The sequence below is a fragment of the Protomyctophum bolini genome, assembly GCF_963924005.1.
Source record: "Protomyctophum bolini genome assembly, chromosome: 2".
NCBI classification, from domain to species: domain Eukaryota; kingdom Metazoa; phylum Chordata; class Actinopteri; order Myctophiformes; family Myctophidae; genus Protomyctophum; species Protomyctophum bolini.
In genome coordinates this window covers 23950115-24021578 of record NC_137863.1, presented here as the reverse complement: position 1 = coordinate 24021578, position 71464 = coordinate 23950115, and the positions used below count along the sequence as shown (strand labels likewise).

Below are 71464 nucleotides of genomic sequence, written 5' to 3'. Positions count from 1 at the left end.
AGACCAGTGTCCATGACATCAGAGACAACAGGCTCACTGCTACAATCTAAAATATCTAAAACCACATATTACACACATAAATACCCCCAGGAAAGTGATCTAAAGCTTCTAAACGTCATTAACATATATTTTTTTGCAAAAAGGGTGAAGTGTCCCTTTAACAGAATTTATTGTACTCTGTATCCGTACCATAACTGCTGCCTCTGGCAACTGAATTCCCTCCGTGGGTCAATGAATGTCTATCTAGCTTTCTATCTATGGTCTGTGCACCTTCAACTTTACATTCTTCTTTTACCTCCTTCAATTTCTCTTTCAATGTTCATTTCACTCAAGTTCTCGCTCTCACATGCGAACTGTGTGCATGCTACTCTATGTTCAAGAACATACCTTGTGATTAAACAAGAGAAAAGAAAGAAATTGAAATATAAGAAAATAAAGGTCTGCATCTCTCCCCTTCCTCTCTCTCTCTAGGCTCAAAACTCCAAACTTTTGATAATTGATTTAGTCTAAATCAGCGGTTGTTGGTTGCTGGATCAGGGCCCTGCACTTGAAAGTGTAACCCACCCATTTGACGACTTAACACGGCAGCCGGCTGAGCCAAAAAGGATAATGAAATGACCCTAAATTAACTGAACTTTTAATTACATGGCTTGGTTAAATGCTTGATTCTGATTGGTCAATCACTGAATTCAGCTGTGTAATATTTCTTGATAATGGCCGCTCCACTCTATAACAGACCTCTGTCTAATGAAAGCCTCAGAGCACCTGGCCGCGCTGCTTGCTCTATGTATTCAACATGACAGCCATGTAAACAAACACGCAATGTAATTTACAGATAAACATCTCTCTTTTTGAAGCGAGAAATAGACGATGCAGTAAACTTTTTTTCCCCCCTATTTGATCAACACTAACTTCCTTGTTTTCTGAGGCGACTGTGTTGCAGCTGGGCATGACAAATGTATGACGTAGTGGTAGTTGTTTAGAAATAATGCACTTCAGGATGGTTAAACACCTCGACTTCGTCTCAGTGTTTAAACATCTTGTCGGTCATTATTTCTCCACAACTACCGCCGTGTCATACATTATCCCTTGCAGAATGATCTCTTTGACAATAACTGAGTGGGTTATGCAAGGGATAATATATGCCGCGCCGGTTGATAAATTCATTATTAATGAATTAAACACAGAGGCTTCATCCTGAAGGCGATTATTTCTAACAACTAGTGGCGCAGAGTATATTATCCCACTTATTACACCGCTACATAATAAATAAATTAAGAAATTGACCCAAAATTAACAACAAAACAAAGTATTTCCTTGCTCACGATAATTAAAGTATTCCATAATGCGCTGGGTGGACACAGTCGCCTCGGAAAATAAGAAAGTGTTGATCAATTAGGCCTACAATCAATTTCCGGTTACTGCATTGTGTATTTCTTGCTTCAAATGTTTTCAAAAAAAATCTTGATAGCAACATTTAGTTGTAAATGACATGGTGTGTTTGTTTGCATGTCATGTTGGATACAGCACAAAATAAAGCAACGCAAATTATATGAGCAGGTGGTCTGAGCCTTTGATTAGACAGCGGTCTGTTATAGAGCCAAGCGGTCATTATGTTAGTGATAATGTATGGCTGGGTGGTCATTGTTGATAGATAAATCACTGACAGGGTGACTTATGTATAAACAATGACTACCCAGCTGTGACATTATGTGACATATGTTAGTTTACATGGCTGTCATGATGGGTACAGCATAAAATCCAAGCAGCACAGCAGGTGCTCCGAGCCTTCATTTGATTAGACATCGGTCTGTTATAGAGCGGAGCGGTCTATTATCCAGACATAACACACCGATTAAGTCCAATCAGAATCAAGCATTCAACCAAGCCATGTAATACAACTTTAGCATGCTCTTCTTATTTGGATATTTGCATATTTTCAAATGCTTCTGTCAAACAGCATGGAGCAACGGAAGCTCTATCATGAGTAAGCGATAAAGCAGAAGTGGAGAGCCTATAGCTCCCCACTTCCGGACCGTTTCGTCTTTACAGTCGCGCAAATTTATCCTAATATAAATAGATATCATCTAAGCATATATAGCTTGTTGCTTAGCAGAAAAGGAAATAAAAAATAAAATAAAATATTTAGATAGATATTTTAAAATATATTTTCGGGAACTGAAATGGCAGCTTCCTTACTTAGATTTCGGGAGGTGCAGTTCCAGACTCTATAGTACCGTAGCTTTGGAGATACATACAGGAGACTATACTCTGAAGGAAAACGTGACTGTGGTCTGCTACATGTGTAGGCTATAAGATGTCAACTTTAAGCATAGTGTACCACTATAGAGCTGATGCTGCTGTGTTATGTCATTCCTCTGATTCCAGTATCATGACAAGGTATTTGGCATGATACTGGAAAAGGACTATTTTCTGTTCCCCAAGGGAGGGGAAACTGCCCCTCTCAATATGCAGCGCAAAACAACATTACCTATATTAGCCTATACATAAAAACAGGATAGCAATATTTAAACATTGTTCTTTATGCCACTATTGTGGGATGTCTGTATTAAAGAAGATAGTTGTTGAAATGGATCCATTGGGTCAGATTTTACACTATTTGATTCAAATGAACACTCTTGTTACTGTGAAGTGTTCAGTATAATCTGTGTCTGGTCTGTGTGTGTATGTGTGCGTTTTAGGGGAAAGAACCCGCCTCTGTATTGAGAAGTGAGTGTACAAAAAGTACTGATGTGCATGTGTCTGGTTACGAGCCCCTCATTTGTGATAACACTGGGTATACAGTTAAAAGGTCTTGAATGCATAATGGACCGAGCTAACGCAAAGCTGCGGCGGCCACAGGGACGCGTGGGGGAGCGAGGATGCAAGGCCAGCAGCGGGCTCGTATGACAGGCCAGGGCCATCTGCTGAGCCACTGCAGGTTGGGTTCACGTCAGTGAACTGGCGTTCTGACTGATGGGTAACTGTGGCCAAAGGGAAACGGAGGTTAGGATACACAGCAACCAGATCTGCTGTAAGAATATGACAACACGCGTTCATTAAGCCTAATTTATGCGTCGTGCGACGGAAAAAATCTGTTACCGTGGGCAAGTGGCGAAGTATAAATAGGCTTTAGTATCCCCAGTGCCTTGCCAAGGATTTATTAAAAGAAATTCTAAGGCAGTAAGGCGAGAGACGGGCAGTAAGGCGAGAGACGGGCATTAACATCACTATATATGTTGGGTTAACGTTCTCCTGTAAAATTTCAACGTGGCCGTAAACCCCCACATCTCATGTATTCCCACCAGAGCCAAGCGGAGGCCCACTACAAGGGGAACCGTCATGCTCGGAGGGTCAAAGGCATCGAGACGGCCAAGACGCCTCGTGCCCAGGATGGTGACAAGCAGCCTCCTCCTCCTTCTGCAACCTCACCTTCACCGCCCGGCCCGTCCCCGTCTAGTCCTGAGCCTGACCCCAGCATGCAGGGTAAGCCATACATGCGTGTCTTACAACATGTACTGTACAGACCACACACACGCACACACACACACACATTGCAAAGATGCCTATTTGACTGCGAGGTCAGTGTTCATGGTGTGGGCGGTTCTTGTGTGACCGGTTAGGAGGGGAAACAGAAATGAGTGGGGCCTCAGTGCCATGGTGTCTGCTAAGGGAAGGCCTCTGTCTGCAGAACTCTGCACTGGCAGGATCAGCTGGCTACTACTCAATCATCAAGATGACCGAGTCGGTGGGTGGGTGGGGAGGACTGGGAAAGGAGTTGTGGGAGAAAATGTAAAAAACAAAGAGTCGTATTCTCTGTCTGTGAAAATTGCATATGATGTCATACTCTTTGAATAAAATGTACTTAAAAAAAATAAAATAAAAGATGACCGAGCTCCCTCTGAACCACAGGAAGATTGGTGAATTTGGTGGTAAATTTAGTGGTTCTCAAAAATGTCGAAGACCCCCAAATGTATATGATTATGTGGCCACGGACCCCCATTTGAAAATATTTTGTGTCAGAGACAATTGGAATAGGGCATAGGGGTTTTAAGCTGTTCCTCATTTCGCTGGGGACCCCATGCAATCCCCTCAATTACCCCTGGGGGTCGCCAGACACCACTTTGAGAGCCAGTGACTGTATGCATCTATAAAACACAGCAATGCACCTGAAATACAAGTTGCTGTTTGTAATAATGTGTATGTGAATTTAGTGATGAGCATGCACAAGGGACAAAACAATCCCTCTGCTCATTATCAACTCAGATGACTCGAGGTTCCCTCTTTCACTTCCATATTCATTAAATATATAAAAGGTCTGGTGCATTTCTACTGATCCTCTGCTAGCTGTGTGAATTGGTTAGATTTAATGGCTGCCATCACCTGAATCCAGATGGACTGGCAGCTGTGTGCGTCTCCTGGGGTAGCTAGCTTTGACCATGGAGACATACTGTGTAGACAAGACAATATACTTTATTATCTTCACATTTTAAAGACCATATTCTGTCTATACTTTCTATAACCATTATAGTAGGCTTTGTCCGTGATCATACATGCTATTTGACTGCTTACTGTGTAATGGTTTATGCTTTCACTGTCAGCTTTGATGTGATTTTGGGTGTATTTTATATTTGTGTATTGTACATCACTGATGGGTAACTATAGTCTAACTATTATGTTTGTTACTGTGTTGTTTGAGTGTTGGCAAGGTTTTCTTATAAAAGAGACTTCATTTAAATTTGATGACCTACAATCGAATCATTTTCAGAAGGTTCCAGTTAATTTCCACATAGCTTTGTTTGATTGGCTGTCAGGTTTGAACCGGAAACACATGACACATTTACATGTTTCCAGTTCAAATCTTCTGCTGAACTGGAATGAAAAGGAACATGATATGGTCATTTATTATTATTATTATTATTACTTTACAGAAGACACCCAATCCCATCTTGATTCCAGTGAGTCACCTTTGACCCATAGCCCCCTGCCACCACCCATGGTGAATTCAGCAGATGCAGATTTTGCCCTCCTGTCATCATCGCTGAGCAGCACATCACCCTGCTCTCCCCCCTCTTCCCCGGGCCTTGGTGCCCCTCCGGGGGATCTGGCCACTGTGGCCAGCCTTCCTGACACTCCATCCCCAACACCCAGCCCCTCTTCTGGGGAATCTGAGGAAGAAAAAGCCAAGAAGCTGCTCTACTGCTCCTTGTGCAAAGTAGCTGTCAATTCCCTGTCTCAGTTGGAGGCACATAACAAAGGTAAAAATCCTTCTCCAAGAAATGAGGAAGCAGGAAAAATCTGTCTGTATGTTCACAAATTCATCAATCTAAAGAGTGTGTGACATGATGACATCTAGAGGAAAAAATCCTTATCACACCTGAGGGACACTATACATCATTTGAGTCAATTTTAGAAAACTCTTCTGTATGTATGTAGAATACAACAATAGTCCTCCAAGCCAATATTGGTGCATTACTGCCACTTAGTGGCAAGACCAGCGCTTTGAAAATAAGTTGGTGGGATGTAGTGATGTGTGGGATGATAATGAGTGTAGGGTAAGGCCCTACTCTAAAGAGTAAGATTATCTCAATGAAGATTGTTTTGTTAAAAAATATTATACACAAATTCTATAAAACTAGCTACTATTGTGACAAAAAGAAAACATTTGGCATTACATTTAGAGAGAGTAATAGTAGTAAGTATAATGGCACAGATTTGGAATCTCGTATTTCAAATAGCTAAGAGAATTATGTTTGGCTTTGCCATCCAGAGATCTCTTAAAATGAAAACAACCTGCAGTGCATAGAGCTGCACATCATCTGTAATGTCCTTCTCTTTGTGCTCACAGGCACCAAACACAAAACCATTCTGGAGGCTCGGAGTGGACTGGGACCTATCAAGGCTTACCCGCGCCTGGGTCCCAATCCCAGCCCAGAGCAAGGCGGGGGGTTATCCTCTGACCCTGACACGCAGGAACGCACCTTCCACTGTGAGATTTGCAATGTGAGGGTCAACTCAGAGCTGCAGCTTAAACAGGTGAGAGAGACCACAGGAGGCTCCACAACCACAGAGGGGGCCCTTATAGAGCAAAACGATTGGGTGGGTGATCTGCAAAATGGGGACAGGTCAGCTACTACAGTATCCCCATTTTGCAGATCACCCACTTATAGCCCACCGATTACAGGTGTTTTGACTGACATTTGGTCAAAAAGCAAAACATTTTGGAAAACTTTTAAGTTTCTAAGAAAACCTGATACAGATTTGATTTATACAAGTTCATATATCAGTCGGACAATTCCACCAATTGTCATTATCATAAGTAATCTTAGGGTCCAATTCAGACCGTCTCTAAAAGACGTTTTATTTTTCAGCATATATCTAGCCGGAGACATCGAGATGGGGTTGCAGGAAAACCCAATCCACTCCTCAGTCGGCACAAGAAGCGCACAGAATTTATGGTACAGACTCATCTATTCCATCAGATGTGATTTATTCTTTTTATACTTATTTTGTATGCTGTAAAGCGATCTTCAGCAAAGCTTAAGATCGCTTTCTCTCTCATCTCTCTCTCTCTTCTCACCATAATATCTCTTTCTCACGTTTTCTTACAGTCTTCCATGTCCATGACTTTCTCAAAGGAACTTCCAAAAACTCTTGGGCCAGGACTATTACCGAGTCCCTTGGCAATGGCTGCGGCGATGGCAGCTGCAGCTTCCTCAAATCAGCTGTTGCTTCGGCCGCCCGGCCCACTCTCTCACCCCCACCAACATCATCACCATCATCACCTCCTACAGAGCGCGGCCCTCAGCCTGTTACGACCCGCCCCGGGCCCCATTCGCACCTCACACGGGCCAATCCTTTTCACCCCTTACTGATGCTGACACAGTGGGGACCAATCAGGAAGAAGCACACTGTGACGTAAACAGGGAAAAACTACATTGATAATCAATGAATCTCTTCTTTACACCATGTTAGACATTTTATGAAGGAGGGGCAATGCCGTTCACACATTTCATGATCTTCTGTTTATTACCGATCTTTCTGGACAATGTACCATTGGACGCAGTTGGTTTAACAAGGAACTTGTGGTGCATGACCAAACATGCTCTACTTCCTGTCATGCATGACCTTCGTCAAACGTCCTCCAATATCCAAAACATGACGCCTTCGAACATACAGTATACTTTGTCATAATGGATTCAACCCATACGTCCCTTGTCTTTTCCCTGTGTCGAGGTCCATTGCCTACCAAAAGCCAGCATTAGCATTATCAAAAATATGGCCACTGGCTTAGACCTGTATTAGCTGACAGCTTGGCCCTGTTTTGTGGGCTGCATACAATAAGGCAACAATAATCAAAGCATCTATACTGTGGTTTAGGGTTCTAGATTTGCTACTGTACCTTTTCTGCGGCACAAAATTATTTATATTGAATATCTCAAGTTTCTTACTCTCTGTTCCGGCATTGAGGATGACAAACGTTATAGCCTATATTTCCCTCTCTGGGAGAGGAACTTAGGGACATGCAGACAGGCACAGCAAGAGGGTATAATTTATTGTGTCTTAAAGCAGGTATGTATTTGTTTCTTTACCAAAACAAACCCATTCATGATTTGGGTTTTGAAGTGATGATGGTACTTGATTAAGCTATTTGATGCTTTAAGCAGCTACCTGCGTCCAGTCTTACTCTCTGTGCACCATAAACGAGGAAAGGAAAGGATGAGACCGAGATTAACTATAATTTGTGTCTGAGCCTCCCTAATGGCCAAAATATAATTGTCAGGTGTCTGTAGGTTCCCCTGAGCATTCCTCAAAGTTCTCCCCAAATGCTATCCACATGGCTGTGTGCTGTGTGCATTAGTTAGCAATGACAAAGCACACAGTAAAACTGTGTTAAAATACAATGTAAATTTCCACAAAAAAGAAAATAAATATATATGCCATTATTTCAACACTGTGAGCAATTCTGGGCAATCACCACAGTGACACCATAGCATCAGTGCATAAGCTGTCTGGTTGAAAGGCGCTGGAGAGCATTTAGAAAAAACACAAGCAAACATATAATGAGTCAAACCAGCCAGCATTAGCCTCTGTTATGGAACAGAAGAATGTGGACCACACGAACGAACACACACACACACACACACACACACACACACACACACACACACACACACACACACACACACACACACACACACACACACACACACACACACACACACACACAATGTTTCATGAGAATTGCCTCACAATTTAGGACTGAATACTGATATATCAAGCCACAATGTTTTCTGTAGTGAGACACGTCATCAAAATCCAGACATGGAAGTGACGTCATGGTGTTTCTCTGCTCTGCCTTGTGTACTCTGTCCTACCTGAAGCAACTAATACTGCTGTGATCATCTCTCTCTGTATGAACAGCAGAGGAAAGGGAAAGTGTAGCAATACTTAGCACTCCTGCTAACGATGTTTCTTGTAAACTGCAATAAAAAAGAAAAGTCTACAAATGTATTAACAGTTATTATTTAGGAGAAGTATATTGAGTCATAATTGTATGTAGATTACTGTAGAAATGTGAGAGAAATGAGAAAAACTTCCTTAATGTTGAATAAATAAGCTGAAATTATTTTTGCTGCAGTGATTCCCTAAATATCGTCACTGTCGGGTGGAAACCTCATATGTCCAAAACCTTACATTTTTATTATTATGAAAATGCATTCTATGTGAGCTTGTAGATCTGCTATTTTCACTACTTTCGTGCTACGCTCTTGTATGCTTGATGAAGTAGGGCATCATCAATGCCAGGCAGCAACGACAAATAAACAGATTGTTTGGCAAGTAATCAGATTACATTGACACTGTCGTGCGTCTGTGAATAACAACTTGGATATAATACTTATAAATAGTTAGTAAATAGCAATATTAAACTGTAACTAGAAAAGTGTGCTCCTCTGAGCGCATTTCTCCACCAGACTAGGTTGTCTAGCCAGGGCTGTGAGTTTTGGGGGAAATGTACTTCATGTTAGTTACATCATGATCTAATTAATACATCAAACAATTATGGTGTGACCTATGGTTCAAGAGTTATAGGCCAAAATGCAAAGTGGCCTGTGATGTAGCTCTATCAGGCCAATTAGAAAATAATTTAAGTGAAGATTCTTCCCTGGTCTGCTGGGAGTAGTCTATGCACCAAGAGTTTTATAATGTAAGACATTTCTCAACAATATGAGCAGTTAGCCCATTATGAGCTGTTATTACTGGCTGTCCTTCTGTCTAAATCAATGAACTAATTAGCTTCATAATGTAACAATTATTACATTATGCAAAAAGCCATTATTACATTATGTGGAGTTTTATTATGAGCTGATTAGTGCACTGAACCTTTATTATGTTATGAGCCGTTATTACTTTATGAGTTGCTACAATCCATTATTTCCTCATTGAGGACTTTGCTAACAAAGGAAACGCCACTACATGATGATGTCAAACCCATAACATAAAAGCTCAGATGGAAGTACAGCATTACAGAGAGAAGGCTGATTCTTCACCACTAGCAGAGTAACACTGGGGGAAATCTTCAACTCAAAGGTGAGAAATAACAAAGTCACACAAATCTTGTGATTTGTGTGATTTTATTAGTTTGACTTTAATATACAATTCACATTGTGGTTTCATAATAATGCTTTGAAGTCACACACTGTAAAAGGAACAAGAAAACAATAGCATGATACAAATGTTCTATGGGAGAGTACAACTAAATTTCAACATTGAATGTATTTTTACATTTCCGTATTTCTGGTTGGCAGTGAAGGAATGTGACAACGACCTAAATCAAGTCATAAAGCAAGTCATTGCATGGAATATACAGCGTTCAGCATTTGAATGCCGACTATAGAAATCACACATCATTTTTTCTATGATGCAAGAAAGATGTATTTTGGCGCTGCACTGTGGCGACATGGACTAGGGCTACGCTTGCATGCGAGCCCTTTGTCTAAGACAAATTTCTTCCTCGGGAGACTAATAAAGTATATCTCTATCTCTAATCACGCACACTGCTCTTGCAAAACAAGCAGGTGATTTTTCAGAGCAGATGCACCTCCATCTATTCTACACCATAAGCATCGTTACATCAGAATGACTTGCTTTTGGAACTGGCTGAACCACTGTGCTCAACTGACAGTTTCTATTAAAATCTCAAATGTTACTTCGACAGGAACATGTTGAAGGTGTATTGTGCAAGAGACGCTTTAATTACAACTGGACTAATGCAATCTATAATTTGTTCCGGTTTGTAGAATGCTGTTCGACAGTAACGCTACGCACCACCAGTCAGGGAATGACTCCTACTCCTGCTACGATCCCTCCGTTGTGAACTATCGGTACTTTGGCGTACTTTGGGGATCTATGGTGACCGTCACCGGTACGTTGGGGAACCTGATGACCATCCTGGCCTTTGCCTCGGATCCACGCTTGAGGACGCGCTTCAACGTGCTGATCGTTAACCTGGCACTGGCTGATCTGCTCTACTGCATTCTGCTGCAGCCCATCTCCGTGGACTCGTACCTACACCTGCGGTGGCGAGGCGGCCAACTCTGGTGCAGAGTGTTTGGCCTGCTGCTTTTCCTCTCCAACTGCGTCTCCATCATCACTCTCTGCGTGATTGCCGTCAGCCGATATCTCCTGATCGAGAAGAGGGCCACGTTTGACCGCGTCTTCTCCAGCCGTGGGCTGGCGCTGCTCCTGCCCGCCACCTGGGGACTAGGCCTGGCGAGCTTCGGTCCGCTGTGGCCTGTGTATGCGTTTGTCCCAAAGGTGTGCACCTGTAGCTTCCACCGGACCCAGGGCCGCCCTTACTCCACCATCCTGCTCTTCTTCTACTTTTTCGTCGGCCTGGGCTGCATTGGATTGTTCTACATTCTCATCTACAGACGGGTCTATGTCACGGTGCGGGCTCTAACCCGATACAGGCTCAGCCGCCGCTCATCAAGAAAGAAACCGGCCTCATCCGTGCAGGGCACAGAGGATGACAGCGGTGTGGCCGTCACATCTAGCTGTGAGATGATCAGTCAGTGGGAACCAGCCACGGGTGGAGACACGACGGAAACTGTTCCTGGGGGAACCCGGCCATCCCACTGTACCCTTGACCCTGTTCAACCCTCTCCTTCAGCTAAGCCAGTGGCAATCGAGGAGCTCCCCCCTGCCCTCAACCGCGCACCTGTCACAGCCACACCTGCACCCCGTACCAACGTGTCCCCATCCTCGGGAGATGATGGGGAGTTGAAGCGGGTGACCCGGATGTGCTTCACCGTTTTCCTGTGTTTCGTCTTCTGCTTTGTCCCATTCCTGCTGCTCAACATCATCGACAAGCATAACCGTGCACCACAGGCACTGCATATGTTCTGTGCAAACCTCACCTGGCTCAACAGCTGCATTAATCCTGTGGTCTACGCCATCATGAACCGCCAGTTCCGACAGGCCTACCACATACTGCTTGTCAAGGCCGTCACACCCCTCACTTGTATCCGAAGAAGATGATCACACCTTAAACCTAATATATATTCAGTCATACAACTGTGTCCGTTGTCGAAAAGACTTTGAAGGCAAGTGCTTTAGTTCTCAATTTCCTGCTGCACATCTTAGAATGGCACTTTACAGAGGAATATTGCTTTTTGAAAGCCACTTTTTGAAAGCCTGAACCAGATGATCAGACCTTATTGTCTCCGCCAGGCCTAAAGCCATGTGTGTCCGTGTGTCGTGTGAGTGTCCGTCCATCAGTCTGTGAACAGCTAATCTGCAGCACCATTGGAACGATCTGTATGAAACTGTAAAGCACTGACACACACTCCCTTGATGCCACAGCAGAACCAGTTGACCACATTCTTCACATCAGCCTTTTATAGCGCCACCAGGAGGCCGAATTTTGCTAAACAAATCTTTTGATATCACTCCTACAGATTTTGTCCAAACATCACACAAGTCGGTACATCTTTTATCTTTAGTCATGTGATCAAGACAGTCTGTCCAATTTTTCAAATTCCATCCCGTTTGACTAAGATTGGCATCTAAAGTTTGCAGAAGTGTCTCGTTTAGAACAAAATGTCTCAAATCATCAAAGCCTCAAAAGTTCAAAGGGCTGAAGAAGAAATGCCACCCTTTCTATTATAGCAGCACCAGGACGCCAACCTTGCAGTTTCTTTATAGGCCTACTACTCCTACCCTATGACGTTGTTCAAATATCACGCAAATAATCGGTACACATTTAGATAGTCATGACTGCATTCCGAACATTGCTGGCTCACAATAACCTACCTGACCTGAGAGACCTGTGCTTAGAATCACTTTTTCTATAGTCTTTGTTATCGTGTTGCTATAGGGATCACCACTCTATTTCCTGTGACCTACTGATATCCACAAGCACTGCAACATGAAATAAATCCTGACTAATTTAGAATGCTTATGATGTCTGAAAAGGTCTGTACAGTGAGTTACACTCACCACAGAAATGCTTTCATTCAACATTTTTTCCACTGACACAAGAAGTTGGCACAAATAAGCAAGCCACTGACCTCGTTGTGCGAGTTACTGAAAGACTAACCCAGTTCAGGATCAGGATAAACATTGCTTATAAAGACATTTGTCACAGAGTAAACATGGCATTATGTTACAAATCATTCCAAGTTGTAGTCAATCAGTCCAAATATAGTCATCATATGGATCTATTATCAAACTTGGAAATATAACTGATTGTAAGTTGCATTGTTAACTTTGTAGTGAGGCAAGCGCCACCATTAGAAATATTGGGGATATGCATTATTTTATATTCTCTCATGCACGTTCTTTATTGTACATACTGTTTTATGTATTGTTGTAATAAAACAAATTCACTTGCCTTGGTACTTGTAATAATAAATATAATATATCGCCATCATAATCTACAATCTACAGCTTGCATTTGAGAGCTACTGTATAAAAGGAGAAATAGGTGTGTGTGTGTGTGTGTGTGTGTGTGTGTGTGTGTGTGTGTGTGTGTGTGTGTGTGTGTGTGTGTGTGTGTGTGTGTGTGTGTGTGAGACTGTGTGTGAGACTGTGTGTGTGTGTGTGTGTGTGTGTGTGTGTGTGTGAGACTGTGTGTGTGTGTGTGTGTGTGTGTGTGTGTGTGTGTGTGTGTGTGTGTGTGTGTGTGAGACTGTGTGTGTGTGTGTGTGTGTGTGTGTGTGTGTGTGTGTGTGTGTGTGTGTGTGTGTGTGTGTGTGTGTGTGTGTGTGTGTGTGTGTGTGTGTGTGTGTGTGTGTGTGTGTGTGTGTGTGTGAGAGACTATAACAACTGTCTGTTGACAAACATATTGCTGTATTGGCATTCACTGACACGATGACATTTATATGCATGGTTCCTAACTCCACCAACTGTGAAATCATTATATTTTGATTAAGAGTGCATCTCTTGCATGCTTGTAATGAAAGGAAATTGTATTTATGATGAACAGCCCATATAATAATACTCATAACTATGACCTAATATGCCTAGTCCATGCCTATTCCAGTAAAGCACTTCCTCAACGAGACAGCAATTGCTAACAAAGGAAACCCCACTGCACGATGATGACAAACAATCTTTACTGACAGTGAGACAAAGGATAGAGAATCATGTGGATAAAATCTTCAACTCTATGGTGAGAAATGGACTAAGTCACAAAAAATACAATGCTTGTGATTTGATAGAATTATTTTTTGAATGCCTGTGCTATGTTGTTATATAATGTGATGAAAAGAATAACAGAGAAAATAACACCAACAGAGTCAGAATCACTTCCTTTTGAAACTGGCAGAACCATTTGATGTGTGCAGTTTCGATTTGAATCTCAAATTCTACTTCCACAGGAACAAGTTAAAGGTATCATGCTACAATTAGGTTACTTTAACTAATGTAATCTGTAATCTATTCCAGCTCATAGAATGCTGCAGTAATGTTACACACACCACATACCGGTAGTCCCCATTCCCCAAAGTACACCAAAGTACCATACTGTCCGTTACCGGTAAGGTGGGGAACCTTCATAGAGTTATAATATATCAGGAACCTGATGACTTTCCTGGCCTTTGCTCTCCATCCCACTGCACCCTCACAGTATCACACTAAACTAAACCAGTGAGGATTGAGGAGCTCCCCCCTGTTCATGACCTGTCATGTCTACCCACACACACAATGTACGTACAATGTGCCCCCTGTCCTCAGGATATAGAAGGGGGTAATTTCCCACCCCTGTGTTTCATCTCTTTGTTCTCATGTATACGCCATCTTGAACAGACATCTTGAACCTCCATTTCCGACATGGCCTACCTCACCCGACTCTGGAGAACCCTATAGTAGCCATATAATCAGCCATATGCCTGCTTATACAGTAGTTCTCAATAGTCTGATGAATATCTTAAAGTAGACCTTTATCACAATAGCCATTTTAGATCAGCAGCATTGTGCATGGTGGTTCACTGCAAGGACTTTCATAAAAGAAGGTACATAGTTTTCTCGCAAACTGCAGCCGGGAGTTAGATGGAATGCATTATAGTCCATGAGAGCCAGATGAGACCTTTGTAAAATACGCTGTCAAGGAAGTACGTAAGAAAGAAAGGAAAGAAAGAAAGAAAGGAAAGAAAGGAAAGAAAGAAAGAAAGAAAGAAAGAAAGAAAGAAAGAAAGAAAGAAAGAAAGAAAAGGCCTACATACAGTAGAGACATTCTTTGCCAGAAATTGCCACCATGCCTGTCATGAACCAATACAGCTACCCTGTCACAATAACTCGAACGAACCTCAGCAACTACAACACAACACAACAACACAACACATGAACACAACACAACACAACACAACACACATATCAGTCTTCAATTGAAAATTAACATTTGGAATTGACGGCTGTTATGTGAAAGCCCAAAACCTCTAGCTCAAACCAAAAGGAAATAGCAAATTCACTCATAGGATTATTGTAGTGATCAAGAGCCATATACACATGACATGACATACACACCTGTTACAACTCAAATACCTTCAACGGCAGATACAACACAACATACACAAGTAACAGCAGCAGCAAAGAAGCAAAACAAAGCTACCTTGAGGCTTCCTTGAGGCCGTCTTCTACTTGACTTTATCAGTTGAGTTAAAGTGCTGCCAGGGTCAAACTTTGGAACCCACGGAGAGATGAAGCCTCCGGCTCTCTCTTTAGTTCATGATGAGTCCTCCAGTGGCGTATCCACTCTCCAGTCATCTCCATCCTCCATACATACATCTGGTTAGCTGGCCAGTACTTTCCTCCCAGTATCAATAGCACATTCTTCTGGCTGCCAATGGCATCTTCTCACTAAACAGCCTTGGCTGTTTAGTACGACACATAGCATTCTGGTGTAGTGCAGTGGTGTCATGTGTAGGTGAGGTAAGGACCCAAACGCAGGACAGCCAGGCATGTAGTGTTCAAAACCATGAATTGGTGTTTTAATTCAGAAGACAGGTGAACATGAACAACTTAAAACAGACTGAAACAGGTGACAGGATACAATTACTCAACAAGGACTGACTGGGGAACAAGACTAATATACACATGAGGGTTGATTACAAAATGAGACACAGCTGGAGCAAACAAACATAGAACCATGAAAACTAGACCAGGGAACAATACATAGAAATACAAGACCTAGACTGTACAATGAATGACAAAAGTCTGTGACTGTGACAAATAGTCAGGGATTTAGCCTATTATATCCTGTCACAACAGCCTATTATACGTAGGTGTACATAGGCTACGTTAGTTTTCAACCCTTTTCATATCAAGGCCCATTATTTATTCAGCATTTGAGCGACGGACCACCATTTGATGAGATTTAGCCTCAATTTAGGCTTATTGTGTTATCTTGGACAAGATGTCCACAATTCCATGCTTTATTGATGTGGTACCATAGGATAGACTTAGGCTACCGTTGATCAAAATATATTTTTTATTGTCTAATTGTGTAGACCTTTTGTAAATTAAAAGTAATGCAGATGTTAAACAATAATGTAACTCCTGAGAGTGTTCCTTTTACACTCTCAAGAATTAAAGATCTAATAAGGGTTGATTTAGTTACCAACTGTCTAGCCTCAGAAACTCAAACCCAGACGTTTTTATTTCCCAACTGTCCATCTGGGGTCCACCTGGAACTCCCTCAAGTACCACTGGTGGTCCCCGGACCACTGGTTGAAAACCACTGTTAGGACCAATGCACATTGCACACAGCACCTGTACATTTCACACTCTCCTTCTCACTCACTCTCTCTTTCTCTCACAGTGTGTTCACATGTGCTTACTGCTACTACCCTCACTGACTTGAAGTAACTTCAACTGGTAAGTGTCACCCAGACTGTCGGGGCCAGTCCCATAGCGTGGATTCACTGAAGTATGAGGCTGGCCCCACCATGCTAGGAGAGGCTAGGGGTCTCCAAATTGTAGAGAAAGGAATGGCCATCATGACACTTTACGTCAGTTCCCACTTGAAAAAGAGACGCAGTCTCAATGTGTTTTTATTGGTTAAGTCTTTTTACTTACTACCTTAATACAAAACAAAAACAAGTTTGCAGAGCTTAGTTCGACAAAAATAAAAACAATAATTACATCAGCAGATTTTAGCATAAGACAAACCACGAAGAAATCACAGAAATATGCAATCATACATACACACATGCCTTATTGCCACATGCCATGTGTATTTTATCATTTAAGCTGTTTTGTATTGTAGCCTAATATATTAATTTTATATCAATCTGAGAACCCGGCAAAAAAAAAGGAAAAACAGCGCCCCCTTTTTTGAATTGACAGTCTAATTTTATATACATACTTCACCACTTTCCTGTTTAGATTAGGGGTTGTAATATTATTCAAAACAATTATTCTACATTCTCTAATTGTGTAGACTTCTTGTAAATTAAGTAATGCAGATGTTTATAATAATTTACCTCTTGAGTGTCTAAAATGAAACCAAATGGACCCATAAGGGTAAGGGTTTCATGTTACACTCTCAAGTACCACTGGCTGAGAACCACTGTAATTACAGATTCCAAAACAGTGGGTCATGACTCCACATATGTTTTGTTTCTTACATTTTGTTTTTAATTATTTCTAAATAGGCCTACTTCCAAACTTTCACACAAAAAACAAAACATCTAATAAATTCCATGAATTATAAAAACAATGTGAGAAATCAAACTTCACTAGTGTGTGTAGCCTACAAATGTATTTCTAAAACATTACATGATATTCACATATATATATTCACATATTCCTACTGTAATGCGAAAAACCTGTTCCTTCTCAAGATTGGTAGTTGAGACCTGTGTCTACAAATACATCTATTTGATTTGAATGTATCTTAAAAAAAAAAAAATCCAGTTTGAAAAAAGTTTTGTCCCTTATCTCAAGAATGGGTGATATATATATTCACATATTCCTACTGTAACTTCCAACTGTAAAATCATTACAAAATAAAAATCAGTTTTACCTAAAGTAATAATGAAATCATAAGAGTGCATCACAATCCTAGCAATGACAGTAGCCTAATGATTGCAAAAGGTCTTATACTGCCATCTTAAATAAGCTAAATGCAATGACCTACCTTAAGTGTTACCCCTGCCTGGTACATAGCAGCTACTGTGTCTCAGATAGGAGGAAACAAGACATATGATCACATGTTCTCTTTTGTTATAGTTTTTATAAATGGGCATTGTTTTATTGCCTACAATGGACGGAGATATCTGCAGTGCATATGGAAGTGCAAATGTTCAAAGGAACAAGCATCCGCAATTTGGGCAGGCGATATTAAAGTTAGTCCATGAGTGTCCTGAATTTGTCCCCCACGGCTAGAGCCATGGGGGAAAAAACAAAGGGGAAGAATCAGAGAAAAAGATTGAAGATATACTGTATTCTATGTGTTGATTTTAACAGTTTAGATGGCATGTTGCTATAAAATGTAAGACAGTGGTTGAAGGTGCAGTATGATGCATACAGTAGTAATAATGGCACAAAGTAGGGCCCAGGAAATAAATCCCCGTTCATTTTCCCCATAGAATTTTCAAAAAGTATTTATTTAAAGACGTTTACGCCACAGACAAAGCCAACTCTTATTGTTGTGACAAATCATGACAATAATCACTATGTTTTGGGCCGATCAAATAATTAGTAAAAATAAAAAAGGCACTTACTAATTATTTGATTGGACCAAAACATTGTATTCATTGTCATGTTTTGTCCACGGCATAAACGTCTTTAAATAAATAGGGGAATTACTGCCCTCGTTGTTCTGAAAGGGGGTGGGACTGCTAGTACAAAGTCACTCGCTCATCCCCTGGGTTGCGGAAGTCATTTCTCTCTATGGAGAATAACATTGGGTCATCTTAGTATAGTCTCATATAAGAATTATGGTCCAAAAATAAACAAACTGTGTCGGCAATATTGTGTGGGAGGTGTCGTTTACGATAGTCGGTCACTCATATTTGATGTATTTTTGGCCAAGAAAATACTAATTCTGCAGTAACATTAGCGCTTTCTCGCCATCAGTTGATTCTTCATATCCATATGAGTGGAACACAGTTCTTATTTGAAGCGATTTGAAGGGTAATTTATAATGGTGGGGAAGAAATGTGACCCAGGTATGATGTGTAAATTATACATCAGACTTCAGTGCTCTCTACAGGGATTATCTACAGGGATTGATATGTGGCTCCACAGGGCTGTGAGAGAGGACCAAGGAGAGGACTGGTAAATCTCAAGCCCCCAGACGTCGTTCTTTCGGGTGCTTCAAAACGCCACTGAGCAACTTCCATTGAAGTGAATAGCGGGGGCGGGGCTGTCGCTCCTCAAGATATATTATATCTCTATGGAAAATGCATTCGTTAACCCTTGCTCATCATCATCATATGGAAAGTCAGTGGGACTGAAAGTGTTTGGGTCACTGAGATATTGGCGGAGCAACTCGTGCACTGGGTCTTCCAAGATGTCAGAAAGCATGGGATCAGGATCAGCTGCTAGAGGTTCCTCCAGCACATGGAGGTCTACAACTGGGACTGAGGAAAGAGGAAGAAGTGTTACTTTTGTTTGTACTTTCATGGACAGACTATGTCAGGATTTACCGCTTCACTGTGGATTTCAATAGCGCTAGACTACTTTTTAATGCACTTTTTGCACTGTGCATACTGCATATAGTGTACAGCATTCTGAAAAATCAATCTCTATGTCTCAATCTCTCTCTATTAATTTGATATTAAAAGGATATTTCACTTTCAAATGATAACAAGAATGGCAAATATCTAAATACTGAATCAAGCAACTTAAAAACTGCCTGGGGTGCTCACAAAATAGAGTAGTTACAATGGCCCCAAATATGTTTGAAAGTGTCAGGTCTTATATTACAAAACGATTGTTATTTGGAACTTAAGTAATTAAGACTCTTATAAATTGGTTAACATGTCCTGAAAAGGTATCTGATTCTAATAGCACACAAACATGACACTCGATTACAATTGCTTTATTTTCCACAACATTTCCAACCCTGGAAAAAAATTGGTTTTCGGTGAATGCAGGTAACCTGACTTTGCCAGCTGGGGGCGGTATTGGGTAACCATGTTCCCCAAAACCGCAACCATCTGGGATCTCTCAGGGAGTTGAGCTAACGCCGAACCACTCGTGGTTCGAACCAATCAGCGTGAGCTAAGGGCGGGACATGTGCCAAACCGGATGTGACACTATATAGACACGTCAATATGATTGGTTGTGTTTGCACAGCCACACGGTGATGGGACAGATGAGACAGACGGTCCCATCCAATCATCTACCAAGTATTTTGAAAAAAATAAACAGCCCCGTCATCGAATTGCCTCCCGAGATCCCAGATCCCAATAAGCTGTGAAACAAACTTGTGTAGCAAGCTTCTTGGATCTGGCAGCGTCAGGTTAGAATGCAGGAGCCCCACATGCAAATTGAGGAGCGGAGAGGACCCCATGCTGCAATGACAAACTGAGAATTCAATGGAGAGGAAAAAAAATAAAGGAATTGTTAATTGTCTACTTCCCAGGTATTCACAAATCCATAAAATCAAACAAGTGGTTAGTAAAAGCTTAATGGAAGACTAGGATGTTGACTACCACAATCATATTCCTAGTGTATGTAGTGGGTGCCACATGCAGGACAGTGTATCATGCCAAAGTCAATAAAAAAAACCCTCATTGACCTTAAACCTACACACCAAAGTGCTTGAATATGGTCAATGAAACAACTCTTACATACTGTAAGAGTTGTATACACCGTACAGATGGTAGTGTGAAAACTAAAACCCAGGACAGAGGGATTGGTTTGATTCGGTTTTAGAATGGGCGGGGACAGCGAGGAGGAGAGCCACCACTCACCGGCTGCCTCCTCACACAGGCCATCATTCATTGAATCCAGGCCCTCACCCACTGCTGCCATACCACAACTCATGGGTGACTTAGCCTCCAATGTACTCCTACAGTGACCAATGACAAACAGCCATTACAAACTATTGCTTTTAATGAAATGCAGCCAAAAATATTTTCATTTTCTTCTTCTTTAAAAAATAAAAGAACATATATATTTTTTACAGTTTTCATACTCCTGGAAATGACTCTCAACACGCATTGAAAACAAATGAAACAAACGATACTTACCCCTTTGACACCATCACCAGCTTGGTTTGGATATATTTTAAGTATGGATTGTCATCTAAGAAAAAACAGAAAGTATTCAAATATAGTTAAGTGAAGGAGAAACTATAATGTGTCATATTCCTTCTCAACACTAACATACATTTATATACTGTTCATTATATAAAATGAAAAGAACGTTAAAACAGAGTAAGTAAACTGTCTCTGTGCGTCCTCACCTCCAGTTTTGTAGTCTGTGTAGTATTTTCTGAACGCATCGTCTTTGGGGGTGTTGGGGTAGAGGTAACGTAGAGGGTTCTCAGGAACATTCTCTTCCACTAGGATCTGGTAATTTCTGATGATTTCATGCAAAGCTATCTGGGATAAGTCAACCTTGGTGAAGGGCTGAACTGATTTCACACTGGGCTCGCCTTAGACATGAAGAAGTGGACCCCAAGTGGTGTAGTGGAACACAATAGAAAAAAATATGTTACTGGTAAATAGATTTCAAAACTGCCCCCATGGTGATGTTAAAACAACTCGCAGCAGTCATTATGCACTGACAGCATCTTACCCAATATTGAGTACTCCACCCAGGAAAACGTGATCCCACCATCTCTGACGCTTTCACTGAAGCGTAACAAGAACGTGCCACCTTGTTTTTTCTTAAGGAGGGTTTTCTCTTTGGCTTTAGTCACGAAGCCCATGATAGAGCTACAACACAGAGGAAAATGCAAGAACAATCAAGGCATGACAACACTGCTCTGGAATTAGATAAAAATAATGAGGTGAAATGTAGCTCTAACAGCCCTGCTTCTTATACATAGAAGTGTTCAAGATATCTTGTTTGTGTTGGATGTAAAACTGTCATGGCAATCCAAATCAATCCACCCTTTACATTTTGAGGCCTGAGGAAGGCAAGGCACTAGACTCGAGGAAAGGTTATGGGTCAAATGGTTAGGGTTCAACATCTGGGGAGCTTGAAAGCACGCACTAAGTTTTATTGCAATCTGGCCAGTAGATTTGAGATATCTTGTAAGTGGGAAATCTTGGCCTAAAGGTGGCACTAGAGGAGACTTGGGGGTCACCAAAATCAGTTAGATTCATCCATTTGGGTAATTGAACGTTCTATGGCAATCCAGCCTCTAGATTTCAAGATCCTGTTTTGGATCAAAGTGTTGAATGGACTGACCGACAACTCCATCCATAGAGCCTCGCTGCTATCAGAGCTAGAAATGAAAATTTACACCAAGGGATCAGTCAATAGTTGCTCAGAACACTTACCCGTCTTTCCACAGGTCTTCAAGATAGGTTTTCACCAGTACCAAGATGCCATCGAACCACATCCAGAATGTGAAATTGAGATTGAGGCAATTTTCCTGGAAAACATAGGATGTTAACCACTTTCAAGTTTCAACCTGGTATGCTTATTCTGGGGCATTTAAATATAGAGCGTCGCAGTCCCGCCCCCTACCAGGGCCCAGGAAATGATTCCCCGTTCACTTTCCTCATAGACATTTCAAAAAGCCTTGTACAAAGAGTTGTGACAAATCATGACAACAAACAAAAAAGATTGGGCCGAACAAATAATTAGAAAGAAGAAAAAACGGCAGGTTACAAGTATAACACCTTTTTTGTTGTTTTTCTTCTTTGTAATTATTTGTTTGGTCCAAAATATTGTGTTTGTTGTCACGATTTGTCACAACTCGAGTTGGCTTCGTATGACGCTTAAAAGGTCTTTAAATAAATACTTTTTGAAATGTCTATGGGAAAAAAGCATTGGGAATTATTTCCTGGGCCTGGCGTCGTCATGAAAGGGGGCGGAGCTGCGACGCTCTATAGGCAAAACAATTTGACAAAATTGTGAAAATAGCAATTGTAGTATCTTACAAGCTCACAAAGAATCACATCACTATTTGTTGTAAGACTAAAAAACAGAGATTAAGTGGTTTTAATGACACTGTAACATCCAATGGCTGTGTTCATCATCAGCAATCAAACAAAAACAATCTACTTGGAATAAAAAAACTGATTCTTACCTTGCTGAATTTAGACCAAGACACTTTGCAGTCATCAACGTTTGGCTGTTTACCTGGCGTGACAACAATCTATTACTAACCAACTGTCACCATCAATCACAGTGAGGGTCAGCTGTTTGGAGGACGTATGTTGGACTTACCAAAGAGCTTATGTGCAATCATGTCCAGCTGAGAGGAGTCCAGAGCCCTTGTGGTGGCAGATAGAAACTGCCAGCTCAACGTCTCCCTGAGCTGTGCCCATGTGGCCACGGGACAGTTGGCAAAGAACAAGCAGTCCTACACATTCAAACACGCACCACACATACACACACACACACACACACACACACACACACACACACACACACACACACACACACACACACACACACACACACACACACACACACACACACACACACACACACACACACACACACACACACACACACACACACACACCTTCCTTTTTAATGGGTACAAATTTTTCCATGGACAGCAAACAACACACCATGTCATTGTCTATGATGAAAAAGGTTCGTCGACTACCTCTTTTCACTGACAAAACTAAATAAAACTAAGCTATGATGACTAAAGACTAAATATAATGACAATTTCGTCAACAAATGAAAACTAGCTAGACTAAAATGGGACTAATGCAGAAGAGATCCAGTAGAACTAATAGACAATTCATTTTGGTTGCACTTACAGTAGGTGCTCTGAAAATAGCCGATCTACAAGGTCACAACATGCCGTGCAGCTTGAGCTTGTAGATCGGCTATTTTCAGCATGCAACCAAGTGTAAAATTAGCCATTACGATGCCATCAAGGCCCGCCAAAATCAACTGTACATTTAGTCTACTAAATCCTTATATTTAGTCGACTAAAACTAGACTAAAACAAAAAAAATTCAGGTGACTAAAACTACATTAGATTTTATGCAAAGGACTATGACTAAACAGTGTCAAAACTGACACTGGTCTATTGACCTTGGGGTCCTGACACAGCATCATGGCCCAGAGGATGGAGGCCCAGGCACTCTGCTGTTGGCTGGAGTTGGAGATGACCACCACTGGGAGAGACCAGGTCTACGTCAGGTGACACAGAATGACAGGACGTTAGGACACACGGGTCATCCATCGTCCAAAGTCAACCACCATACTTGTCAAACATTTATGGGTAAAATTTGTTTTATTATGGCATAGAAACAGAATGCACCTTCAATTCAACTTCTAAGTCATGTAGCTGAAAAACTGTGTCAAAGTCGATGAGGTGTAGCTCCTCTGTAACACTGAGAGAGATCTGATTGCACGCACACACACGCGCTCACACACACACACACACACACACACACACACACACACACACACACACACACACACACGTCCTCATCAAACTGTTACCAATTTTACCAATTCCTGAACTCTTTCTGAAATCTGCTGAACTTGCACCTTAAAATGTAGAAACATGAACTCACATCACTGATTGCTTTGCCTCCTCCAGACTTTTGCTCCTTCAGGATCTACATGGATGAAAGCTCAACAATATTACTCAAAAATGACTTGAATATCCGCAAACACATGACCATATAACTCACATTGGAAAATACACGTTTAGCTGACACTTTCTATGAAGCCCATGTCTATAATGCATTATGTACGTGTGACCAATATATTGAGTTGGGTAATGCTGGTCACATTTCCCAGCATTTTCACAAAAGGTTGCATATCTGACACTCACCAGATGTCTGAAGTCTGCCACCATACCTCCATTCTGGCTCTCTGTCATGTTCAAGGCCTTGCTGCTGGTACCCAAAACATTAAAGCGCCGATACCTGAAAGCAAAAGTGGTTGGGTTGGGTACAATTCCACCTTATAACGTCTAAATGAAATTCCCAGGCAATTGGCAACATCGAGTTTAGGTTAGCAAACTCAGGAGTGTAAATTTAACTCCGACAGTATACGAGTCAATGTTTTAAACTCTGGGGACCCTATTTTGGGGGAACCGGTAAGAAGTGCAGTTAATGGCGTTTGCAGGCAGGGCATGACAACACGGTTGGTATTTGGATTAGGCTCAATATATTATCAGCGGATGTGTCACAGCCTTGCAGGTTGATTCACAATCCAATATAATAACTTATAACTTATAACTTTTCATTACCTTTAAGAGCAGTGTGCTACACTAAGCACAACAGGGTGTACTAGTACAGTAGCAATGCCCACAATGTTCGTGGACAAAAACACTTTCAAAGTCATTTCTGCCAGGAGCAAAGTGATGTCTACTTAGCCTCCATTGTCAATTGCCCTGTCCTCTGCACACCTCATGCTAAAGTCCAACACTTTCCCCCCCCTATTGTGTAAAAAAAAACTTACCCTTTGACTTGGGGGGGCTCCCTGATCAGAAAACACAGATATTACAGAATGTTAGCCAGATGAACTAAAATTACAACATTCTCTACGAGTCAACAAATGATGACTGATCTTTATCTCACCTGTCCATGGTCACATTCACCTTCATGACATGGTTCAGTTCAGGAAACTTCACAAGAAGCCTGAAATTAAATGGTACAGGGCTGAAGTTTTGTAACGTGCAACAGGTAGCACCATATATGTACTGTACCTTGTGGTGGTGACACTGACCTAGTCTTTACAGAGAACTGAATGTTGGTACGTAGGACTAAGGGACCTTTACCCTGCGGCATGGATGGCTGCATCTCAACCACAAAGGAGCTTAAATGGATATAAAAATGACAACACTAAAAAAATATGACACTCAGAAAGAGACAATCAGAGAGAGAACGTTTTACTGTGTGTGTGTGTGTGTGTGTGTGTGTGTGTGTGTGTGTGTGTGTGTGTGTGTGTGTGTGTGTGTGTGTGTGTGTGTGTGTGTGTGTGTGTGCTGTTTCTATGAGTGAGACCTTTTGATTAAATCTATGAGAATGGTGTTCACTCTCATCTGCATAGCCGGTGTCTGGACCTTTACGGGGTCGTCGGGATAGGTCAACTTTGCCACCAGCTCATCCAGCTTATTTAGAAACTTCCGCACCTGGAACAGGCACTCTGCCACACAGGTAAACCTATGAAACAAGTAACAGAGCAAAGGCCACAAAGCTGTTACACACATATGTTGAAACCTGCAACTGTGTCAACTATGAGTCAACCAAAGCTGATATGAATGGCAAAGGGCAATGGGGCCAAAAGCTGCAAGAAAGGAAGATATTATCTGCTAATACAACCTGTGTCGAGGAGAGAACATAGTATTCCTTCTTTGAGTCAAATACTTTGTCAACAAATCAAGAGGCTAACGGTGATACAAAATATTTGTTCAATGATTAAATAATTTTCCATTTAATTCTAAATGTTCTATAGTAGAACAGATCATGTTAAGTAATGACAGCATAAGTTACGCAGGACTTAAAAAGTGCTACATCAAACCATTAGTGCATAACCAAAATTATTCTTCCAACATGGACTCACATTTGGGAGACCTGCAAGCAATACCTGTTTACAATCGTACAAAATTATTGCACAATTTCAGACATAAAATGGATACCAAAACAATCATCTTCCCGATTTTTCTGGTTGGCATATAATATAATACTTTTAAAAACACTAATCTGATTGGTTGATACTGTCAAGATGAGAACAGAACATACCACTTCTCTAGGTGATCGAGACCTATATTTTCTGGCGCACCGATGCAGACCCTCTGCTGTCTCCTTTGCCATTCTGCCAACTCTTTGTTTACCAAGACAGCTGCCAGCTCCTCGGAGGAATCAAGGAGTTTACCGAGATCTGACAACGTGATCTATGGGGGGAATCATTGGAGGGAAGAATGATAAGAGTTAAGTTGGTGAATTTAAAATTTGAAGCACAAGAATGAAGGTGTTCTAATAATGTCTTTGTACCTTTCTACATTCATTGAGTTTGTTGATAAGTATCTGCAGGTTTCTTTGTTGTTCATTCTTCACGGCTTGATCTACCAACCCTGAAGCACAGTTAGATAAATTAAGATGAAGATTACTGCCCCCGCACATTCAGAGATAACTTGCACTTGTGAATCAAACATCGTGTAAAATAATGCTAGCAAAAAAACACAAATCTGGAGATGCTTACCTTCCATCTTGTGGGTTTTATACTTAAAATCAAACTCATCTTGCTGCTCTTCTAAACACATTAATGTGTGTTCCAAGCACTGTATTCCACAAAATATGAAAAGAATAAAAACATGAAGATAACAGTGTTCATAACAATGATAACTAATGCAAATGTAGGAAATAAGACATGGCATGACAACACATGGTGGAATTAAATAGAAAATGATACCTGTACTTGATTCCTAAGGCCGGCCGTTTTGCGCTCTAGTTGGCTGTCACTCTCCATGTGAATCTGGTCCATATGCAAGAGCTGGACCTGAGAGCAGAAGAGAAGTATAGAGGTAAGAATAGTAGGTAAAGCAGGTTTCATCATCTCCTAGCCTAGGAGATGAGACAAAACTGTTGGGACACATTTGTTCAGTATATTGTTGTTGTTGGTGTTGGTTAATTACCCTGCCCACAGCAATGCACAGCATGGTTTTGCAATTACAATTAACAATTTAGGCATTTAGCAGACGCTCTTAAACCAGAGCGATTTACATTAAGCAAGAACAAAAAGCATGGCAATACATCACACATAAAAAGTAGTTATCATGAAACATGCGTAAGCTAAGAACGTAACAGTGGAATATATCTATATAATGAAACTATACATACATACTATACTATACATATATACTATAACTACATAAAATGCAAATCTAAGTCTACATAAAGTGCTATCTAAAGGGCTGGGGCAAGTGCTACGGGCCATGATGGAGTCTGAAAAGGTGGGTTTTCAGACTACGGCGGAAGATTGGAAGTGAGGCTGCAGTTCTGATTGTAATGGGAAGTGCATTCCAAAGTTTTGTAGCCAGAAGGGAGAAGAGTTTGTGGGACATGTGGAGCGTTGTCCCGGTGTTTTTAGTGGAGGTACTTCCAGCTTCCCAAATACTTCTATATATGTGAAGAAAATAACCAAAAACGGATGAATACTGCCAATTTGCATGAACCTTGGTGGGGAATTATCAGCAGGCCACTGCAAAGAGATGATTTACATTTGGGTCAAATGGTCAAAGGTCAAGGTCGCAATCATGGTCAGGGCCACAATTACATAACTGGTCTATAACTACCATAGCTAACATCAATCCGTTTAGATGTTGTCTAGAAATGGAATAATTTCTCCCAGAATTGTTTTTTCCTAACTATAACTACTGGACTTAATAGCTATCCAGTAAACAGCATAACTTGGAAACCTTTTGGTTAGTTTGAAACAAAGCCTTTCAAATACTTAAATGAAAGTTGAAGGGGCATTTGTTTTTCACTTTGCAGTAAAGTTGTTTTGTGTTTGAGATAATGCCAACTTAAACTCCCAAACTAGCTGCAACAAATGGGCCATTGTCATCAGTAGTGTTTAATACTTCAAATGGCCATAACTCAGTGAAATAAAATAAACTGTGACAATTTCTTGTTTAAACTCTCGGATAGAGCTTTTCCATTGTCAGTGATTATTCATTTCTATGTATGTGTTACTCTAACCTGACCAGTCAGATCAGCAGTTTGTATTATCTCCTTCTCCTTCCCCAGGAACCACCAGATCGTACTGGCCAATTTGCATGGCTCCTCCTGGTATATCTGCAGACAAAAAAGGTGGACACCAAACTTAAACCCCTCAGGTCTAACACCACACATTCACCAATGATGTGATGACAGACAGCTCTATAACAGTATATTTTATTGGAGCTGGTATGGATAATGTTGTAAGAATCCCAGAGGCAGTTGGGTAGATGAACCTGAAAGTTCTGTTTGTAGCGTCTGAAGTTGTGCTGCATGTGGAGCAACTGTAACTCTTCTTGTACAAAGCGGCTGTGCTGGATATCCAGCTCTCCCAACAACCCCTGGAACAGCACCATGGCCAAGGCATGGTCTTGAGCTGCACGCTCCCTAAAGAGAAAACGCAGACAAAAACAGAGACGGACACTGGTCTTTTAATCCTTTAAAACCCATTAGGACCTGAGGTCAATTCTAAAAATGTCTTCCATATCCTTACAGTTTTCTGAAAACCTTAAATGTATGTTGCGATATGCTCAAAACGTTTTCATGTCAAGAACCTCCAAAATTATATGTATTTGGCCGCACGCAGACCCTCATCTCAAAATATGTTGTTCCAGGGACCCCCAGAAGCAAAGATTTGGGTTAAAAACATGCATTATTCAAAGATATAAAATGATGGTTAATGTGGTTACACAGATGCTTTCATGGGTTAATGTTAAAGACATGATTTATGAGATGAAGTGCTGCCTCACCACTCCTGCTTCTCTATCCAAGCAGCCAGGTAGTGTCTCACATCCATAGGGAAGGCAATGGAGGCATCCCTATTGTCATAGAGCTCATGAAGCTGGTCCTTATAGCATGGCGGTAGATGGTTCACTCTCTCCCACTGAGACATCCTCCTTGGCTCTGTTGTGTTCTTCACACCAACAACACAAACTGCACAAATACAAGTTAAATAGAAGGCACTGGTGTGAAGTGCTTAATCTGGGATCACAGATTTCACATTTGTTTATTGTATTTGTAATACTGTAGTAGGCCTTCTGCATTGTTGCAGATATGTCAGCACGGCACTGTCCAATGTCCATGACTTCATCATGCTTTGTAAATGTCAGGGATGTACAGTATGTGATAACCAGCAGAGGGCAACATTCGACAACCAATGATGTGTAAAGTTGTGTGTGCACTGTGCGCACGCACGCACACGCGCGCACACACACACACACACACACACACACACACACACACATATTATTTCAGGTATTAATATTATATATGTGCAAATAAGCTCACTGAGTTATAATATAATCAGAGTGACGGATTTAAGACATGTTTCTATGAGGATATGCTCTGGGCAGACCGCATAAGTGGGCACTGGGCAGAGTAGAATACCATACATACACACAGCTGTATAATTAATGATAGCTCACCTCAGGCACCGAATCTCTGATAAATGATCTTTCTGCGGATTCAAACCTTTCCGTTTTCTTTCTGATCAACAAAAACAATCGTAAAACTTCCAGCGGAGTACGTTTCATATGTGTAACGATCACGATGCATTTCCTTGTTTTCTTTATTTCTCCTCTAATCCATTGGTTACATCGTTGAACACTCCCACTGTCATCTGCACACTGCCACTGTTTACTGCCCAGGGCGCCATGTTGGCTCTGTGAGAGCTGACGCTGTTGGCGTTCAAGAGCCCAAATGGAGGCGCCATGGCATGCAGTTTCTTCCCTTGGCGTAACGTTAACATCGCAGCACAGACTGTGGTTGGTTGCTCTTCTGTGCCAATCATTTGTGTCTCTGTCTGAAATATTTCCAAGAAATGACGACGTGAACGTGGGACGTCAGGAAAACGAAAGTTAACGCAGCCAAGAAGGCTGATCCGATGCCACTACTACTCACTAGTGTTGTAGGGTTGTACTGTACCCTTTGATTGATTGATTGTTTGATTGATTGATTGATTGATTGATTGATTGAAATATGTATTAACAGTTTGCAGAATTACAGTACATATTTCAAGCACAAACTCAATACAAAGACTGGTGAGTGGACGACCCAATTAAGCATCACTTGTTTACAAGAGGGTCCACCTTGTTCAATTCATCAAAACATTTAGAGACTACACTTCTATAGTCAAAGAAGTTAAGAACAGAACAGGAATTCATCATAAACCATGTACCAGAGGCTCTGCCCTGTACCAGGCGGTGTTGTTGTATGAGTGTGTGTTACGGTACCTTATGTAATCTCTCCCTGCATCAGAAGTTTTGCCAAAATAACAAGCTTTAATAATAATAATAATTAAATAATCCATTATCCACCAGAGGAGTTCAACAAACCACGTGCAACCCAGATTCGGCTCAAACAGGGGATTAACAAGGGAATGGATATCATTCATTTTGCTCCTATGCCACTAAAATGTAACAGTAGGCCTATATATGTGCAAGGATAGTTGGCACCTCGACAGAGTGCATTTCTAGTTATTATTATTATTATTATTATAGTAATTATTATCATTGTTATTGTTGTTATATTTGGTCAAATGTGTTGATTGATAGTAAGTAAAAGATACTATAGATCAATCATAGATGGACATTTAATGTTACATTTATTGAGACATAATAAAACAAAACCCCACAAAATGTAGTACAGAAGCAATAATCTCTGCAATTAAACCAGAGGTGAACATTTGAGTGTGACCTGAAATCATACCGTATTGGGAGGAAAGACAAAGAATTTGGGAAAAGGTGTTGCTTGAGAGGAAGAATGTAGGTCTTGAGGGTTTAATATGTTGGTTCCTAAAGACCAGAACTTTTCTAATGGGTGTGCCAAATCTCTTACAAATTACAATTAGCCATTTGTAAAGTTAGGGATGGTAGGTTTACTCATGTGGTTAGAGATTGTTGCTACAGATTATTGGATTCATAAACTTTATAAATATTGTTGTATGAAACAATCAAGTTACAATGAATTATTATTTTCATTGCACGTTTGGATTAGTGTGGCTACAAAGAACTATTGCAAAGTAAAGCTGACAACACAAAGCCATTTTTACAGATTTGAATACAACCATGAATTTCTTATATATTATAATATTCTATTTATATATAACTATAGTTATAACTATTTTACTAAATTGTTATAAAATATAACTATTTTAATGTTGTGCACATTAACACACAAACAAAAAGCTTTCCCCCCCTTTTCAAACATGCTTCTGTGGATACACGTAATTATGATCTGAATACACTTATGATCTGAATACAACTTCAAAACGACAAGATAGGAAAAACTACCTCATCATTGGCCATTCGTTGCTCCACTTGCAAACAAAAAACAAATCTAGCTGGTGTACATGTAGCCAAAATGGAAATGGCAATGTTGGACAGAGATACATTCTTTGCTTTTTTTAAACTCTAGTTTATTGTGATGAGTCCCTCTTCCCAGCTGTACAGGTTCTGGTTCACAAGCAGGTCGTCTTCCTCCTTCATGGAGGTGAGCAGGTGCTTGATTCCGGCCTTCACGCCCGTCTTCACTCCTGCGCCAAGGGCGTAGCCAGCCACCCCAGCACTCCCCCCCGTGGCGGCCATAAGAGCATCAGTGCCGAGATCGACCGCGCTCAGTATGGCTCTCTGCTTGGCTGTCTCAGTGCAATTGATCGATGCATAATACATAGCAGTAGCCATGTTGTAGAGGGTGCTGATGCCAGGAATCCACTCCACCACACGGTAGACCTGCTCCTCCTCTTCGTTTATACAGCTCCTGCGGGGACTTCGCCTTGCCCGGCCACCTGCTGCTGCAGGGAGTGAATTGGTATCCCGCTCCATGTTGCACTGCCGGATCCAACACTCAGCCTCCAGGGATTCTGAGGGCAAGATGTGGCTGCCTTTCTTCAGCACTGCCCTATACTGCCCAGGTTCGAGTAAACCGCCCTGTGTCACTCCAGCACACTGGAATCCCAGACTCTCACAGGTCCTCACGGCCTCCCGAAGCCCCCCGGTGGCTCCCTCCACAGTCTTTCCCAGTAGTATGGTTCCATTCACCCGAGTCCAGCCTTCACACAGCTCTCCCTTGCCCATGTGCGCCTCTCCAGCCATGGCCAGCTGCCGAATGTTAAACATCACTGCCTCTAGGTGGCTCTGCTCTTGTGTCCTGTCCACAGGTGATTCCAGTGATGGCGGCAAGGCATGTGTTGCCCTCCTCTCTATCACACTCGCTACCTCCATCAGGAGCTCCTCTGTGTCAGCCATTCCCAGCAAGTCAAACAGCTTGATCACCAGGGTCTCTGCCTCATGTTGGCAACCTACCACCACTAGCACGGACACCATGGAGAGACTCAGGAGCTCCTGAGGGAACAGGGTGGAGGACGGATCATCAAGGGTGGTAGCAGAAAGCAGCTCTCCGCACCTGACGTTCCCACGAATTTGCTGACGGTCCCTTGAATGATCTTTCAATGAGATCTTGAGCTTTTCCCTGAGAGTGGATATTATACATTTGGAAGACTGAAGCTTGTCTTCTTTTGGCACACACATTATAGGCATAGAAGGACCCTTCTTCCCATGTGGGAAACTGAGTTGGGGTTGGGATCCCAGGAGAGACTGCTTCGTTCCTCCGTCTTCCTGGATGATGGTACTTGGAAGAGGGTTTCTAAGGGTCACAGGAGGTGATGCCCTGCAGAGAGCCTGCTTGTTCAGCAGTAGCTGGATCAGAATCAGCCACTGTAGTGTTGAGTGCCTCATTATCCTCGGAAAAGCTCGTTTCAGTGGCCACAGTCAAAGAGTCTGGAAAAACAACAAAGGTCAATAGTCGGTTGATTAGTGATATGATCCTCATTACTGAAATTGAAACAAGTAAACCTTTTCAGAGTCTGTCCTGTGTTAAGTAATTGATAGAGAATAGGCCTATAATGTGAATTTTCCATGTAACTAGCATACCCGGTATTCTAATTCAAAGTATTTAATTGATTATCTGCCAACTATAGATCACTGAGTAGTCCTTATTTTTGTCCCATTTCCTCACACGAACATAGTGTTATGTACGCACCATTTGTTTCTTTGGCAATACTTTCTGTATCATTAAAACTATTATTATTTTAAAATCTCATAAATTACAGGAACACCTAAAATGTGTTGACCCAGCATGTATCTAATATGTCTATCTCTATTCTTGGTGCTCATTGGCTGTAGTTCTAGTTGAGTGTGGCCCTATTACTACATGAATCACAATGCCCATGACTTCAGTTATAGTATAAAACCCACTACAGTTTACACGTTTTACATTCCGAATTTTGGTGCATGATCACAATGGTACATAACAGTGAAGAAAACAACAACAATATTGCTCCCAGCCAGAACACAATAATATTTGCTTAATTTCAAACCTGTTCTGCACTGCAGTATAGAATGTGCACAAACAGATAAAGAGGACACACTCCCAACCTTTACATTAACAAAAAAGGATGAAAAAATTTGCCAAAAAATACCGTAAGAAGCTGCTCTTTAATCCAGCGTCCGACTTGAAGATAGTATTATTACTACACATAAGATGTGACTTGTTTTCACTTACTTAAAAGCATGCACAGAGATCTTCTCTTTCTTTGCCTCCAATGAGATTTGGTCCTGTTAAACCACTTCCCCAACTCCCCCTACATCTCTCTCTCTCTCTCTCTCTCTCTCTCTCTCTCTCTCTCTCTCTCTCTCTCTCTCTCTCTCTCTCTCTCTCTCTCTCCCCCCCTCTCTCTCTCTCTCTCTCTCTCTCTCTCTCTCTCTCTCTCTCCCTCTCTCTCTCTCTCTCTCTCTCTCTCTCTCTCCCTCTCTCTTAGTTGGCCCCATTGCTCAACAGGGAGATCAGGGCTAGAATATTGATTCACATGGAGTAGGTCCACGTTTTCTAAAACGTTTTTGTTTGTTTGCCCTCCCTGCCACCCTCTTATTCTCTCATGCTTCTCTCTTTCTACTCCCTTTTAATATACTGAGTTGGTCTTTGACCCACATTCTTGGCAGAACTACCCCCTCATGCCCTGAGCAAATTTCTCCCTTTACTAAGAAGTCAAAGGAATGACGTTCCAGCTCTTCTGAGCTCTAATTAAGAGAGGACCATTTTACCCTCTCAGATTCCATTATTTCACACTATACAAAATTTGGATAAAAGACCATTTCTTTAGCAGTGAAACATCCCAGGGAAGGATTTCCCTGAAGGGATGCATCAGTGTCTGATTTTACCATCCAGGGCTACTCAATTTAAGATGCAGGGGCCACTCAGCAAAATTCCAAAAGTCCAAGTCTATTATTTTGAAACGTTTACAATTTAATTTTGTAACAGACTACACGACTAGTCTAAAAATTAAGTAAACACACAGTAAAAAGCCACATTTCCATCTGTAAGGCCAAACCTCAATGAACAAAAACATGAACTAACAAAATAACTAACTAACTAACTAACTAATGATGAAGTTACAAAATGTGGCTTCATTCACAAAATATGAAGAGAACATATAATCAGAACAGATTATCACAGGTGAATAAATAAGTAAGTGGTTAATACTCAGTTGACATCAGGCCACATCACTTTCTCTTGGAGCAAACAATACCTAAAATCTTGTTCAAAACATTGAAAATAACTCATTATACTTTTATTGGTATGATGGGCCGCAGATACTGTTAGGTATAAATTGATACCTAGGTCAATACTGTAATAGTTTTAAAGGACTGTATATAAATACCTTCGATAGCAGCCAGGAGACCCAAATGCAGTGCTCATGTCTTTACCTTAAAAATGAGTGAATTGCCCTTTAAATCCTGAATGTACCAAGACAGCAACCATAAAAAACATTTAAAAAGTAATTTGGAGGCAGACGCAAATAAAGTTCTGAGAGGGCTTAACAATGTTTTAGTAGGTAATAAATTCAATTCAAAGAGAAATGTGTTCAAATATAATTTAGAGTGATCAAAAGTACCAATATGGATCCGAACTGAACTCTTCTCTTCACAGTACCTGGCTTAATACTTCATCTGACGTCAGATTGTTGATATGAATGAATTGGTTGGTAAATAGTTCATATCCGTAATTGTCCCACGGTGGCGCTTGTTGTCGAGCACTCATTAGTCCAGCACATTGATGATGAGGATGGTGTAGCGACGTAGAATTCCTCTCCTTGGTCCCGTACATTGTAGCTGGGAGAGTGTACAAGCTGGCGTTGCCAGGCAACCTGAAGATAAACTTTCCCTGCAGCTGTGAACTCTAACAGAGAAAGGCGCTCCCTGACTCTCACTCTGAGCGGCTATCTACTTTCTCACTAGGCCCCAAAGTGGCTGGCAGACAGCATGGAGACTGACTAAGGATAATATAATATAATAGGATAATATAGGGCTGAGATGATTAGGCACGTGGATGGTGACATTAATAGGATAAGATGAACAACTCTGTGTAAACAGGCAGTAGGGTAGGAGTAAAATGATGATCAGAGCTTCCTAACCTAACAAATATGAATGACCTAAGATGGAACACGGTCTGGGCCAAAGTTCTATCTGTGCTGACGAACTGAATATGATGAAGTGACCAACTTGACATGACGTGTAAACAACATATCAATTTTATCCATCAACCCGCCCTGTTGTTTACAAACAATGTCAAGGTGTCAAACCTAATTTAAAATGGGAAATGGTGAGTTATAATTGATGGAATTTAGGATGTCCAAATGTGGAAAAAATAAAACAATTAAAACCTATTTTTAATGATTAAAAAAAAATAGCATAAGCTAAGCAACTAGCAACAAAAAATTATATAAATGTAACTAATAGAGGGTATGCGCATGCATAAAGTGACAGGAAAAGTGAGTTTAACATTGTTTAATGTCGTTTAATGCAATTAGATATGACTTTTCTGTTTGGATGCATGGGCTGTCAAGGCCAGAAAGTAGTTTTTAGACACTCAGTAGGCATTCCTGCATAACTTCCTGGTTTGATGATGTCACGCGCATACCCTCTATTAATTGAACAAGGTGTTGTAATGTAGAAAACCTCAAATGACTTTCCCTAAACCACAACAATAGAACTTATTATTGATTGAATGGTGTCACGGTTCGAGTCAAGACAGTGTAGGAGGACCCAAGTGCAAGATGAGAGGCAGAGGCAGCTCGGTTCAAATGAAGATATTTATTATCAAGCCTGATGAGCAGGCAGTCAAAACATAGAATAAGGAGTACAAGGGGAAACACTAAACTGGGAAAACTAGGGGATCTGAAATACAGGGCAAACGAGGAGTCAAGGAACAAGATACTATCACAAATACTCACAGTGACAAATAATAACGAACCAACGGAGAACTGAAAACACAAGGGCATATAAATAGACATGGACTGACTAGACACAGGTGAAATACAACAGACAAATCAACACAGGGATTGGCTGGTAGAGTAACAGGACACAGGTGGGGAACACTACACTAATCACAGGGTTAGACAAGGCAGGTAAACATGGGCAACACAGGAAACCAAGAGACACTAGATACTACAAAATAAAAGGTAAAAGTACACAAAAGTAAAACCCAAAACAAGGAACATAGGGAAACACATCAGGGTGGCAGACCAGGTCACGGATCATGACAGTGCCTCCCCCTTAAGCGGTGGCTTCCAGACAACGCTTCACATCTCACAAAACAAAGTCCATAACATCGAGCAGGGCGGGCGGTGGGGGGTCTGGAAGGAGGGTCACTGGGACAGGGGATCAGGGGCAAGAGAAAAAACTGGACTAAACATGAGACTGGCAGGAATCAAAACAGCAAAACATCTTTGCAGATCTACAAGCTCAAAACCAGTAGGGACACGAACACTGGAGAGGCTTAGGGCAAGGGTCACACAGAAAGGCAGGTGGGGAGACACACAGACAAGCACACAGACAAACAGAGAGGCAGAAAGTGAGACAAACCGAGAGACAAACAAATTAACTGACAGACAGTCAAACAGGCGGACAAACAAGCAGTCAGACATAACAGGGGGGTAAAACGGTTAGCAGGGGGACTAAAGGACTGGGGAGTAGACAGACACACAAGAAGACTGGCATGCACACTCGCGGACATACAGACAGGGAGACACGCAGATAAACACATAGGGAGATCAGCTAACGGGGTGGTAGGTGGGACAGAGTGGACCAGAGGGGGTCGGGGACTGGACGTAGCCTGGGGAAACTGAGAGCCTGAGATGGGTCTAGCAGATGTAAAAACATGGGAGCTAGTTTGAAAAACTGGGGGAGTAGGGCAACTAGGAGGACAAGCAAGGGGACTAGGAGCTGTGCTGGGTCTGGGGCATGGAGACAGGGGAACCTTAGGACAAGGAGACACAGTCACTAGAAGCGAGAAGCGGGGGTCAGGCGGCACGTCGGCGGGGACAGCCGACGGGGGGTCAGGTGGGACTGCAGGCGGAGGAGCTGGGGCTGCAGAGCAAGGAGCTGGGGCTGCAGACGGGGCTGCAGGTTGAGGAACTGGGGCTGCAGGTCGAGGAACTGGGGCTGCAGCCAGGGCTGCAGGTCGAGGAACTGGGGCTGCAGACGGGGCTGCAGGTCGAGGAACTGGGGCTGCAGGTCGAGGAACTCGGGCTGCAGACAGGGCTGCAGGTTGAGGAACTGGGGCTGCAGACAGGGCTGCAGGTCGAGGAACTGGGGCTGCAGACAGGGCTGCAGGTCGAGGAACTGGGGCTGCAGACAGGGCTGCAGGTCGAGGAAATGGGGCTGCAGACGGGGCTGCAGGTCGAGGAGAGCCGGGCAACGGAGGGCCGGGCGGCGGAGTGCCGGGCGGCGGAGTGCCGGGCGGCGGAGTGCCGGGCGGCGGAATGCCGGGCGGCGGAATGCCGGGCGGCGGAGTGCCGGGCGGCGGAGTGCCGGGCGGCGGAGTGCCGGGCGGCGGAGAGCCGGGCAGCGGCGTGATGGGAGACGGGAAAACAGAGGAGACTGCCTCCTGGGGACCAGGAAACAAAGCACCACGGCTCTCCCATCTGAAGAAAGCCAAATACTTGGCCAATACACAGTCACCCCTCCAATATTTATGAAGGGACTCTAGGAAGTCGGAGTCTTCATAAAACACCTCCCTAGTTACACCAAAATCCTTCCAGGTAAAGGGTAAGCAGGGCTGTTGAACAGGCTGGGAAGGAGGGTGGATCTCTGGCTGAAGAGCAGGGGGACAAGTGGGCTGACGGCTTGCAGACCGGAGGCTGGTAGGTGCATTGGACATGGCAGCCCACATTCCCTTTACAATGCCATCAAGCTTGCCTGCTAGTTCTGGACGGGAGTAGGCCACCCGGAGAGCCTGCTTCAGAGCCTCGATCTTCTGTTCAGCACTGGTTGATGGACGATTGCAAAACTCCATAATAGAGACCATCGACTGAAGAACCTTGGTGAAATCATCCTCCTCTGCCTTATCTGCTGGGTCCATGTTGGTTGGTTCGTTCTGTCACGGTTCGAGTCAAGACAGTGTAGGAGGACCCAAGTGCAAGATGAGAGGCAGAGGCAGCTCGGTTCAAATGAAGATATTTATTATCAAGCCTGATGAGCAGGCAGTCAAAACATAGAATAAGGAGTACAAGGGGAAACACTAAACTGGGAAAACTAGGGGATCTGAAATACAGGGCAAACGAGGAGTCAAGGAACAAGATACTATCACAAATACTCACAGTGACAAATAATAACGAACCAACGGAGAACTGAAAACACAAGGGCATATAAATAGACATGGACTGACTAGACACAGGTGAAATACAACAGACAAATCAACACAGGGATTGGCTGGTAGAGTAACAGGACACAGGTGGGGAACACTACACTAATCACAGGGTTAGACAAGGCAGGTAAACATGGGCAACACAGGAAACCAAGAGACACTAGATACTACAAAATAAAAGGTAAAAGTACACAAAAGTAAAACCCAAAACAAGGAACATAGGGAAACACATCAGGGTGGCAGACCAGGTCACGGATCATGACAGTATGGTGGATCTGAAAAATGAGAATGATTAAGAAAATAGGAAAACTGCCTCCCCCTGGCAAACTGCCTCCCCCTGGCCAGCCGAGGCGCCTGATGGAGGGGAAAGGAACTGGTTGGAATAACGTGTTCCTTCCACGCGCTACGTCCAACCAGGGAAACCCCCCCTGTCAGGTGTAAAGGAGCAACTTGGACACTCAGGCATGAAGGAAGCATGAGTTCAAGTCCGTTGCTCTCCCCTTGACCCCCATATATGGGGACTAGGTTGGTGGAGGGTGTGTAGAGCCCAGGATAACATTAGATGATTGACACAGGGGTGAAAAATGGGTTACAAAATCGTGGGATAAAAATATATATTTAAAAAAAAAGAAAATAGGAAAGATATAGGAGGGGGAGAAAGATATGTATGAGATTACAGCTAAAATGGGATTTGGTGTTGAACAGATGGGATGGCAATATCTACATTGAGGTAAAGGGCATTGAAGCTAAGGTACACAGAAGAATACCATGTCACGCTCCACCCAAAAATGGGTCCTTGAATGACCAAATGAATGAATGACCAAAACAATCTAACATTTGGAGTCAAGGGTCAAATGGACCAAAGGACCTTCAACAAGGGGGCCTTGTCGGCCAGGTGCACTAATCATATTTCAAAGCTCCTCAAACTCAACAGCAAACTTAAGAGAGGCTATAATTTCATGACGGAAGGTAGCGAAAAGTCAAGATTTTAGTCTGGGGTCCCGTGGAAGCCTACTTATATTATCACCAACAAAGGTGGGTTTTCATGGCCAACAGGCCTGGATACAAGTCCATAGGATCTATGTCCATGTATCCTGAAAATGATTTAGACAAAACTCACGTCAGATGGTATTCCTCATTCCCTCAACTCAATACTTCCTGTGCCCTCCTCGGGACGGATCTTAACGGGGAGGCATGAACCAGTTCCTGGAGAATGGATGGACAGAGAATGAAAGGGAAAAATGAAAAAAGTTTGGCAGATCTGAACTGGGAGATATGGTGTGGAATAATTATCGAATTCAGCATATGGTAGGTAACTTAACTATGGGATAATGGCAATGGAATGCCACAGCAGAGGTTTGGGACTGGCCTCTAAGCTACTGTCCTGTTAAGGATAGCAGAAGAGACAGGAGAGAAAGAAATACTTTGGCCAAGGGCCCAATATTAATATCAAATCAATAACAGTAATACAAGTAAGACGCGCAAACGCGGGAAGCGAACGCAGCTATACGTCCAAATATGGAGTGTGTTGCATCAATCACAAACAAATCACTCAGCTCCATATATGGGCACAACAGCGGGACAGACACACAGACAGACATGATCTGCTAGGTCTCATAGTAAGTGCTCACTGCGTTCGCAAAAACAAATTACATTAAGTGATGAAGACATGTGGATGTCCATGGTCAAACACCCTAAAACTGAGAGTGTCATGAACGGTATAAAATTAACCTTGAGTGTCATGAATGGACTAAATTTAACCTTGAGTTAGGAAGGGAACGTTCCTGATAGGAATGCACCCAAAGCTGGGAGGGATGGTGATTAGATAGCTAAAGAGCTATCTAATATAACAAAGAAGCAAGTGTTCTCAAAACATAAAAATCACACCTGTGTGAACTGAGTGGTGCAACTCCCCCCCCCGCCTCTCTCTCTCTCTCTCTCTCTCTCTCTCTCTCTCTCTCTCTCTCATTAGCAGGCAACAGTGCAGCACTATCTCTCTCTCTCTGTTTCTGGCACAACAGCGCCCCTACTAGTACTGGTGCTCATAGTCACATAGGTTAACACGGACATAGTCACATGGGTGAACACGGACATTTCTGTGCCTTGGAGTGGTTGCACCACTCAAAAACAAATAAAAGAAAATAAGGAATGTAGTCGACAATGGGTGAAAATGGAGGGGGGAGGACAACTGTACGAGAATGAGTGTGTAACGGTATAGTGATGCTGAAAAAATAGTAATAGGTGGATCAGGGTAATTAAATAAAACACATAGGTGAACACGGACATTGCTGTTCCTTGGAGTGGTTGCACCACTCAAAAATAAAAATAACCTTAGAGACATGGTGTGGTGGAAAACTAACATAATCAATAATCAATAATTAAAAATAAAATAAGGCTGGATTTCCAGTACTCACTATCATTGGGAAATACAGTACTTAAGGCTGAGGTTCAGAGAGAACAAGACAGAGTGCATCATGACCAGCAAAGTTCTATTTGTGCTGACAAAGAGAATATGATGAAGTGACCAACTTGACACGACGTGTAAACAACATATCAATCTTATCCATCAGATACATTAAGCAGGGGCCGCATGCGGACCACGGGCCGCGCGCTGAGTAGCACTGCTACCAATAATGATTGCTTTCATTTGCAGGTGCTCTTCATGGATGAAAACATTCTATGTATGGGGTATCTAGAATCAGAGTTATAGGTCAAGGTCACTGAAGAATAATTTAATCTGCAAACAAATCCTAACCAGATCCTGAACGTGAACCATTGCCATTGCCTTTAAGAGATCCATTATCCATTTAACATTATGCCCAGTGATTTACACACTATGGCCCATGGCCATGGAAGAGCGACACACGTTGCTGCCTTGAAATATATAGCCTATTTATATTTGATACAGGCCGGGTTGTTTTGTGTCCAATAGCTCCAACACAGCCTCACTCGTGCAAATCTAATAACTTCTTTGACTAGACAATTAAACACAATAAGCACAAGGAATTGACACTGCTGATTATAGTAAACTCAGGTCTCACCGTCTCAGAGTCAACATGACTCAAGCCGAGGCAGCTCTAACTCAGGTCTCACTGTCTCAGAGTCAGGAGCATTCTTTTATCAAACAGAATTCGCATTACGGGTGGTTAGAAGAGACACTTTCCATTGTCCTAAACCTGTGTGCATAAGATAGCAAATATAGGGAAAGCGCATCAACACGCCTACAGACACACCTCCACCCGCAAATATAGGAGTCTGCTAAATGAATAGTGGGTTGTGTGGCCGCAAGATAACGTTTACGCATAGTGGAAGCTCCTACATGCGTAATTCACAGAAAATGTTTATTACTTGAGGATAAAGCATGGCATAAGATGGAGCCCTATGTCTCAACCTGTCTAGATACTTCATTAATGTTAACTACCGGTAAGTCCACACCCACAACACCAGAGGGAGTGCAACCATGTAGCCTACAGCCCAGATTCGGCACAAACAAGAAATTTATTTTTGCTCCTATGCCACAAAAATGTGGAACGCCCTACCAACAGTCATTAAGACATGTGAATCCCTTGACTCCTTCAAAACTGCCTCAAAGGGCACCTACGGACGGCTGCAATTCGAAACTGGCCCCCATAAAATCTGAATCACCCCCCACTCCCCCTTTTTCCCCTCACTGTATATGTTTCTTTTCCCTTTTTACCTCCTTTATGATGAATTCCTGTTCTGTTCTTTGTCTACATAGAAGTGTCTATTTGGTGGACAAGGTGGACCCTTGTAAAGTGTAATGCTTAATTGGGTCGTCCACTCACAGTTACCAGTATTGAGTTTGTGCTTGAAATGTACAGTAATTTTCCAAACTGTTAATAAATATGTAAATCAATCAATCAATCAATCAATCAATCAATCAATCAATCAATCAATCAATCAAACAAACCTTGTCTCAAGTTTCTCAACCCATAAGATGCTGTTTAGTACACTCATTTAAACACTAGGTGGTACTGTCTGACTTTGGACGAGTCCTATTCATATACAGAGAAAGGCTACTTGAAGAACACACTGAAACAATCTCTAGTGGATTCACAAGGCAGTTATATACTGTAGCTTACTGTCTAAATCGTGAATTTGTCATCAAGAAATTAGGTAGCTCTTTATTCAAAATTATTAATTATTATTAATTAACAATAATCATAATTATTCAATTACATGATGTATTATTTACCTTTTTGGTCCAGATAGGATATTTTAGGAAGCAGCATTCTGGGCTTTACTAAAACATTTTCTAATAAAAGTTGAAAACTATAGTTACCATCAACCCAACATAGACAGTAGTTATATTGGTTAAATAAAGCTTATAATGTCCAAAACATCCACTGATTGTTTTTATTGGCCCATAGCACTTACCCTACCCCCTTAGATAGCATTTCTGTAGACTTAGATAGCATTTGATACAGACTTATAGCATGTTATGTAGACAGCACTATAATTACATTGTATATAGTCATAGCACGCCATAGTACATATGTATAGCATAGTAGTATATATGTATAGTTTATATGTATAGTTTCATTATATAGATATCATATTCCACTGTTACTTTCTTAGCTTACGCATGTTTCATGATAAATGCTTTTATGTGATGGATTCCCATGCTTTTGTTCTTGCTTAATGTAAGTCGCTCTGGATTAAGAGCGTCTGCTAAATGCCTAAATTGTAAATTGTTTATACATGCATGTAGGCTATAATATGTTTCATGAAAACTGAGAATCAACTTATGTGGAGATTCAGTTATTGTTTTAAAATATATTTTCCATATTAACACACATTTTGTGTCCTAGGACTGGGCAATATAATAACTTTACATTTGAAACAAATCTCAACGTGCTACAAAGCAGAAAAAAGGAAAAGAAAAGGACAAGATGAGAATAAAAACAATTAATGCATTATGTGGTCACAAAGCTAAAAGGTTAAAAAGCACACAGGGCATCTAGGAAGGTCTTTAGTCCCCTTTTAAAAGCGTCCACGGACTGTGGTGATCTCAGGTGGTGGGGGAGGGCATTCCACAGCTGAGGAACAGCTGAGCAGAAGGCCCGGTCCCTCATATATTGATCAATATGATATGAGACTAGTTACTGGCTTACCTGGCTTGTTCAAGCTGTTCTCATTTTATTTAGCTATATAGGCATTGATTAACGATAATTCTTTATCAAAATTTTAATTGTGCAAAACAATAGCGATATTGAGATATAATTATTATATATATTGAGATGTACTTACTTTAAGGTGCTTGGCACAAGTTGGCAGTCAACCTTCATCCTTGCCAGGGTCCAGGTCTTTTGGTGCTGATGGAGGCAGAAGATTGTCTATGAACATGGAGAAGAAACACAGATGTTAGTGAATATCAACGTAAATATCTACCCCTGCATCTTAACCACATAAAGGAAATGTACATATTACATAAATATATGTTACAAGTAACAAACTGTAGTTACTAGTAACATAATGTATATGACATATTCAAACAATGCAAGTCCCAAAATGATCTCAATATTAATTTTATAACTACAACTCAACATTTAATCACAAGTTTGTATCCTTGCAGAAATTATAATTGTATGTTTTATTACGATTATGCCATTATCTTCACTCAGAACCGGACACCAACTGGCCTTCCTATACTGTCTGACCACCCTGGGGGCCTTGTTGGGAGCCTTCCTATACTGTCTGACCACCCTGGGGGCCTTGTTGGGAGCCTTCCTATACTGTCTGACCACCCTGGGGGCCTTGTTGGGAGCCTTCCTATACTGTCTGACCACCCTGGGGGCCTTGTTGGGAGCATCGATAAGGATGCTCATCCTCCTGGGGGGCTGTCATCTTCGGCCTCCTGTGTGAGAAAATGCAGTAATTTCTAACTTGAGCTGATTTCCTTCCTAAATGGAACTAAATAAACTTCAGACATTGCTTAGAGTGGACGTTTTACATTTTTGCCTGCCATAGGTGGTTGTTAATGGGAGGGTAACAAGAAACCCCTATAAAAACAATTGCCCAATAGTGACAGCCGGTCAGCAAGTGGATTCATGAATGTACAGTATGTATATAGACAATATTTTAGGCCAATAAAAAAGACTATACCAAATTTCCCACCCGTCCACCTCGGCTGCCGGACTATTGCCGGAGATTGTGATTAGAACCACCTTCCCTATACTCTCATTTACCCAGCATCCTGTCTATTATACAGATATTTGTTTCTGCATGTCAACCATGGCTTGATTATCAATGAAAATCTCTTGCTGCTTGTCATTTGTGCAGACATGGATGACGTCTTTGTTGGTTTCCTGGGACGCAGGAGCTCAGGAGGGTCAAGTAGTTGTCAAAACCAACAACTAATCTTATTGAAACATTGCAATGATTCAAATCTGTTACCTATCACAGCCTTTTTTGCCTTTGCGTTTGGTCTTTAGTTGATTAGTCATTATTATGCTTTTTTCAAGTGGGTGACAAAACCAACAACTAATCTTATTGAAACATTGCAATGATTCAAATCTGTACTTTCATTTAAAGGAATGTCCTTAATGTCCAATATCTGTCCAATTAATTCGTCGTTTGGTTTTAGGAGCCAGGTTGCTTTGTAACTGCTAGACTAGTACCCGAAGCGGGTTTGGCGAAAGGGCCTTTCTGTGTGGAGTTTGAATGCTCTCCCCGTGTCCCCTAGGGTAGGTACCCTCACAAAAACAATAGGCATTGCAATAGGCCAATCCTGGTCTCTATGGCCAGCCATGGAAGGAAAGGAACTGGTCAGAATAACGTGTTCTTTCCACGCGCTACATCCGGCCGGGGAAACTCTCCAGTCAGGTGAAAAGAAGCAGCTTGGACTCCTCATGCATAGAAGGAAGCATGAGGTCAGTCCACTGCCCCCGCAGGTTGGCAGAGGAAGTGTAGCGCCCAGGATTACATTAGATAATTTGACACCGGGTGAAAAAATGGGTTGCAAGAGGGCCGCGATCCGAGCACTAACCTTGTTATATTATATATTTTTTGCTTTTTGCCCCTTTTTCTTTTACACCAACTTAAATACTATATAGCAGAATCTTGTAGGTCAGTAAATTATAGGAAAAGGACATAACTTTGTAATGTGTGACATCTAGTGGCATTACATGAAATTACTGTCTTGAGACTGGCCATCACTCAGCCAAATTCCCTTTTCTTTAGGAATCACTCTCCAATTTCCAGAGACAAAAGAGGAATATTCACAACAAAGGAGGCATTTTCGTGAAGCATGGCAGGTTGAGGTAACAAGTCCTACTTTAAGTGGGACAAAGCCATGACTAAATGATGACTGTAGTACAGGAAATCAATGGAAAATACAGGATCAACCTCAAACGAATTGCAAAAAAACCAAACTCAGTTGATTTTGTATCTTCAATATATCCTGAATAACAGAAATTGGAATGGATTCAGCAATATGAAAACCCCATAGTTTGACAAGTCACATGCAAATTAAAGCAAAATGAAACTTAGAAAATATTTGCCTTATATAGGATGTCTATGGTGGCCATACTGTACAGGCCACTTTCAAAACTTTCCCCTCCAACTAAGAAACTCTGGCTAGTTCAGTGATGTGAGATTAATGTTAATATACTGACTGACAGCACGTATCCAAGGCCACATTTGTCTTTTTTATTGTAAAAGTTAAATGTATGCGATATACATTATACAATAATGTAAACCAAATCAAATAGACAATATCTACAGCAAAATATGTATTTATTCATACTGATTCAAGTACCTTTCACTGAGACTGCACAGCGATCATAATGTGCACTCCCACACACTCGGACTCAAAACACCAATTGATATATTTACTGTATATTGATACCAATATCAATATAGCCCAAACATAAATACAGATCTGTACATCATTCCCTTTGACAAAATTAGGTTATGAAATGGGAGAGATTGTCAGCAACTGTTTTAATTTATACCAATATTAACTTAGCGATTGGATGCTATATTTAAAATTATATGGGCAGCAAAACTGATATCCATCGATCCTCATAACCTGCATAGAAAACTCAGACTGACTGCCAGTCTCATGCATCTCTTAATCACTGAAGCAATGGATTCACTTGCAACTAACAAAAAATGTACAATGATTTATAAGAAGTCAATATGCATTACATGCTAATTTGGTATAAATGGACATCATCCCTCCACCAAAAAACGGAACGTGCTACTTGCTCACGTACAGAGGAAATACATAGATTTAAGTGTAAACACTTACAAAAGGCATCTTAATAGGCATTGGTTACATACAATTATAACCATTGAGAGGACAATTATTGCAGTGTTAAATCAAGGACAAAATACACAAAATATGAATACCACCCCAAAGTGCTCTTGAATGCTCAACAACATAATGCAATATAATACAACGATCAGTTGGGTTTTATTGATTGGGGAAATGTGATATCATCCACTGCTGATGCATGCCAGAACTCTTTCCCTATATTGTATTTGGTAATAATCTCACATAATTAATAAACCAAACAGTATGCTTGTTTGGTGAAGGAACTGTAAGGAATACTTAATACATCTATGCATGTATTAATACAGGAAAATGGAATCAACCCAGACCTAATTTCATTTTTATAAAAGAAAGACTACAAAACAATTCGCAAATGGTGTATGCTTTGTTTGTTTGCTCAAAATAGGTCGTCATGAACAAGTTCCCGGCCTAGTGGTATGCCTAAAAAGGCTATAGTCCCTAAATCTGAAGAATGCAATAATTCCATTTGCAACTATCATTCTTAAATATGTATGTCACAGTGCAAAGTCATATGTGCAGCTTACGGTTCATACAATCACAATTTGCAAGGCACAAGCTAATGAGTCCGGTTCAGAGAGATGATGAGAGGAGAAGGTTAGTGACACTGCCACTGTGCAATGAATAGGGAAGCATTGCACGCAGCTAGTCTACAAAGTCTGTTCCTCTGCAGTGTCATGCAAGAGATATTTTGTGAAAATAGCCTGCAGACATGGCTACTCTTAACTGAACTAAATATGTGTTGACACCAACGGTTGCCCGACTGCACATGGAAAGTACCGGTAAATAAAGTGTTCGGGCAAGTGGAGTTTGTTCTCAGGTTGCCCAACGGGCAGGTGTTTGAATGGGGAAGCAAACATTAAATATTATTGGTTATTCATGAAAGAACAAATAATGCTACCATTTTACAAGTAGCAGTTATCCCAGTTGCCCACTCAGACTTTTAAAGTAACTGTCGCCACTCTGCAGTTATCAATTGGATTAAACATGAATTTGATTTACTTATTGGTTAAGTGGGCATGACGTTTGGGCAAGTAGACTTTGACCGAGACCAACTGATGACTTAATTAACATGACAAATTAACTTCCCCTGCAGGATCAATAAAGGTCTATCTATCCATAACAGGGGACAACATACAACTGCTGGAATGCAATCAATACATTTCATGATGAGCCCAGCCAAACCATTACAGTTAAAAAAAAAACTTGCAATTTCCATGAAATGTGGTAGAGCACTACCTGCAAGCAAATCAGTAAAAGGAAAAGCCACAAGATGTAATCTAATGGCACTTTTCCACTGCATGGTACCTACCAAGTACCACGCACTGCAGATAGTAGCCATGCTGGTCAGCATAACAACACGAAACACCCCCCTCTCCGTAGAAGAGTACTAAAGAACAATGGCAACTTGTCTGGAAACAATATCTGTCTCCCTATAAAGGCCAATTTGGTGAGAAATAGGCTATGCTGTTTACTACCTGTAATATTGATTTATTTCACACCTAGTTTAAAAGATTGTTTACAGTATTTGGGAGCATCCCTCCATAGTACATAGTAGTATAGAGTCTGACATTAGCGACAATTCTCTCAGACCAGTTGGTAGTCTGGAGTGTTATCATGTCACCTTTTGGTGTCACCTCAGCTTGCTAGTTGGAACTAAGAGAGGTGAAATTAAACCAATAACAAGGTACTACTTTTACCTACTGGGGGGGGGGGGGGGGGGGGGATATATATATATATATAAATATATGCCATAATTTACCTTAGGCAATAGGCAGGCAATCTATTTTCAATCAAGAATGTAGTAAACAGTACTGAAATGAAGAAACAATTGAGCCCAGAACATACAAAGCATAGTCTGACTCATTGATAAAGTTTAAACCATTTCTAAACCAGTTTGCATAATCTCACAGTACAAACTAAGTAAAATCCTTCAACAACACAATCCTTCTGTCAACACACTTTTATGTTTGCTTACCTCACTTAGTAGAAATCTGTACTAACAAGAACACACAATCAAGATCCTCCCAACCGCTCTTGAACTCTCCCATTCACATTTACAACATTATTATCCTTCCTTGACAACTGGAGCAGCAACAGGGCTGTTATCAGCTAATCACCTATAGGAGGAGCTTTTACATCCCGCTTTTCATCTGTCCTGGGTGGGTGTTCAACCTTTCCCCTCCCTTTTTCTGGAGAAGCCAGATCTTTGGCACTTCCCCCTTCGGCAATATTCCAGGATCCTGCCAACTCCTCAATATTGTATCCTGCAGGGGCAGGAGGCTGATAGCGGTACCTGTAGCCAAAGGCACGCAGGTGGTAGGCGTAGTACTCCAATAAATACATGAGTGAAGCGTCCACATAGTGGAAAGACACGGACAGGTCCGAGCAGCATTTTGGACCCTGGGGGGGGGGGATTAGAGTATGAAAATATATCAAGGCATTTGGTTAAGCTAAACACAGTATCAGATCTACTGTATGTGCATACATCCATTATCAACATATAAGAGAAGGGGGCAAAACAACTTTAAAGCCTAATTTATGCTTCATCTGGGAGCAACACCGCTGTGTGACAAAGTACAAGTACAATACCATTTCCTGGTTTCTGATCCGGTCGGACTGGAAATAACTTTACATCACGTGACTGGGACAAACGACCGGAGCCACCAGCAACGTGCATGATGCATCACCAAAATGATTCCCCTAAAACTTGTTTAGTTCGGTGTAATTTTCCATTTTCTATTCCAACTCGAAACTAATTGATTCGCATTATGTGGGGAACAAAAACAATGCGATGCCAATCGGAACCAACCACCGAAATCACGATCATTTTTTCCTTCGGATCACACGGCTAGATTTAGAACGAATATCAGGCTTTCCTCCGAGGTGGAAAGTCTGGTGATGCGAGTTTACAAGTTTTCAGGCATCAGTAACACATGCATATAAACTGTAAATACAGATGTGTAAAACAAGGAAAGATTTAGCTGGACTTGCCTCTGAGATGGGGTAGTAGCAGTAGCTCCAGTACCAGAAACTCTTGGGAAACGTGGCTGTGAGGTGCTGCTCTGGGACAAAGGGGTGGAATGTTTCCCTGTGGATAGTGTCTCTAGAGTCACCTGCTTTCACTCCAACTTTCTCCATGCATTGTCCCATGGCCAAGTCTTCTACAGAGGTAGTGTGAGTGCACACCTTATTTTTGAATCCCTCGACAAATCTCCTCAGAGCCTCTTTACTCAGTACATAACCGGCACCGCCGCTCATGTAGCCCTGCTTGGTGTAGGGCTTGAATCTTCGACCAAAGTAGATGGGCTCATCCGGCGTGCGGTTGGACAGAATCCAGCGCAGGTTGTCCACAATCACATAAGTGTCATCGTCTGCCTTGAGAAACCAGTCTGCCTCATGGCCATGATGCTCGTATGCATAGTGATAGGCCCGGATTGTCTTCCAGTAGAGCTGGTCACGCCCCTCCTTGGTACCCAAGCCCACAGTGGGGAAATCAGGGTCATCGACAGAGCTCATGAATACAACAATGTTGCAGTGTCGACTCCAGGTAGCCTTCACATGCCGAGCCTTCTTCTCCAGGTTGCTGGGTCCAGTCATTACCCAGCAAAGAATGCGCACCTTTTTGTACAACTCATCTGCCATACGGCTATCTTCACCTGACAAGAGAATGAATCAATATTTATTTTGTGGCCACTGCTGAATGTACCGTTATATGGACAGGAGGAGCCCGGGATTGATTGATTGAAGTTTTACTTCAGTATGCAGAATGGGTACATTTCAAACGAAAGCACAAGTCAATACACAAACTGTGGACGATTCATGATAAAGCATTACACTTATAACAGGGTCCACCATTTTCAATTAATCAGAACATTTAGAGACGTACAAATATACACTTATATATATATATTAAAAATCACACCCGTGTGAACCGAGTGGTGCAACTCCCCTCTCCCACCCCCCCACCCCCCCTCCCTCTTTCTCTCTCTCTCTCGTTCCCATCTGGCCTCTCTACCAGCCACTCAACCCGAGCCACTCCCAGAGTTACACATACAGTTTTCTTTTGTTAGTATACAAATACGCTCAACCCTCACTCAACATCTGTTTCCTCGTACAAATCAAAGTATGGAAACCAACTGGTTTAGTGGTTTCCAACCATGTACTATAATTGTGTTTTGCTCACACACCCACACTTTGCAAGATATAATCTGGAGCATGCACTGCAGGTTAGGGCTGTATCTCTGGGTTGACATGTGCTCTGACTTTACTCTGTACTGTAGGCAGAGGCGGAAAGTTCTTATAACGGCAGGGGGTTCAAGCAGCCACGCCCCCTCCCCCCCCCCCCCCAGCGGTGGAAAAAAAACGAGTTTTGTTTTTTCGAACAAAAGCCACCTTATTAGCATTTGAATGCGGCATGCGCCGCGGCCCAACACCTATCTTGTGTAACCCCTCGTAAAGGTATGTGACTACGTGCATGACAACATGACCACTGGGGAGGGGAAGTTTCAGTGGACAGTCAGTGGGTGCATAATTTACTGCAGTGCATATAGATATATTTTGCCAAAATGCAGTGGGTTCAGTCGCGCCTTTGCCAAAATGCCAGGGGGTTCAATCGCGCCTCTGAACCCACGGAGTTTCCGCCACTGACTGTAGGCATGTATCTTTTCTACGTCTGACAACTGAAACGTCCGTGCTGCGCATTCCTGATGGGGGTTAGATGGTCCAAAAGAAGCATATAGGAGCTATAGGAGACAACGGAAACGGCTAAGAATTTTCCTTTGGTGCAGAAGCCGTTATGTATTTTTTGTTTGACCGTTTTGGCAGCTCTGAAAATTCTCTCTTCCTTCCTTCCTTGACTTCCTTATTGACATCCCGTGCCGACAGTGACTTGCTGCGTGTCCCTACGTTCCTGCCTCTGATCTGCTCTGTCACAGCTAGCCACTGTCGTGCGGGAGGCGGCAGAATGGGATGTCAATAATGAAGTCAAGGAAGGAAGGAAGAGAGAATTTCAGACCTGCCAAAACGGTCAAATATTAAAAATACCCAACGGCTTCTGCGCCAAAGGAAAATACTCCGTTGTCTCCTATAGCTCCTATATGCTTCTTTTGGACCATCTGACCCCCATCAGGAATGCGCAGCATGGACGTTTCTGAAGTTATGCATGTCTGTGTACCATATAGCCGGTGTCTGATGGCACGGGATCCTACGGGGTAGTAAAGTCATCCAAATGTCAGAAACTTTACGTACTGTTGAGACTATAGTGACTACAGGATATTACAGCTCACACATGATGGAAGAAATTATGTATGTCCTGTCAACTTCAAAGTACTGCAGTACAATCAGGTGTGTTTGTGGCTATAGTGACACGACGAGGATACAACACACCTGCTGTGGCAGTGCTGCCATTATACGAGCGATTTGCTCAAGCAACATACGGAAAGTTAAATTACGCTGCCAGATAATTTGTACCTTTGTGGTGAGGGTGGTTCAGGTTAAAGAGTGCGGATCTCTCCTTTTTCCAGTTCTTCCCGTCTTCCTCCAGCTCATGTTGACTGAGCAGCGCGCTGTCCACGCCACTGGACAGATGTGCCGAAAAGCTTCTCTCGAACCACACCTGCCGCATGAAAATGTAGAGCGTGATGGTTCCCACGAAGAAGCCCACATAAAAGGAGAACTTAGGTGCCAAGGCCTTCATGCTGGACCAGGTTTCCCCACCTTCAGTCGCGACGAGACTTGGCAAATGAAGAAGAGAACATTAAATGCAACAGTGATGGCGTGGCGTGAGTGAATGGCCACTATAGCAGCAGCAGGTGTTAAAAGAATTCCACACGAGAACATACACCACACCTTCAAACGGGGTGTGTTTACCTTAGAGTATATGGTGTTTACTTACCTACCATGAACTCTATTGTTGACTAAACCAGACCGAGCCAGCAGTCCATTATCATAATTCAGCAGGGAACTGCAGCCAGTCTGCAGCCAATAACTACAAACCGCGATTACACATAAGCTCAGCTAAAGACACATGTAACAACACCGCGGATGTATTGTGTTAATGTGTTTGATCAAGGACAGGTATCAAATATATTAGTTCCTGGTCCCCAAGTGTCACGAGCTGTCACGAGACAGCTGTATAATGGTTAAACGTTAGCTAGCTCGTTCTTCTGCGATACAAGATTGCTAACTTCATGGCTAACTTAAGGTTAGCCGTTTAGCCTCCAGTTGGCGTTAAAACAGGACTGCGTTGACGTCACTGTGTACGGTACAATGTAATCTAAAAATGTCTGTCCAGTCCAGTAGTAGTAGTGTGTCCAGTCACTGACAGAAATGACCGAACTACATGTATTACACGTAATGACGCGTTATCTACTCTGCCGTACAAAAACCTTCCCTGAAGTTGTCTGAGTGACAACTCGCCTGCTTTTTATTGCTGCTGCTGAGCAGTGATCAACATTACTTCCTGTCCATGTTTTCCGAAATAAAAGCACGATTCTCATTCCCAAACAGTGGTCGGGACCCGTCGGGACCTTAGAGGTCCCTTTATTTATTTACATTAGACCATCTTTCTCTCTCTCTCTCTCTCTCTCTCTCTCTCTCTCTCTATATATATATATATATATATATATATATCTCTCAATTCCATTTTTAGTATGAGGGGAAAAAAACATTCAGAGCTATAAGCCTATGGTCTTCTTGTTTTATTTCAATAAAGAAGGAATGGGCATACAAAGACCTAATTTTGAAAGTCACACGTTGATCAAGCCATCAATCTGTCACTATCATTGTATTTCTGTGGTCCCACACACACTGGAAGCATTTCTTTTGAGTTTGGAAAAAGCCTTGCTATTTGGAAAACAAGCCCAAAATGACACTATTATTATGACATATTTCACCAGCTGCACACACAGACGAGGCAGCCAATGAAATGATGTTTAAACTACTAACCTGATAGAAAGTAGACCAGCCTGCTTTGCAGCTGGTAAAAAAAAAATCACACCCGTGTGAACTGAGTGGTGCAACTCCGTGTGGGGATCCCCAGAACTTCTAGACCCACAGGAACACGGCCAGGGTGCCAGCCTGGTTCCGGCGAGCTACCCCATGTCCGAAACGGTTGAGAAATGACAAGAGTTACCGTGTGGGAGTCCCGATCTACTGTACTGTCACACCCAAAATCATAAATCACGTAATGGCTGTTAAAAACTCAGCTTCCTATCATGCACCCGTGCACAGCGTGAAGCTCAACAGTGCCACTTTGTCACCTGTTGTAGTGTTGGTACTGGTAAACACACACGCATACAAAGGGACACACATTGCTGTTCAATGGAGTGGTTGGTACATCCATAGGGTACATAACTTGGTGGTAGCGGATGTGCCATAGAGATAGAAATGGACAGTTACAATGTTGGAAAAACAAATATGCATTTTTAATTCAAACCAATCTATGGTGTAAGCAATAATTAACAAATACTAGTACCATTCATTCATTAAAGCTGCTATAAGCAATAATGTGAAAATTGTAATGACTTTTTATTTTTATTTAGACAGCCAGCAATGGGCAAAAGGCTCCCAAAATAAATGTAGTCTCTGTGACACATCTAGGGGCCGCAATCTGCGTTCAAAGATTTTCCTAGAAGCTTTGTCATTGGTTGATTTGCCGGTCTACTTCCGATTTAGTCTCTAACACATCTAGGGGCCACAATCTGCATCTGAATGCAGATTGTGGCCCCTAGATGTGTTAGAGACTAAATCTTTTTTTTACTCATTGCTTGCAGAAAATATATCACTGAATAGTATATGCAATTAATGCATTCAAAAGAGCTGAATAAATGTTTTATGGACCTATAATAGTGATTATTATTTAAGTTAAGTTTTGCCATAACCATTTATTTTGCCATAAATCAGGTAGCTTTAAGGTACGGCCATGACAGCAATGGTAGGAAAGAAATATAATAATAATCATATTCGGATATTCGCTATTCGGTTTTCGGCCAACTGTTTCCATCCTATATTCGATATTGGGTTTCGGCCAAGAATTACCCTTTTGGTGCATCCCTAAAAAAATGCTCAATAATTCTTTGATCATTCTTCCTTTTGGGATTGTTTAACTGGATTCCCAAAAAGTTTTGACAGTTATCAAGCAAATATTACTTTATATATTTGTGCAGTATGGATTGGTCCTAGCCTGGCTCAAGACCATAGACTCTGCTCACTCAATGAGTGGACTGCCTTTGCCTGGTTTCCAGCCTGATTCACTGCGTTCCGTGATTAGTTTTGTCACTTTGCTACTCAAGTGACAAAACAAATCACAGAACACAGCAAATCAGTCAGATAATCAGGCTAGATTGGTCCAAAATTGGTGGCAAATTTTGACAACCTCACTCAATAACTCAAGCCACTCTTGATTTGTGGTAATATCCAACATGTCAAGTAAATTTTATATTCAAGCAAATTATTTACAGATTAATATCCATTAAACTACAATTATTCACAAACTATACAAATTCAGCCCTTGTGGTACACTTCTGAATAATCGTTGGAAAGGATTTTGTGGAATCTTTCATTTGGTTGACTGCATTTGATTGACACTTGACATTTGCTAGTAAATGTACAGCCACAAGGTGAATCAGCCATCTTATCAGACAAAAACGTTTAGCAGACTTACAGACTACACATCCTAAACTCTTGTTGCATTTTGAATCCCTTTTACCATATGGAATAGAACTAAAAGTAAATGATTTCTGCCAGCAAATTAATGCATAAAATTCCATTTCTGAGGTGCTTCTAAAAATGTAAAGTGCCACAGTATAAAGTGTAGAATTACTAATATGATCTACAATTGAAAAGATTTGTGCTTACTGATGTTTTCCTTTCTTTTTTTTATCAGCAAACAGTGCATTATCAAAAAGCTTTACAAGAACAAAATCATGAATGTACATCTGTGCCCCTCTTGAGGTTTTGCCTTTTGACATTAAAATCACTTTTCAGAGGGGTGAGAGAAAACGGAGTACCCTTTGCAACATATCACTTGTTCACTTGAGTCACATACGATTTCCTCTGGTTGCTTCCCTGCAGAGACGCATAACAAAAATGCAGGACGTTATACAACTACGTTTACAGTGTTGTTGCCAAAAAAACAAACAAACAAAAAACGTCATGGTCAGCTTTATAGCTACCGATATCCATCAATGTCATTATCCCATCGGAGAGGAAAACGCAGAACTTCATACTGCTGTTGGGCTACAGCTGGGATGTCGTGCAACATACAAGTGGTGCCTACTGAGGAACAGACACATTTTCTGAATGTAGACACAGGATATCGTCCGTCAGGTTTAATAGTAAGCACTGTAGGGCGGATGACACTCTCCCTGCCTACTGGTCTCCATAGGAGTCTGGTTTACCATCACAACATGTGAGTGACAGCTCAGATGTCTACATCATCCGAGTCAGAGGTGCTAGATGGTGGAGGCTCCTCTTGTGACTCTCCCCACACAAACCTATAGTTATTCTCCAGTTCCTTTTGCCTCTTTTCCTCCTTGTAAACTTCTTCTGTGCCTCCAGTCTGAGGGGTAAGGAGAAACAATGAACATCTCAAATGATTACTTCCAAAACAAGCAGAGTACCGAGTGTGTAAAAGTGACTCAGTCACCCTGATGAAGGCAGTTGTGCCACAATGCGTAGGTGAATTTTAATTCTTGCGAATGCAGTAGCCACTTTATTAAAGGCTTTTTACGTTTCTACGAGAGTGCTCTTCTTCTTTTTTGTGTGTAAAAGTGAAGTAGGGCAGATTCACCCACACATGACACCCACCCATGACCCATAAGACACACAAAAGAGGACCGTACTGAAACATGTTTAACTGGAATTGGCTCTTTCTGTTACAGCCTGGAGCCTATGGCTTCATAATTTGTACAAGCGATAACAAATAAATGTTGAATGTTGAATTTCACCAAGAAAATGCTTGCTGATACTGACACTACAAGTGTAATTGCGGTACTATGATTCAACCAATTTAATATACAGAATTATAAATGGAAAAAATGAAATAACCCCTTGAGATGTACCATCTCATTTTCAAGGGGGGGGGGGGGTCCACAGATTACAAAATGTATAAAAACAATTATACATTAAACAAATTTCACAGACAGTTGGCAAACATACAACACTTAACACTTAACACTTAAAACTGCAACAACAGCAATATACAGAGCACTTAAATTATTATGATTTGGTCAAAGCATGAACAGGTAATCTTGGGTAACAGTCAATTTAACTTACCAGTAGATTTATGAGCAGCTCCCTGAAGGATTTAGTATCTTCTTCAGTCAGCCATTGGTCCCCCGCCTCCTCTGCATTCTTTCGCGTTAAGATCTTCACCTCAATTTTACCTAGGAACACAACAGGACACCCAATTAGTAACACACAAGAGTAAATGACACTCAGGATCACACAAAAGCAACAATCATGATGCAAAAACATGTAAACACAAGAGCTGATGAACATGACAGACAAGAGACAACAGGGATGAAATACATTTTCTTGTGCATTTTGGCAGAGATAAGCTGATATATCATGACTGATTTATACTACACTTGGGTCTCACAACACACGTAGCTGCTAGATCAGCTGTTTTTAATGGATGCCACTGGCATTGTAAGTAAGAATCACCCTTTAGGGTTTAGGCCAGATTAATTGAATTCATAGGATCACAATGGAAAGTCACAGGACTACAGGACTTTTTTGTGTTATCCCTTTAGCCCAAGTGTTCTCTGTACTTCTGTGCGGTTTCCATTTTTTCACTAATAAAGCAAGTATGGTGTGAATATATTGTTCAGCCACTATACTGCTCTGAAAAAAATACGATACATTTATAATTTGCAGTCCAAATTTAGCATTTTGAATTTAAATGACCTACTGGCAATCAGTAAATATAGCCACTCTACAAGCTCACAACTGGTTGTGGACACTTCTATAGGTCTGACTCTGCTATTCATTTCTGTGCCAACTGCCAAGTCACCAGAGCAATGGTAGTTAAGTGTCTATCATTTTGGAGAGAAAAGTCGAGAGTCGGGATCTGGAGATTTACTCACACTGTGACATGCTCACAGACAATGAAAGAAACATATACTTCCACTCACAATTTAGGTGGCTTTTAAAATGCGCTACATATTCCTTCATTAAAAAATATGATAAGTGTAAATATAAAATCAAATTTTATCCTGTGTTCAATGCGTTTCTGCGTTTGTGTGTGGACATAGATATCTCTGTCGTATGGGCAGGGATTTTTGGATTTATTGTCTCTGGCCCCCACCCACACCAGACTGCACTGTTGACCTGGAGAGGGTGTCACTGGAAAATCAAAGCACGAGGATGTTCGCAGCTTTGCGCCAACCTCCAAACCCCCAGAGTTTGTTTATGTGTACAATATGGTTTTATTGAACCGTTTTATGGGGAAAGAATATACACAACGTATTATGCCTAGCAAAGTATATTGTGCAGGGCTGCTTTCTTTACCTTAATAAGCCCTATTTTATACTATGTCATATGACGGCATTGCACAGAGAAAATGGCCCATCTATACCTCAAAAAAGTTCCAGACAGGCACACACACACACACACACACACACACACACACACACACACACACACACACACAGACCCGTCTCATACAGTATGCAGCTAGCCTCTTGCAGAAGAAACTCCATCTGCATAAAACTCACAACCATTTTTGCACCAGGGTTAATGTGGTTAATTCAGCATTATAACAGAAGAGGCATATTAGTCTCCCAATAGCTAGGAAGCCCTCCAAAGCCTGAACAGGACGGTCATACACTGGACAAAGATGGAAAGAGAAGTAGGTATACAGTATAAAAGAGAACAGATGGAAAAGAGACAGGCTGTGTGCTTTTGGTGCACTCCCCTTTCCTACCTTCGGCCTTCAGTCCTGCCTTCTCTAGCTGCTCTTTTACCACGTCCTTTATGTGCTGCCACTGCGGGTCGCCTTCTCCCATCTCCTCAACTTTGACCTCCCCATCAGAGCTGCCGCCCGTCTTATACTTAGTAATTTTGATCTTAACATGGTCATCGTCCACTTGGTCTGGGGTGACGAAGACAAAAGGGGGACAAATAGCACAGGTCACCTCATATGTACTGCAGGGCAGCACGATGGAGGAGGTGAGAGTCAAGAATGTGTGTTCCAATGTGTTCAATTGTTGTGATGAATAACAAATCAAAACACTATGACACTATCCCACAGATGCACAGAAGGCAGCAGAGGCAGAGATAACTCACTAAATAAAGGAATTAAAAAATGCATCCCTCTCTGGATTCTGCTCCGTTCATACGAGTTTGAGCTGTGTGTATCTGTCAATTGTGGATCTAAAAATCCTTGCTGGATTGCTTGCTTGATGTGAAATAAAGAAAATAAATGACAAACATTCACACGCTGATAAATATGAAGTGTGACATCAGACAAAATGGAGATGTACAGTACATACACATGCATGGTGAAAGACTGTCCAGGCACGCTGGCCTTGTACCTGGCTGTTGCGGAGCCAAGCTAGGGCTTCCCCTGGTCGGGTCGCTGGCTCTCGGACCTCCTCCCATTTGCTGTTCTGGGTCTTGGACTTCTTTGTCCTCCAACTGGTCGAGCAGTTTGTCCAGAGTGGTCTCCAGTGTCTGTGTGGCCTGAGTACGATCAAACTCTCCTTTCAGTCCCTCTGTCTCCAACTCCTGCTGGGCCTAGATAGCAGAGGTGCAAACCAAAACGTTCATTATACAGTAAAAACAAACATTATACCATCATTACTTACTTTACATTATATGGATTTCAAGGCAGTAAAAGTAAATGGTGTCAGTTGGACTGGAATGTGCAGTTGGACTGGAATGTGCAGTTGGACTGGAATGTGCAAAGAAAGAGGTCGACAATTTACTTTCATAAGGATATCGATCCAAAGCAAAAGTACCGTTACTTCTTTCTACATGCATCCCTTTCGGTAACCTGACGCTGCCAGATCCAAGAAGCTTGCTACACAAGTTTGTTTCACAGCTTATTGGGATCTGGGATCTCGGGAGGCAATTCGATGACGGGGCTGTTCATTTTTTTCAAGATACTTGGTAGATGATTGGATGGGACTGTCTGTCTATCACCGTGTGGGCGTGCAAACACAACCAATCATATTGACGTGTCTATATAGCTTCACATCCGGTTTCGCACATATCCCGCCTTTAGCTCACGCTGATTGGTTCAGTACAGGAGCTGTTCGGTGTTAGCTCAACTCCCTGAGAGATCCCAGATGGTTGCTGTGTTGGGGAACATGGTTACCCAATACCGCCCCCATCTGGCAAAGTCAGGTTACCATTTCGGTATAACTTTTCTTAATCACACGCGCAAAATTCTTAAAAAATATTGTACAGATGGACGGGTGAACATCTGATCGACCGGTGGAAATAGGGACTTTGATAGCAGGGATGAAAACAGCTGCACACCTCATTGATGATGTTGTCAAACTCCTTCTGCATTTCCTCCTTTATTTCCTCAATCTTCTCAGAGGGCACTGAGATGTCAGCCATTTCATCTTCAAACTCTTGTAGCAAGCGTTGATCTTCATCCTTCTCTTCCTCACTGTGCTTGTCCTTTATCCCATCAGCCTTTTGCCTTTCTCCTTCACTTTTAGCTTGGTTTTGTGTTTTCTAAGACCAAATAAAAGATATAACATTTAGAAATGAAATAAATCAGAGGAACTGTAGCCATTTAGGACTGAGTTCGATTCTAAAAACGCCATCTAAATCCTGATATAAGTTTTCTGAAAACCTTCAAATATTTATTAAAAAATAATTATATTGCTCTACTGTACATAGCAATAACTACCCCAAAAGGGGTTCCCGTCCTGAAGGGTATAGTTACAAAAAGGGGTTCCGTCCTTAATGGGTAGAACTTTACCTTTCTGTTGCTTTCTTTGAGGTGTTGGACAAATTTCATCAAGTCTGCTGGATCTGTGATGATTTTAAAATTGAACTTCTCAACTAAAAGAAGAGACAGACAAGGGAGAGAAAACGAGAGTAAATATGTATGAAGTTGTCATTAATCTAATACTGAACAAGACTAGGAAACATAGTTGGCAATCTACAAAACAGGTTGTGGGGAACAGTGGCTGTCAGAAAGGGAAACCTGTGAATTATGGACTTTCTGTCCATAAATGGTGTACAAACTCTCAGTTGCTTAGCGCTGATTTCTGCCTGCGCAGTTTTAAAGCAGCTGCATATCAATTATTGCATAACAAAGAATGACGTACATCATGGGCAAATATGCACTGTGACACACTGTACTAAAAGGAGCTAGTAAAACAACAGTCAGTCAATACTGCCGCTACCTGTTGTTTATATAAGATTTTTGTGTAAACAAAATGTCATTTTGTCCAATCTGTATAGTAGACTGTTATTTCTAGGTTAGATATCTATGGTTCAACCCGGTCTCTGGTGTGACACAACTTTTGATCTGAAGAACCAAATTCGATTTCTCCACAAGGCAAGCAGGCAGGTACTAATTAGCTCGGTGAGTAAAATAAATGCAGCACTTGCACAGTAGACCTGGGTTCAAAATAAAAATCTGGGGTAGAACAGGAAAGGTACATAGCACAGCTTTCATGTCAATTTATACATAATATGGCAAATGGTTCAACTCTCATCTCTCCAAATCCTCACTGCCAGGAGGTCTATATTTTGTCTAAAAGGAGCTGATAAAAATGCGTTACCTTCATCTATAACTTCGTTGTCTCCAAGTGAATTATCATCGTCATCTTTTTTTGCCTGTGAAATCAAAATATTGTTTAAGTCTTATGAAATAGCTTCATGCTACACTATCCAATACATGAGATAGAAAAAAGTGATGTTGTCTCATGGAACACACAGATTCTACTCTAAACCCTGTCAAACCAAACAACTCAGTTATAATCTTAACATTTACACATAAGGTGTGTCCTGTGTATAGTATACTAACCAATCTCTCTATACTTGCTGCTATCCAGCAACACTTTGCTCTCAATCAACAGAATGTTGTGAATACTGTGTGTTCCAATTCCATTTTGGTAGATAACCAGGAAGCAAGTTGTTGCCTGACAGACATCATCAACCCGGGCCTATCAACCTCTGCCAATTTTTGATTAGAAATTAATTACATTAGATTAATTTTCCAGGGTATATGGCTGGATAAAGTCCGTTTGTGGTTTTCTAGGGGTTGATACTACGATTTAATAAATCTTGTATGGGACAATTATGAACCAATCAGAAAGCATGAACACTTTGTTTGTGTTTGCATTAATATATAAAATGTGAGCAACCAAGGACAACAGGAATAACATTAAATGGGCATTATCTTTCTTAAGAAAACCATAAAAGAAAGAAATTAAAAAGTAAAATTCTGTACCAGAATCCCTTGTTTTTTAACAGTTGATTTTGATCCATCAGGCCTGGTAACTCCATTCCAAAAGTCAGAGTCCTCAGTGTCCTCCAGTCCTGCATCCTCATTTGTAACAGTAGTATCTGTTTCAACAGAAACCCATGCAATCATCTCAAATGCAATTAGTACATGATATATATAGTACGTACTACGTCTATGAGGGTCATTAGCTTTTTTTAAACTTTAAAGAACAAATAGCTAAAATGGCCAATCTACTAACTCATGTTGTGTGATGCGACACAATGTGAAAATAGCCATAACATCACAATGCAGTGTACGCTTGTAGCTACTTTTGCAAAGTTTAAATTTCGTTTATTTTGCCTGTAATGACATGTCCAAAATAGGGACACCAAGTTGAAAAATCACCTTTTCTGTCTAACGCCATGAGGTCTGGGTCATCTTCTGTGACTTCTACTGTAGCGTCCGCCCCTTCATTACCAGCCAACATCTCATCTAGACTTTTCAATTCCTCTGAGATCTGTTCTACTTTACGCTTAGTGTCCGCTGGGAATACATTAGAGAGAGAAAGAAATAAAGGGTACAGGAGGTTAATTTAAGCAGAAAATGTAAGAAGAAATAAAGACATAAGCAAACAAAGACAATTCCAGGTTTCCAAAAATAGACAACCTAAAAAGATTTCAGCACAGATAACGCCAAGCATCCTCTGACATACACACTAATTTCCTGCCAACTCACAGACTTGAGCCTTGACGTAGTCCATGTACTGCTGGGCACTAAGAGCAGGCTGGCACACAATACCCTGGGGCTTAGCAGTGGAGGGTGGCTGTAGGAAGGGGTGCTGACAGGTGCGGCCTGTGTGGACCGTCAGCACATAGTGGCAAGACTGAGGCTCATCCACTCGGGCAATGTAGTCACTGGAGCCTTCTTCACACACAAACTGAAAAATGTAATGTTGAAAGGGTCAATTTGTCTGGGTGTATAGGCAACAGAAATGCTATTTGAAGCTAAATTAAGAGTGCAATTTACTCACCCTGACTTCAGTCTGCCTGGGACTTCCATTCAGGTCGCACTTTGAGCCGTTTACATAGCTCTGACTGTGGTAGCGCTTCAGTCTGTGCTGCTTGGAGGCCTGAACAGGGAGAGGCTTTGTTACAGAAATTGATTGTTGGCAATATCCCGTAAGGCTATAATATACTGCATCAGGCAATGGAACAAATCAAATATATTTCAATTTAATTATTTAAATTTAAGGTCACATTATAAGATTCATGGACCAGACCTGGTTCTCTCCAATAGTCCTGGTGGGTTTTTAATAAATGGATATTTACCTTAGCAGTTTCATTGCTCCAGTCAAATTCAGATTCATAATAGCCAAGGAAGAGAACATCCCCTTTGATCTCTGTGTCTGTTGAAAGAACGAGAGTGGCCCTTAGGTGTTGTTTATAGACAGGCGATTTAGTCTTAGGGCACATTCACACCTGTAATTTGGTAGAGCTACTGTGTAGTTTAATTCATAAACTACACAGTAAAATCTAGTGTTAAAATTATACTTTGAGTAATAGTTAGGACGTCGTAAAGTGAGGGCAACGTGGATGCAGGGGGTGGATGTTATTGTTACGGTGTGTGTGTGTGTGTGTGTGTGTGTGTGTGTGTGTGTGTGTGTGTGTGTGTGTGTGTGTGCAGGTGCTGGAACCCAATCGCCTCCATTCTCTCGCTAAACATCCTGCACACAGTACACTGCAGTGTTTTTTGAGGGGCGTTAGACCGTCCTATATTCAAATGAGCCTTCACACCTGCCCAAATGGAGCACACTTTCCGACAATATGCTCCAGGATTCGTTCTAGCACTCGCATGACTTGAGGTCATTTTGACCTATTTTGTTTAGATTTGAGATCAGTGCAACATGATTACATTAAAATGTATCCATGTTGGCTACACATCTGGTAAACCTGATTACAAGGACACAAGAGAAGAAAGTGAATGCCTAGGCAACCCTTAACAGTGTTAAAAAACGTGTAAACATGTGCATCTGTTTGCACACTCCCGTTCCATCACAACAGAAGAGCTGCTGAATGTCCAGGAACAGACAAAACCGGACTAGGGATGTTAATCGCCGTTAAGAAATTAATCAATTAAACGTAACAGTTAACAATTAATCAAAAATTCTGCGGTTCTATCATTGGGTTTTTTTCTGTAAATGTAATGCGGTCTGCACGTGGCAGAGGAACGCACATAAGGGCCAACAATGGGCCAACAATGCAATGGAATGTTGTCCACTGGTAATATTGTAATGATTTCCACTGGGTGATCACAGTCACAGAACTGCGAACTATAAACAGTCCATTATGCTCATCTAATAAAAGAAAATATAAGTTATTAGTACGATAACTCACCCTCAAGGTGGTACTGTCTGATATGCTGTCCGTGACAGAACTCGTAAGTCCACCAGTCCTTGGTCTGCAGAAAGTACAGATTAAAAAAAGTATTTTCCTTTAAATTGTTTATACATCTTCCAAACCTTTCCTTCAGACTATTGTACAACATACAGTGAACTCCCTGCTCCCAGCTTTGAAGTTTTACACAATGCTTACCTAAACTCCCACGGGTCAAAATGAGGTTAATTTCGTGTTTGAAAAAACCAATGAGGGTCTGTACTGCTCAAATAGGAGTTTTGTCGTTGTGGTTTTAGCATGGTTGTTCAAACCATGTCAACACTGTGGCAATAAATCTGGCATAAGGGAGCATTTTGCAGGTTCAAAGAATTTACACAGCTCAACACATTACATTCATGTGTGAATGATATAATAATTTTGTAATAGTGTGTCACTGTCAACTGACCTATACATCTGCAACATGTAACTGTCCTGTTCTACCTTGGATTTGAACCTCTCTTCTCTCGTTAGAGTTAGAGTATGCACCCTGAAACTGGGAGGTCGGGGTTCGATCCCCAGCTGGATCAAAGACTGTAAAAATGGGACCCAATGCATCCCTGCTTGGCATTCAGCATCAATGGGTTGGATTGGGGGGTCAAATCAACTAATGAAACGATTCCCGAGCATGGCCCACTGCTCCAAGAGATGTGTCAAATGCGAAGAACAAATTTCACTACGGTGTTGTGGCGGGGTTGAATTTTGACTTTCAGGTCAAAATCTGTGAACAAATTAACTTGATCCCCTGTATGTATGCACTGTACTACATCCATTTACCAAACAGTGGGTTGGGGCCCATGAATTTAACCTTTTTCAAAAAACATTACTAAATAAAATAAAAACATATTACATAAGAATTTTCATAAATTAAAAAAAATCTAATAATAATAAAAAATAAACACACTTTTAATAAGAAGTAGTGAAAATAGCAGATCTCCAAGCTCACAATGGCTATTTTCACTAATGGGTCCTGGGAAGACATCACATTTCTCTTTTGGGTCCTGGGCTTTTGAGAACCCCTAGAGGATCCGACCCATCCTCAGCAAGGAGTCTGCTCATCTACTGCCTCAGTCATCTTCATCATACCAGGCTTGATTGTATTTTGAAATTCTCCTTCCGAGTCCTAGTCTGCAGGCATGCTTAATACTCAATTGCCTTGCTGCACCATGCCTTGTCGTGTTCAACTTACATTTTCACGTTCCCCATTTCGTGGACCCTTCACTAGCAATCTGGGAACCCATCGGCAAAAAAAAGAAAACCTCTGCCGTTTGTTTCCTTTGAATTTGCCTCTGGGGCAGGCCCCAGTAGAATGTGTATAACAGGATGTTGGCCTGTTTAGCCCGGCCTCAGCCCTCCACTTCGTGTCGTGTGCCTGTGTTTTCATTCCCACTATCAACAGTGTATACACATTCTGAATGGCCTCACTGACAGATTCGGTAGTGCATCAGGCAGCACAGAATCTGTTCTTGAGAGATTACTTCACTAATGGCCCACATCAAATTCAAAACACTGGAGATAACTTACAAGGTAATGAAGGGCATGGCACCCCTACACCCCTTACCACTCACTTAGATCAGCTAACACAGGACCTCTGTACAGACTGTACTTCCCTTCCCTACGACCACCCTGACCAACATTCTAAGCTTCCTCCTGATTCCCAAGCTCACTGTGGAATGACCTCCACCTGACTGCAGATTCACTGTCACTGCCACAGTCTGAAAACTCACCTCTTCAGACTCCCACTCAATTCAATTTCAATTCAAAGGGCTTTATTGGCATGAGAAAACATACGTTTACATTGCCAAAGCAAAAAGCGGAACAATACAATACAATCTCACCCTGCAGCACTTCCTTGTACCACTTCTATTTTTGGCATTCTTGTTGCCTATTTTTGGCGAGATGATTTCAAAGACATTATGAAGGACAAAGTCAAAGAAGATGGCTTTATTAAGCTGTTAAGAGATATAGTTTGTGCTTGTCCACAAATGCTAAGAATGTTATTCAGATAGCATGTTGTGTTTAGACAGATCCTAGGTTTTATGCCATCTTGCACTTTGTTAAGTCACCCTTGATAAAACAAGCATCTGCTGAACTAGAAACATACTGTTAGTTAGTTCAATAAAATGAACTAAAATAACATTTCTGTATTTCAAAAAGGATCTCACGTTGAAGCGGTAAACATGTCAATATACTGAAATAGAGCACCAACCTTCACCAAGCAAGCAGCATTATGCATAGGTCTGAGAAGTTCTGGGATGCCAGGCCCAGTGTAACTGTGTGGGTCCGCTTCAGATGCTGGGTCTTGGTGAAATCTGACAGCTTGGGCTGGAAGTCGACACTCATACAGCTGCTTGTATTTGTTAGAAACCATCACAACCTCCTCAGTCTTGGCCTGCAACACAACTTTTGTCTGTGAACCTTCATAATAAGATATATCCCAAGTTAAAAAGTTAAAAACATGCATTTAACATTGCTTACTCCCATGGCTAACAACTAGTCGCAATTTGCAACTCTAGATTTTTACCAGTGAAAAGCACTGGTCTATGAATAGCCATAAAAACTTAGACATATAGTCATACTGACGCATAGTTTTGATTGGCTGCCTTTCTACGCAAACCATAGAGGGGGGGAAGCAACCAGACACGTTTAATGCCATAGTCCAAACGGTCGCACGACAGCTGTGCGTGAGGTGCGACATATAATGGGTTGGAGAATGTGCTACCTGAGAGTGCACAAATACAACCAGTCCATTTGTATTTTCATCAGAGTTTATTGTTATAAAAGGGTCCTTTGGTTCAATTTGTAGTAGGCTAAGGCTACACTGTCAGTTACAGTCATTTCGACAGATCCTGTTGTTAAAACAAAAAAAACTTTTATAAAATATTTACATTTCACAGCACAATTCTGGAGATATAAGGCAGCCACTGGTAATTAACTCATAATTGATCAGTTCTTGTTTTATAATGAATCTAGAGTTGCAATACCCTCCATTGACTCCCCACTCATCCAAATTGCTTTTGCGATCTGCTTGTATTAAACGACAAACTCACCAACATTGCAGCTGAAGCTGAAAGCTTGAATTGTCTTCTTTCAATCTGCAAAGTGTTTGTTTCATAAAAGTTCCACCGTAGACATGTTATGAGATAATTTCTGTCAAGAAATTCTTGTGCAGGTGATTCTTTTTTTAAAGTCTTGGCGTTTGGAAGCACTCCAAGTCAGTGCTTCCAAATTCCAACACAAAGAATCACCTGTCCTGCACAGAATTTCTTGACAGAAAGTATAGCTCATAAGTCATAACATGTCTACGGTGGATTTTTATTAAACAAACGCTTTGCAGATTAAAAGAGGACAATTCAAGCTTTCCCTACAGCTGCAATGTTCGTGAGTTTGTTGTTTAATACAAGCAGATCGCAAAAGCAATTTGGATGAGTTGGGAGTCAATGGAGGGTATTGCAATTCTAGATTCATACATTATAGAGTTGCAAATTGCGGATAGCTAACAGCTATCTTGCCCAGGGGCTTTAAATGAGCTGTGCTCACTTTTTATTATTTCTTGTACCAAAGCCTAGGTGAGAGTATTTGTTCTAATGTATATGCTCCTTTATCTTATTTTAATTGTATCTCTTATATGATTTATATCCTCTGATGGCATTTAGTTTTATTCTGTAAAGCACTTATGTATGAACCGTCTGTATAAATAAAGTTGCCTTGTCTTAATATGGAGCCATTTAAAAGTCAAGTAAAACGAAAATACATGCAACGTACGGTATAGTTTAGCCCTACAAGTCAGAACCCAATGCTACTGAAGTTTCTGACATTTTTGAGACCCAGATCGATTGGGCTGACCCAGGGGGTTCCGAGAGGGGCTAGGTATAGTTCAGAGTTGAAAGCAAGCATGTGACAGCTGTCGTAATGCTTTTGCCTTGAAGTCAGTAGTGCTGATTGCATTATATAATGCAACCCATACCAATTCTTAAACATCAAATTAATCGTCCGTTAATAATGTAAAGGTGAGCTCATGTTAGCATATGTTATTTACAAACGATAGCTATATTGCTATCGTTGTTACTTAGCCATCACCCACTCACCTGCCCCATAATGACTGGATCTGGAAGAATTTCGATGCCATATTTCATCTCATTTAGCTCCTCCAAATTTAAGAAGGCTGGAACACAGACGGGGGATATTAACAAGAAAACGTAGAATCTCTTTAGCCACCTAATGAAGGGAGCAGCCATGATTCTTTCACAGCCCCATCTGAGTGCCTGGCTGACAGACAGGCTAAAAACAGAAGCCCTGACTTGGTGAACGTGGATTGGACGACATGAGCAGTAAAACGCGCCCATTGGCTGATATACATGTCAATCAATTTCCGTTTAGTTTTCTGCAGTACCTGTGGAAAGCTTGGTTTTGCTCTGATCCGCTCCGCAGAGCGACTCTCTAGGGCCCTCACCAGGATTCTACTTTGCACATACATGAATGAACACATTATTTCCGTATCCGTTTCCCAGTCTGCTGAGAGGAGCCCGCCCCTCAGAAGGTTGTTGTGGCACACATGCTTCCACACACGATGTGCTCTTCCATTGGCCTAAATGCAGGAGTGTCAAAGCCATTTTGACCAAATCATATTAGTGCAGCAGGTCAGTTCAGTGGGAGTGGATGGATGTGCATACTTATTTGGTCATAATAGGTTATGACTTTGGTCACTTCTATGTTATGACTCATAACATGCATAACATCATGCATTTTGAAACGTATCAGGTCACGTCTACCAAGCTGCCATGTTCTGAATTCCTATTAGTGTCTATTTCTATTTGTACGTCTCTAAATGTTTTGATGAATTGAACAAGGTGGACCCTCTTGTAAACAAGTGTAATGCTTAATTGGGTCGTCCACTCACAGTTAACAGTCTTTGTATTGAGTTTGTGCTTGAAATGTAGGCTATTGTAATTCTGCAAACTGTGGCCTTTTGAGCTTGTAGATCTGCAATTTGGCCGGACCTATGGCAAGCTATGGTTTTCTTGTGTACGTTTCTCGTTGGGTAAAAAGGGTTCCCAGAGTCAGAGTTCAAAGAAAAGGGGTGTTATACTTAAAACAGAAACACTCTACTAGACAACACATCTCATGATGACATTCCTAAAAGTGACCGCTTCTGCAATTTAGCCATACAACTTCTCCAACTTCTTTCCTATAGAGTACAGATGCTGAGGTGTGTCCTCAATAACTCCTTTGTCATCTTCTCTGTTTAGCGTGATGCAGCTTGATGTACAAGTACACCCCCTTGGACATATTGTACAAGTAAACCCCTGGTCTGGACATGATACAGTATGTCACACTAGTCACAGGGACTTACCTAAATCCAACCCTTGATGCTGCAAGCAGGGAGGAAACGGGTCTTCGGTATGACTCGACCATGACAGGGCCCACAGGTTAATATCACTATACATATATTATTGATTTCAGGTGTCTCAATTCCAGAGGTTTCTGCCTGACAGTATATGAGTACAGTACAGTATATGACAACAACTCTACAACATCAGCGCTTATTGTGCCAAATAATTTATCTCCCTTTTGCGCATTTCACTCATATAAAACCAACTAAATCCACTCCCTCAAGTGTTAAAAACGTTTGTTTGTCGAAAGTTCTGTGTTTTCATGTATTTTATGCATTTGCATAAAAAACAAATGAAATGCAAATGAAACACAGCTTATCATTATGGCCTGATATACTCTATAGTAGACAGACGACCCCTCCCCAAATAGCTTAGTTACATGACACACACACACACACACACACACACACACACACACACACACACATGCGCACGCACGCGCGCGCGCCATAGCAACTGATACGTCATGGTTTTCAGTTTATCATTCATCATCATCATCACCCTAGCCCTGGTCCAAGGCTTAGGCTACAGCGAGCCTCTCTCTGACGCCTTGTGGAAGTACCTTCCACTCTGGTCATATTCCACTCCCGTGCGCTGTTTTTCTAGTGCATTTTAGAGAGAAATTGGAGACCTGAGACGCTTCCCAGGTTCGAGAATAGACTTTTACCAAGGTCTAGCAGGCTATGTTTCGGTGAGTGCAGGTTAACGTTTTGTTTATTTGCTGGTATTAGTAAAACAGCGCACGGGAGTGGAAATATGACCAGAGGGCTGTGGAAGGTAGCCTACTTCCACAAGGCGTCAGAGAGAGGCTCGCTGTAAGCCTTGGACCAGGGCTAATCATCACCCATGCACCAGGAAGCCACCTTAAACACACG

General features: G+C 41.6%; 6 protein-coding genes across 14 annotated transcripts in view; 2 read left to right on the top strand and 4 right to left on the bottom strand.

Annotated features, from left to right (window-relative positions):
- Window positions 1-8739, top strand: part of LOC308329603 (zinc finger protein 385A-like) — a 48189-nt gene extending 39450 nt beyond the window's left edge. For all 5 annotated transcript variants that reach the window (XM_080783998.1, XM_080783997.1, XM_080783996.1 and 2 more), the window contains 5 exons: window positions 3309-3486; window positions 4932-5258; window positions 5849-6036; window positions 6372-6458; window positions 6612-8739. In XM_080783998.1, the coding sequence (XP_080640124.1) occupies window positions 3309-3486; window positions 4932-5258; window positions 5849-6036; window positions 6372-6458; window positions 6612-6875 (1044 nt within the window). In that variant the 3' untranslated portion in view covers window positions 6876-8739. The remainder of the gene's footprint in view (window positions 1-3308; window positions 3487-4931; window positions 5259-5848; window positions 6037-6371; window positions 6459-6611) is intronic.
- A 1563-nt stretch (window positions 8740-10302) lies between these two features.
- gpr84 (G protein-coupled receptor 84) lies at window positions 10303-12056 on the top strand (the record flags this gene model as incomplete). The annotated part of the gene is made up of 1 exon (XM_080789642.1): window positions 10303-12056. The coding sequence occupies one exon, from the start codon at window positions 10303-10305 to the stop codon at window positions 11539-11541; it is 1239 nt and encodes a 412-aa protein (XP_080645768.1). The 3' UTR covers window positions 11542-12056.
- A 6166-nt stretch (window positions 12057-18222) lies between these two features.
- Window positions 18223-29899, bottom strand: stat2 (signal transducer and activator of transcription 2). Of its 3 annotated transcripts, none has more exons than XM_080783883.1 (24): window positions 29756-29899; window positions 29081-29264; window positions 28568-28718; window positions 28314-28409; window positions 27025-27111; window positions 26815-26893; window positions 26607-26686; window positions 26355-26506; window positions 25617-25775; window positions 25339-25428; window positions 25191-25250; window positions 25072-25092; window positions 24440-24533; window positions 24177-24221; window positions 23918-24001; window positions 23689-23787; window positions 22861-22996; window positions 22721-22773; window positions 21966-22060; window positions 21256-21395; window positions 20921-21112; window positions 20706-20760; window positions 20427-20524; window positions 18223-19088 (listed from the first exon to the last, which is right to left on the bottom strand). In XM_080783883.1, the coding sequence occupies exons 2-24, from the start codon at window positions 29221-29223 to the stop codon at window positions 18892-18894; spliced, it is 2406 nt and encodes an 801-aa protein (XP_080640009.1). In that variant the 5' UTR covers window positions 29224-29264; window positions 29756-29899; the 3' UTR covers window positions 18223-18891. The 3 variants fall into 3 exon arrangements, with proteins under 3 accessions (XP_080640009.1, XP_080640010.1, XP_080640011.1); XM_080783884.1 differs by having other exon boundaries at window positions 18223-19076; XM_080783885.1 differs by lacking the exon at window positions 20427-20524 and having other exon boundaries at window positions 18910-19088.
- Window positions 29900-31741: 1842 nt separating this feature from the next.
- On the bottom strand, window positions 31742-33922 carry apof (apolipoprotein F; the record flags this gene model as incomplete). The annotated part of the gene is made up of 2 exons (XM_080789631.1): window positions 33891-33922; window positions 31742-33106 (listed from the first exon to the last, which is right to left on the bottom strand). The coding sequence occupies exon 2, from the start codon at window positions 33062-33064 to the stop codon at window positions 31742-31744; it is 1323 nt and encodes a 440-aa protein (XP_080645757.1). The 5' UTR covers window positions 33065-33106; window positions 33891-33922.
- Window positions 33923-46773: 12851 nt separating this feature from the next.
- On the bottom strand, window positions 46774-53789 carry c1galt1lb (core 1 synthase, glycoprotein-N-acetylgalactosamine 3-beta-galactosyltransferase 1, like b). 3 transcript variants are annotated; one of them, XM_080784042.1, is made up of 4 exons: window positions 53246-53789; window positions 52822-53084; window positions 50344-51008; window positions 46774-49752 (listed from the first exon to the last, which is right to left on the bottom strand). In XM_080784042.1, the coding sequence occupies exons 2-4, from the start codon at window positions 53045-53047 to the stop codon at window positions 49462-49464; spliced, it is 1182 nt and encodes a 393-aa protein (XP_080640168.1). In that variant the 5' UTR covers window positions 53048-53084; window positions 53246-53789; the 3' UTR covers window positions 46774-49461. The 3 variants fall into 3 exon arrangements, with proteins under 3 accessions (XP_080640168.1, XP_080640170.1, XP_080640169.1); XM_080784044.1 differs by having other exon boundaries at window positions 53250-53789; XM_080784043.1 differs by lacking the exon at window positions 53246-53789 and having other exon boundaries at window positions 52822-53231.
- Window positions 53790-55115: 1326 nt separating this feature from the next.
- Window positions 55116-69446, bottom strand: os9 (OS9 endoplasmic reticulum lectin). Its single transcript, XM_080783950.1, has 15 exons — window positions 69285-69446; window positions 67406-67588; window positions 65161-65224; window positions 64096-64172; window positions 63798-63896; window positions 63503-63704; window positions 63173-63310; window positions 62774-62889; window positions 62103-62157; window positions 61292-61374; window positions 60838-61041; window positions 59889-60090; window positions 59279-59446; window positions 57628-57737; window positions 55116-56911 (listed from the first exon to the last, which is right to left on the bottom strand). The coding sequence occupies exons 1-15, from the start codon at window positions 69432-69434 to the stop codon at window positions 56774-56776; spliced, it is 1989 nt and encodes a 662-aa protein (XP_080640076.1). The 5' UTR covers window positions 69435-69446; the 3' UTR covers window positions 55116-56773.
- Window positions 69447-71464: the final 2018 nt, after the last annotated feature.

Excerpts from the sequence above, each read along its gene's own strand:
- stat2 (XM_080783883.1), bottom strand. The coding sequence starts at position 29,223 with ATGTCTCAGTGGGAGAGAGTGAACCATCTACCGCCATGCTATAAGGAC. Across the intron at positions 26,687-26,814 it reads TAAAACCCACAAGATGGAAG|GGTTGGTAGATCAAGCCGTG; the intron begins GTAAGCATCTCC and ends ACTGTGCTTCAG. Across the intron at positions 24,002-24,176 it reads GAGGCAAAGCAATCAGTGAT|ATCTCTCTCAGTGTTACAGA; the intron begins GTGAGTTCATGT and ends GCGTGCAATCAG.
- c1galt1lb (XM_080784042.1), bottom strand. The coding sequence starts at position 53,047 with ATGAAGGCCTTGGCACCTAAGTTCTCCTTTTATGTGGGCTTCTTCGTG. Across the intron at positions 51,009-52,821 it reads GAACCACCCTCACCACAAAG|GTGAAGATAGCCGTATGGCA; the intron begins GTACAAATTATC and ends TTCTCTTGTCAG. Across the intron at positions 49,753-50,343 it reads GCTACTACCCCATCTCAGAG|GGTCCAAAATGCTGCTCGGA; the intron begins GCAAGTCCAGCT and ends CCCCCCCCCCAG.
- os9 (XM_080783950.1), bottom strand. The coding sequence starts at position 69,434 with ATGGCTGCTCCCTTCATTAGGTGGCTAAAGAGATTCTACGTTTTCTTG. Across the intron at positions 67,589-69,284 it reads ATCCAGTCATTATGGGGCAG|GCCAAGACTGAGGAGGTTGT; the intron begins GTGAGTGGGTGA and ends GTTGTGTTGCAG. Across the intron at positions 59,447-59,888 it reads CTTGGCTCCGCAACAGCCAG|ACCAAGTGGACGATGACCAT; the intron begins GTACAAGGCCAG and ends TCGTCACCCCAG.